Source organism: Mauremys reevesii, linkage group 12 (genome assembly GCF_016161935.1).
Source record: "Mauremys reevesii isolate NIE-2019 linkage group 12, ASM1616193v1, whole genome shotgun sequence".
Lineage (NCBI taxonomy): Eukaryota > Metazoa > Chordata > Testudines > Geoemydidae > Mauremys > Mauremys reevesii.
The window spans coordinates 37220486-37289491 of record NC_052634.1 but is presented as its reverse complement, the minus strand read 5'-3'; the positions used below and the strand labels follow the sequence as shown (position 1 = coordinate 37289491).

The following is a 69006-nucleotide window of genomic DNA, read 5'->3' as shown; positions in this document are numbered from 1 at the left end:
CCGTCAAACTCTCAACCTCCCATCCGTCCCCCATGTATGCCACACACCCCCCTTCACCCATCTGCCTCACACACTCATCTATTTCCTCATGCATCCTGCTGTCCCTCTGATTGGCCCTGCAGTGCCCAGCACAAGGAGGCATAAAGGACCCTGAGCGAGGCTTTTGGGTGATGCAGTAATGGAGCTAGCGGGTGATAAGGGGGGTTCTGGGCATCTCTAATCCTGTGCCCAAAGCCATGACTGCGAGCCCACTCCTCTCAGTCTCAGCCCCCACAACCCCAAAGACATGACTGGCCACTCACGCTGTGACCCAGTTACAGCAATGAGGTCTCCCTGAAGATAGGGGGTGGGAGGAGCAACCCCCTTATCCTGGCAGGCAGGACACATCCTTCCCAGTATGGCAAAGACCTTGCCCGTGGGCAGATAGACCCAGCTGAGCCCATAGGGGACTGGGGGAGGAGGAGCAGAGGAAGAGGATGAAGGCAACTGAACATGACAGGTGTCCATGAAAGGAGAGAGAGAGTTTGAGTGTAAGTTGGCCAACACAGAGAGAGAAACCTTGGAGAAAGAAAGAAACTCAGAACAGGGAGTCACCCTCATGGATCCAACTTTCTGCTAGGAGCACACACCACTCCTGGCCAGAGAGATGATCAGCCCCTACGAATGGCAACATCATCTCCCTTGAAGCCACAGCTAGTCCAGAAACCCACAGCTAGTCCAGAAACCCACACCCAGGTAAGGGGACGTCCCTGCCTGGAGCCAGGGGGGCTGTGACCAGAGCCCTCCCCAAACCAGATACTTCTCTCACCGATAGAGGAAGCTACTCTCATCCCAGCTGGGCAGGTCTTGCCTGGCATCAACAGGATTCACCCTGTCACTGCTCTCGCTCACTTTCCATCTCATCTCAGAGCTGGACTGAGACTTCTGAGACTGAGACATCCCCGCGACTTCTTTCCCCTTGGTATGAAACACAACACAAGAGGAAAAGAAAAAGCAATGGTGGCGAGACTCCTCTTCTCGCTACTCCCGCACCCCAGGGCTCCGGCTTCAACCCTCCTCCCATTCTGCCATCACAGCTACAATCAGAAATCTGAGCCCGGGGCTCACACCTGGTTGTCTCCCCAATCCTTGGCGCTGTCCAGCATGTCTCCCTCCACAGAAGTCACCTGGCCTCGTCTTAGACTCCATCTTCATATTGCTCTTCTCCTTCCCAGAGCTCCTGCTCTGCTCCTCAGACCTGTCTGTGCTCAGCGCTGCAGGCAGAGGGGAAGGGGCATGATGGGAACACCGACGCCCCATTCCAGACACCACGCAGCATCCACAGGGCTACCAAACCACGTCACCTTCGGCCAAAACCACCCCCCACCCCGAGGGAGCAAAAAGCCTTTGTGAGCTCAGCACACACAAGCCAGGAAAAGATTAACACCCACCCCCAGCCCAGCCAAAGTGGGAGCTTCCCCCACTTCCCGGCCACAGGCCCACGGGGCTCATGGATGGAGGAGTTTGGGGGGCTGTGGGGGCCCCTGAAGGACTAGCTCAGCATGTGAATGAGGGACTGGGATGTATGTGGGGGCCGGACTGTGGGTTGGGGTGCCCAGGGGGACCCAAGGGCAGGGACTAGGGGGATTAGGGATAGAGGAGGGTGGGGTTACCGAGGTGCATTGTGGGAATGTGGGATTTAGAGCCCAGAGTGGATGGGTGGGGGCGGGTTGGAGGGCCCCACAGTGGCTGAAAAGGGGAACCCGGCAGGTTGGGGGGCAGCAGAGATTGGAGATGAGGAACCTCACACCCTGGGGATGGACTGGGGGAGTGGGGGGGATGGGAAAGTGGGGCCCAGCAATGGAGAAATGGGTTGGAATCAATTAGGGGCAGGGCGCTGAGGACGGGAGGGGCAGGAGGAAGGGGATGGGGCACTGAGGACAGGGGAGGAGGAGGAGGAGGCAGCGGCGGCAAAGGGAAAGGCCAGGCAGATTGTACAGGATGGGGAGGGGATGCTGGGGCTGAGGATCCCCACAGATGGGGATGGGGCTGGCGAGAGGGTCACAACAGAAGGGGAGACACGGAGGGGCAGGTTGCGGGGCTTGAAGGGGCTATCGGGGCCCTACAGAGGGGGAGGAGGGTCGGAGTGCTGAGGATGGGGATGGGGAGGAGGAAGGGGGCGGGGTGCTGAGGATGGGGAGGCGGCGGGTGGGGTGCTGGAGGAGGGGAGGAGGGTGCTGAGGACAGGGATGGGGAGGAGGAGGAAGGGGTGGGGCGCTGAGGACAGGGAGGGGAGGAGGATGTTGGGGTGGGGCGGGAGGAGGAGGTCAGGGTGCTGGGGAAGGGGAAGGGGGCAGGGTGCTGAGGACAGGGATGGGGGAGGAGGAGGAAGGGGTGGGGTGCTGGGGGAGGAGGATGTCGGGGTGGGGCGGGAGGAGGAGGTCGGGGCCCTGGGGGAGGGAGAGGAGGTGCAGAGGACAGGGATGGGGAGGAGGCGGGGGCGGGGTGCTGAGGACGGGGAGGGGAGGAGGATGTCAGGGGTGGGGCGGGAGGAGGAGGTCGGGGTGCTGAGGGGAGGAGGCGGGGGCGGGCTGCTGAGGACAGGGATGGGGAGGAGGTGGGGGCGGGCGGGGCGCTGAGGACAGGGATGGGGAGGAGGAGGAAGGGGGTGGGGTGCTGAGGACGGGGAGGAGGATGTCGGGGTGGGGCGGGAGGAGGAGGTCGGGGCGCTGAGGGGAGGAGGCGGGGGCAGGGTGCTGAGGACAGGGATGTGGGGAGGAGGCGGGGGCGGGGTGCTGAGGACGGGGAGGGGAGGGGAGGAGGATGTCCGGGGTGGAGCGGGAGGAGGAGGTCGGGGCGCTGGGGGCAGGGTGCTGAGGACAGGGATGGGGGAGGAGGAGGAGGAAGGGGGTGGGGTGCTGGGGGAGGAGGAGGATGTCGGGGTGGGGCGGGAGGAGGAGGTCGGGCGCTGGGGGCAGGGAGCTGAGGACAGGGATGGGGAGGAGGAGGAAGGGGTGGGGTGCTGAGGACGGGGAGGGGAGGGGAGGAGGATGTCAGGGGTGGGGCGGGAGGAGGAGGTCAGGGCGCTGAGGGGTGGGGTGCTGAGGACAGGGATGGGGAGGAGGAGGAAGGGGTGGGGTGCTGAGGACGGAGGGGAGGAGGATGTCGGGGTGGGGCGGGAGGAGGAGGTCGGGGCTTTGGGGGGCGGGGTGCTGAGGACAGGGATGGGGAGGAGGAGGAAGGGGTGGGGTGCTGAGGACGGGAGGGGAGGAGGATGTCGGGGTGGGGCGGGAGGAGGAGGTCGGGCGCTGGGGGCAGGGAGCTGAGGACAGGGATGGGGAGGAGGAGGAAGGGGTGGGGTGCTGAGGACGGGGAGGGGGAGGGAGGAGGATGTCAGGGGTGGGGCGGGAGGAGGAGGTCAGGGCGCTGAGGGGGTGGGGTGCTGAGGACAGGGATGGGGAGGAGGAGGAAGGGGTGGGGTGCTGAGGACGGGGAGGGGAGGAGGATGTCGGGGTGGGGCGGGAGGAGGTCGGGGCTTTGGGGGCAGGGTGCTGAGGACAGGGATGGGGAGGAGGAGGAAGGGGTGGGGTGCTGAGGATGGGGAGGGGAGGAGGATGTCGGGGTGGGGCGGGGCGGGAGGAGGAGGTCGGGGCGCTGGGGGCAGGGCGCTGAGGACAGGGATGGGGAGGAGGAGGAAGGGGTGGGGTGCTGAGGACGGGAGGAGGATGTCAGAGGTGGGGCAGGAGGAGGAGGTCGGGCGCTGAGGGGAGGAGGCGGGGCAGGGTGCTGATGACAGGGATGTTGGGAGGAGGAGGAAGGGGTGGGGTGCTGAGGACGGGGAGGAGGATGTCAGGGGTGGGGCAGGAGGAGGAGGTCGGGGCTCTGGGGGAGGAGGCGGGGGCAGGCGCTGAGGACAGGGATGGGGAGGAGGAGGAAGGGGGTGGGGTGCTGAGGACGGGAGGAGGATGTCAGGGGTGGGGCGGGAGGAGGAGGTCGGGCGCTGAGGGGAGGAGGCGGGGCCAGGGTGCTGATGACAGGGATGTTGGGAGGAGGAGGAAGGGGGTGGGGTGCTGAGGACGGGAGGAGGATGTCAGGGGTGGGGCAGGAGGAGGAGGTCGTGGCGCTGAGGGGAGGAGGCGGGGGCAGGGTGCTGATGACAGGGATGGGGAGGAGGGAGATGAAGGGACAGGCCGGGCAGAGCGGACAGGGTGGGGAGGGGACGCCGGGGCGGGGCTGGCGGGAGGGTCACAGCGGGGGACACTGCGGGGGCAGGTTGGGGGGGCTGCGCTTGTGGGGCTGCTCCCAGGCAGCTCAGCCCCGCCCCCCCCGCTGCTGCCCCCCAGGCCCAGCGGGGGGGGGGGGGCGAAGCCCTTTCACTCCGCGCTGCCTCTGCCCGGGGCCCCCCCCCCCCGGATCCCACGCTCCTGGGAATGGGGGGAAGGTGGAGGGAAGGCGTGTGCTGAGCAGCACCGTGGGTGTCTCTCTGGGGCGAAGGAAGAGGATATTTTTTGTACCAGAAGGAAAGAGCAGGGGGCGGGGGCGTTTGTGGAGCCGGGGCGCACACCAGAGAGAGGAACTGAATGCAGCCCAGCGTGAGCCCAGTGCCTGTTGGAGCCGAGACGCTCGTACCTGTAGGACCATCTCCAGAACCTACCTTGATGGTGCCGCTCCCACACGGAGCTCCCCACCTAGACATCCCTGGACGAGGTGAGGTGGTGCATTGGCAAAGGGGGCTGTTTGAGAGAGGGAGAAAGAGAGAGAGTGTGAGTGTGAGTGTGTCTAATTTTGGAAAGTGAAGTCACAAACTGCTGGGGTTGGTTTCCTGTTGGTGTGAGCTTTTTTGGGTTTTTTTGGTCATCTTCTAGTTTTAGGGCTAGGGCTGGGTGGCTTTTTGCACTGCCATTGACGAGGGCAGCGGTACAAGGGGCTCAGGGTGGAGAATCGGGGTGGGGGAAGGGTGCATAGAAGGTCACAGGTATAAGAATCACATTTAGCCCTTGCACGGCAATGGTGGTGCACTCATGCACTGCCACACCTTCTAGTATCACGACTACTTATCTGTACAACAGCAGCACCTACAGAAATCAAGGCCCCTGTTGTGCCGGGGGCTGCACAGACACAGAGACAGTCCCTGCCCCAGCTGAGAACAGGCCCCGTTGGGCCAGGCGCTGCCCAGACACAGTGAGAGACAGGCCATTCCCCAGAGAGTTTACAGGCTCCATACCCAAAAACTGGGAGGAGAAACAGACCCAGTGTCACACAGCAGCACTGAGAATAAAACCCAGGAGTCCTGGCTCCTCCTGCTCTAACCACTAGACCCCACTCTGCTCCCAGAGTTGGGGACAGAACCCAGGAGTCCTGGCTCCCCAAAAGGGTAGGAGTGGGGTCTAGTGGTTAGAGGAAAGGAAGATGGGTGTCAGGACTCCTAGGTTCCAGTCCCAACACTGGGGTTAGAGTGGAGTCTCGTACCTTAGCACGGGGGGGGGCTGGGAGCCAGGACTCCTGGGTTCTTCCTATCCCCCCCGAACCACCTTGCACAGCAGGAGGGGGCTGGGCAGGAAGTGGTGATGGGGTGAAAACTACCAAGAAATGCAAATCCCGGAAGGAGCCTGTGCCAGGAACTGAGTGGTGCAGAAACCATGGCCCCCATCCCATCTCTACCCCTCCCCCTTGGCTGGCACTAGATCGTACACCCTATGCCCCCAATCTGCCCCCTGTGAGCCCTGGGGGGCAGGAAATAGCCATGGTGCTGGGGCCCCCATCCAACTGAAGTATTGGGGATGGTGTGTGTGTGTGTTGGGGGGTGGTGGATGGATGGATGGATTTCTGCATGTGTTTGTGTATGTGTGGTTTTCTGCAAGGGTTTTCTGGGAGGGATGTTATTACAGCTGTGGGGGTTGTGTTTGTGACTGTGCAAGTGTGTTGATGTTGGCTGGATTTGTGCAGGTGTTTGTGTGTATTAGCAATTGTGTGTGTGTGTGTGGCTGGATACATATATGTGTGTGTGTGTGAGTGTGTGTGTGCGAATGCTTTGCTGCCCTCTGCTGGTGCAACAACCGTTTCTCTGTATGTCACAGCCCCCATACCGTTGATCCCGGTGGTGATTTCCCCATCTTACAAGGGCTGGCTGGCCTGACCCTTCTCCCCTCTGTGGAGTGTGGCGGGGGCTGCAGCTCACCCCCTGTGGGGCAGGAGGGCCAAGGTGCAGGGCACTGGGCTCTGATGCACCTGGAGAGCAGCTCAGGTGAGGTGGGGCAGGGCATGTGGTGTCCGTTCTGCGTTGCCTGGTGCTGGGCCATTGCACAATCCCCAGCCACGCCGCACAGCGCACCCCGAGAGGGGACAGGGGGCCAAGCAGACGATCCAGCACGAGGGGGAGAGGATGTGTGGTTGGGGGGAGCAAAAGCCTTGGGCTGCACTGGGGGAGTGCAGAGCAGGGGTGACACCCCAGCAACCTGCAGCAAAGGGATGCACAGGTGGGGTGGGTGGACAGAAGAGGCAGCGAACCTAAAATCTAAAAGGGGAGTGTGGGGTCTAGTGGTCAGAGCGGGTGAGGGTTGGTGGTCAGAATTCCTGGGTTCTATCTCCAGCCCTGGGAGGGGAGTGGGGTCCAGTGGTTAGAGTGTGTGTCAGGGGGAGAGCCAGGACTCCTGGGTTCTCTCCCTGGCTCTGACTCTCTCTTGTGCAATCCCTCGGCAGTTACCCAACTCACCAGCGTGTGGGAGCGAGGGGCTGGGGCCGGGTTGTGACACAGCTCAGAGTCCCGTACTGCCCCTTTGTTACCCAACCGGGCCAGGGTGGGGGATGGCCTGGGAGACCCGCTAAGAAAGGCGTTTCTGGTGGGATTGTGTGTGGGTCACGCTGCCCCCTGCTGGATAGACCCCTCTAGGTCAGAACCAGTCTCAGCCCGGGTCAGACCCTGGGAGCCCAGCCCCCTCTGTCGCCATGGCCATGTCTATTGGTCTCCTGGAAAGGTCCGTTCTCATGGGTAGCTGTCCAGTGGCAGTGAGTTCCACAGGCCTCGGCACACGCTGTGTGGGGCAGGAGGTCCTTGTGTTGGGAGCAGTGGGAGTGAACTCTGAGCATGATTGCGAATATTCTGGTGTGTGTGTGTGATTGTGAGTGTGGCTGGGGGTGTGATTGTTTCTCTCTTTGGGGGTTGGGCTAGCATGCCCCTCTGGGTGTGTTGTGTGTGAGTGTTCTTGGGACTGAGAGTCCCTTTGTGCGTCAATGTGTGTGTGTGTGTCACTTGCTGCAGGATACAAAATCCTGCAAAGCCACCACACACACACACACACACACACACACACTCTCTCACACACAGGAGACAGGGTAGGAGGGGAGAAGGGGGGTTGGCAGAGACCCAGCCCAGGGTGCAGCGGAAATGGGCTGGTTTGGAGGGAGCTGGGGAGGAGAAGAGACACCGGGCAGGACACATGTTGGGACAGGGAAACTGACTCACTCCGAATACATGCGGAGCAGGGCAGGGCGGGGGCAGATCATGCTGGTCCCAGGGTAATTTTGGGGGGTTCTGATTCCCCACTCCGCCGGGGGGCTCCCCTCTGGGCTGAGGAGCCCTGGGGTGGGGCGGGTGCAGGGGCTGGGTGTGTGTGTCAGGCTGGGGGAGCTGCCTGGGCAGAGGGGCTGGAACCAGGGGCGGCTCCAGGCACCAGCACACCCAGCGCGTGGTTGGGGGGGGCAAGCTGCAGGGGGGGGGTCTCTGCTGGTCACCGCGAGGGCAGCAGGCACCCCAGCCCCTCCCTCACTCTACCCCCCCAGCCCCACTCCCCTCCCAGAGCTGGGGGGAACCCAGGAGTCCTGCCCCCCCCATTTCCATATGGCTCCCAGCCCTGCCTCCGAGTGGGGCGAGACGAGGCCAAGGTGGGGCGCGCTGGGGCGCTGCGGGGGAGGGGCGGGGCCGGGACACAGGAGTTCCCATCAGGAGCCGGAGGGGGCGGGCCAGGCTCTCTGGGGGCGGGGCGGGGATGAGGAGTTGCGTTGGGAGGTGTCAGGTTGACCCAGGGACCCGCCCTCACCTGGGCTGGAGAGGACGGAGGCGCCCCGGGGCAGGCTGGGAGTTGTAGTTCCTGGCTCGTCTCAGAGCGGAAGTGACGGTCGGTTGCTCAGACAACGCGCCCCCTCCCGGTGCACTCTGGGAAGCGTAGTTCTCTCTCTCTCTCTCTCTCTCACGCGGCCTCTATTGGAGGCGGGGCCGTAACACGTCACTGCCGCGCCCCTCCCGCTCCTGATTGGCGGAGAGCGCGGGACAGAGACTCGGCGCGTGGGGGGCGGCCCCGGTTCCCTCGCCCCGCGGCTTCGCTGCCCCCCCCCCCCCAGGCGCGCGCTGCGGCCGTTGGGATTCGAATCCCGCTGGGATCCGGGCGGGGGGGGGGAGGGGCACAGGGCAGAGGCAGCGTGGAGTGAAAGGGCTTCACCCCCACCCCAGCTGGGCCTGGGGGGCAGCGGGGGGGGGCTGAGCTGCCTGGGAGCAGCCCCACAAGCGGCAGCCTGGGGCGCGGGGCCCCTCAGCCCCCCAACCTGCCCCCGCAGTGTCCCCCCCCCGCTGTGACCCTCCCGCCAGCCCCGCCCCCGGCGTCCCCTCCCCCACCCTGTCCGCTCTGCCCGGCCTTTCCCTTCGCCCCACCGCCACCCCCGACATCCTCCCCCCCGTCCCTGTCCTCAGCACCCCCGTTCCTCCTCCCCCTCAGCGCCCCACCCCTAATTGATTCCAGCCCATTTCTCCATGGCTGGGCCCCACTTTCCCATCCCCCCACTGCCCCAGTCCATCCCCAGGGTGGGGGGTTCCTCATCTCCAATCTCTGCTGCCCCCCAACCTGCCGGGTTCCCCTTTTCAGCCACTGTGGGGCCCTCCAACCCGCCCCCACCCATCCACTCTGGGCTCTCTAAATCCCACATTCCCACAATGCACCTTGGTAACCCCACCCTCCTCTATCCCTAATCCCCCTAGTCCCTTCCCTGGGGTCCCCCTGGACACCCCAACCCACAGTCCAGCCCCCACATACACCCCAGTCACTCATTCACACGCTGAGCTAGTCCTTCAGGGGCCCCCACAGCCCCCCAAACTCCTCCATCCATGAGCCCCGTGGGCCTGTGGCCGGGAAGTGGGGGAAGCTCCCACTTTGATGCCCAGAACCCGCCTTATCACCCGCTAGCTCCTGGTATTCTGGCCGGTGTCCAACTTCCCGTTGGCTGTTGGTCTTCAAACCTCCTCCAAGCAACCCCCCCCCAGTCCCTTAAGCTGCCAAACCTCCCCTGGAGCCCAACCCTGGGGGGGGCACCCCACCTGAAAACCCTACGGCACCATGGGAGTGGTGGTGTCCACTGCCTCCATCTCCCACCAGCCAGGGCGGGCCCCCCTGCACCATGGGATTGGTAGTGTCAGGAGAAAGCAGGAGGAGCAGGTGGGGTCTGTGCTCCTGCGGGGAGGTGCTGCCCTTGCTGTGAAAAGGCCCCGCCATTAGGGGAGATGTCATCTCCCTGCCCTGCCACGCTCTGCACCAGCCCCTGCTTGTCACGGGAGCAGGGCTGGCTCCAGGCACCAGTGTAGCAGCAGGTGCTTGGAGCGGCCAGTTCAAAGGGGCGGCTCGTCCGGTATCGGGGCAGCACGTCTGGGTCTTTGGTGGAAATTCGGCGGCGGGTCCCTCATTCCCTGTCTTAGTCTTTGAGCTGCCGCCGAATTGCTGCCAAAGAGGAAGGGGGGAGGACTCGCCGCCGAACTGCCGCAGAAGCAGCAGTGTGGTTGAGCTGCCGCCGAAGAGCCACAGCTTGTCCTTTTCCCCCTCCTGCTTGGGGCGGCAGAAAAGCTGGAGCTGGCCCTGCACAGGAGGAGCAGGCTCCAGTCTGCGGAGCTGCAGCAGGGAACCCTGCAGCCCAACACCTGTCAGGCACCCCCGTTCTCCATGCCCCTAATCCCTGCTGCCCCCCCACCCATCAGTTAGAGAACAGGAGGCAACTTAACTTCTGCTCACTGTTCCCGGTGGGACTCTAACACAGCGCGAACCGGAGCCACTTAACTTCCATTCGCTGTTCCCTTCATAGACGCACAGTCAGAGCTCTCACAGGCTGGGCAGCAAGGAGCTGATGCAGTTTCTCTCACCGCAGTGGGTATTGCAGCCCTTAGTATAGAGGTTTGTTCTTTAAACATGGGGTAAATCTACTGTGGGGTTGGGCCACAGGAGAGCCCCGTGCCCCTTCCTGTGCTTCTAACCCTGCACTGTTCACCCTGCGTCCTCCCCCATGCCCCTAACCCTGTGCCCCCCTCTGGCACCCCGAACCTCTGCACCCCTAACCCTGTGCTCCCTCCAGTACCCCTAACCCCTACATCCCCAACCTCTGGCGCCCCTACCCCGGCACCCCGTCCACCACCCCTACGTCCCGCCCCCCGCACCCTGTGCTACCCCCGAACCCTACCCCTGTGAGCTCAGGCACCCCTGCATCCCCCTCCTGCACCCCTCCCCCTGCCCCCTAACCTCTGTGCCCCCTCCTGTCCCCCTAACCCCTGCACCTCCCCTCTGGCACCCAACCCCTGAACCCCCTCTGGTGCCCCCAAGCTCTGCACCCCAAGCTCTGCACCCCTAACCCTGTGCCCCCCTCTGGTTCCTCTAACCCCTGCACCTCTAACCTCTGCACCCCTAACCCCTGCCTCCTCCCGTACCCATAATCCCTGCACTGTGCCCCTTTCCCTAACCCCCTGCACTCCCTCCTGTGCCCACTTGGGGAAACTGACCTGGATGCACAGAGTAGCTGGCATTGCTGCTCCCCGCAACCCCTGAACACTGCTCCTCCGCACATCGCTAGGGGCTGTGAGGGGAGCAAGGAGCAACATCAGGGCTCCCTGCATTCAGGTCACCTTCCCCACCACTTGGGCTGCATAAGGAGAGGACAGCGAGCAGCAGCCCAGGTGGGGAAGGTGACCTGGATGCAGGGAGCCCTGATGTTGCTCCTTACTCCCCCCCTCACGGCCCCCTAGGGGGGCACAGAGGAACATTGGGGGGAGCAGTATCTGCTCATCACCGCTCTCTCCCCCTTCTCTTCCCCTCCCTCCCCCGATGTTCCTATGCCAGGAGGGAGCAGGGAGAAATCTGGGCACCACCCCAAGCAGCACTCCCCTGCCAGCCGGGAGCAGTTTCTGACTTTACACCGGCAGCACACACCTCTCTGCCACTGTACAGCACCGCTCTTGACCATGGTACCCCTGGGCAATTCCCTGGTGGCACCCACACCTATGGCTGGCCCTGGCTACGGGCTTCAGAGGGAGTGACCAGACCAGGCGGCCATGGAGAGATCCAGCCCCTGTTCTCCCCTCCCAGCTTCTAGCAATCAGATGCCAGGGACATGCTTCCATGCTGATGACAGGTACTGCTCAATAACGAGCCAAAGTACATTCATATTCCTCATCTGAATCAGATGCCACCCACTGAAGACTGATTTTCCTGTCTAGTGCTTCAGGTTCTGTAGTGTTTGCATCAGAGTGTTGCTCTTTGAGGACTTCTGACAACATGTTTCACACCTCGTCCCTCTTGGATTTTGGAAGGCTCTTCAGATTCTTAAACCTTGGGTTGAGCGCTGTAGCTATCTCTAGAAATCTCACATTATACCTTCTTTGCATTTTGTCAAATTTGCAGTGAAAGTGTTCTTAAAGTGAACAACATGTGCTGGGTCATCACCCAAGACTGCCATAAAACGAAATATACGGCAGAATGCGGATAAAACCATGGAGCAGGAGACATACAGTTCTTCATCAAGGTCTTCAGTCACAAATTAACACATTATTTTTTTAACGAGCGTTATCAGCATGGAAGCATGTCCTCTGGAATGGTGGTTGAAGTATGAAGGCATATGGATGTTAGCATATCTGGCACGTTAATACCTTGCAACGCTGGCTGCAAAAGTGCCATGAGAGAGCCTGTTCTCACTTTTAGGTGACGTATACAAGACACGGGCAGCATTATCTCCAGTAAATGTAAACAAACCTGTTTGTCTCAGCAATTGGCTGAACAAGAAGTAAGACGGACTGGACTCTAAAATTTTACATTGTTTTCTTTTTGAGTGCACTTCTGCAACAGCAAAAAAAATCTACATATACAAGTTGCACTTCAATAATAAAGAGATTGCACTACGGTGCTTTATATTTTACAGTGTAAATATTTGTAATAAAACTATATATAGTGAGCACTGTACACTTCGTATTCTGTGTTGTAATTGAAATCAATATATTTGAAAATGTAGAAAAAAAATTAGTATTCTATTGTTTAACGGTGTGATTAAAACAGATTAATCATGATTTTTTTAAAAGTTAATTGTGTAAGTTAACTGCGATTAATTGACAGCCCTAGATTTGAATGTTTCTGTCCCATGCAGGACAAGCTGGAATATCCGTGTGCAGGGAAAGAGCCTGGGGGGAATTGTGCTGTGAAATTATTTCCTGTTCTGACATGTCCCCAATTGCCCTTTTTGCCCTAACAGGCTGCAGAGCAACATCCATGTTTTGCTCCAGCTCATTCCGTCCTTCCAGGGGCCGGGGAAGGGAAATGGCTGCAGTGGAGTCAGTTGAGGGGGGGATTATCAAGGAGTTGCTGGGCGGGTTCCCAAAGGGCAGTAAATACATAGGGGGTGGGAACTTCCAGGAAGGTTGGTCTGGGTGGGAGAGGGCAGGAAATCCCCAGGGTGGGGGACAGGGAGTGACAAACCTGCTGGGATTTGTTTACTGTGAGGCTCCAGCATTTCTCAAATGTGGTCACCAGGGGCTTTTATTGTGGCCACTGCCTCCCGGGCTGTAACTGAGGGAGTGCGGTGGGGCTCAGGCTTCAGGCTTCTGCTCTGGGATGGTGGGCGACAGGGTCAGTCAAGATACATGGAACGTAGGCTGGGTGGGGAGAAGTCTGTGTAACTCATCCAGTTACTGATATACATGTGACCTCAAATATTACCAATCTGTGTTCTAACCTCACCCCCACCCATCTCCCAAACAGACCCTCAGTCCAAAAAGTATTCATCCCTCATATTGCTGAAAAGAGTCACAGCAAACAGAAGAATCCCAGCTTTTAAAACAATCCTCCAGCAAAACAAAAAAAACCTCACATGTGTAAACTCAGAAAACACCCGCAAAATTTTTTAACAATATGTTGTCATGAAAAAAACAAAGTGCTAAAAATACCTGATTTTTCAGTTACTTTCAAAAAAATCTTTTCAAGTCAGCATTTTTAGAGTGAAACTTTTTCTAACTTTTTAACCAAACATTTCTCCCAAGAAGGAGAAGCACTGGTCCTGGAGACACTACAATACCAGGTCAATGCATGGGGTGGACAGAGCAAGCTCCTATTCCATCTCCTTGTTTCAAAAATCAATTTAATATACAGTCCTCAAATAAAGGACCTATCAGATATTAAACTGATAAGAACAGATTTAAATTTTATTAGAGAATGTTTATAATAAACGATACAAAGTGTTTGATGCGTCAGTTATTGTGTCATTGGGGGTTACATACAGATTGTGGGGGGATGTTAACGTTTTGGTGTTAGGCAGCACATATATATACATAGTCTGTCATGTCCCCAATGCGGGGTATACGGTGGGTCAGTTCAAGGTACAGGTAAGTAAACGGTGAGGGTACATCACTCATACAAACAGGTTACAGATAGTCATGGGCATGAATAAGCAGGCTGAGTAATGGGGTTGGGACGACCCTCACATGGTGGAGTACAGTTTGGTGGGTTCGGGGCTTAGGGGATAGAGTCCGACGGGGGGGGGTCCACGGGTCTCGTCCCCCCATCGTGTGCACAGAGTCACGCCCGCTCAGTCCTGGTATTGGCGGTGGCCGGTGATGTGCTCTGTGTAAATGTCTCTGGACCAGCGAATAGTGTCCGAGACCATTAAGCGTCTCATGAGCTGCGCGTAGCGACGGCCCACCCCACAGGTCCGAAGCACACGTTCGTTGCAAGGGTCCCAGGCGCCCAGGGCCCCCACAATCAGGGCCTCGGTGCAGACCTCGTAGCCCTTTGACCGCAAGGTGTCCGCCAAGGGGGCGTATTTCTCAAGCTTGCGGGATCGGGCCTCGTGGAAGGCCGGGGTCCTGTTTTCGAACGGGATCGTCACGTCGACGAGGATGATCTTTTTCCGATCCTCGTCCGTGACGACGATGTCCGGGCGCAGCGTGCTGTCGGTGCCGGGAATGGCGCGGTTGACGGCGATCTTTCCCAGGTGCGGGGCGATGGCCTTCACCAGGCGGTCCTGGACGGCATTGTGGCGCAGCTGCCAGGCTCTGGCGTGGGGCTTGCAGCTGCATAGGACGTGTGGCAAGGTCTCCATGGCGTAGCCACACTTCCGGCAGCGTTTGTCCCGGTTCCCGTGGCGGACGGCTCCGTTGAGAGGGACGCAGTTCAGCCGGGCGCGGTGTATGAACCGCCAGTCGGCGAATCGGGTGAAGCTGCCTGCGGGGAGGAAGTGGTTGCTGGAGTCCCACTTGCTGGTCACCTCGAAGGCCTTGCCCTGGTCAGGTTTTTTCTTCAGGGTGTCCACGTAGAGCGCGTGGACGGCGGCCTTCAAGGTCTTCTCCAGCATGCCTCTGGCTCCAGGGCTGACGATGGTGTTGTCTTCCGTCCCGATCCGCGGTACCAGAACTCCTGGCTCTCGTCGATCTTCGCTCCATACCCAGCGGCAGCCCAGTCGCTTTCCCAGTCGGCGGGTGGCGTTGCGGGCGCGGGACCACAGCGAGGCGACGTCGCTCCTGAATCGGCCGAATTCTCCATCCAGGGAGCCGTTTAGGAAGGCGGCCACATCTTGGTCGGAGGGGGATCCGGCGATACGCGTCGCGGTGGCGGCGCGCAGGGCGGTCGTCGCGATGTTCTTAACCGTGGCGTCCGGGCACGTCAGGAGGCGGAAGGCGTGCGTGATGACAGCGATGTCGCAGAGGTCTCCCATGCGGGGGACGTTGGCGCCCCCGTGCCGGTGGGCGATGTAGACGAGCTCGTTGCTGGCTCTCTGGGGTAGGGACAGCCACTTCTTCACCAGCTGCCGGATGGTGTTGTCAGCTTTGGTGAGGGGCACCTTTGCCACGGCGGACCCTCTCAGGACAAAGGCGATGCGGGGGATCAGGAAGGTGTTGAGGGCGTTGATTTTCTGCCATGGCGCCAGCAGGGACGCGTCGATCTTGGCGGCGTCCTGCAGGATCTCCCGGATTGTGTCCTCGGGGGTCTGCTGGACGCGGAAGCCCGTCGGTGTGCCGAGGTGCCGGTAAGCCTGGCCCTCCGCCAGGGGGACGACGGGCTCACCCTGGACGAGAAACTCTGTCGTCAGCACCGAGTCCCTCTTGCTCCCGTCAATGTGGAGGGACGCGCACTTCTTGGCATTGAAACGGAGACCCGTCCAGTCCGCGGCTCTCCCGATGGTGTTGAGCATGCTCTGTAGCCTCTCGGGGTCGTCCGCGGTCAGGACCAGGTCGTCCGCGTAGGCCAAGATGCTCACCCTCTCTTCGTGGAGGTCGAAGCCGTCGGTGCCGTCGGAGATCGCCCGCAGGAGTGGCTCCATGGCGAGGTTGAAAATGATGGGGCTGAGGGGGCAGCCCTGCTTCACGCCGCTGTGGATAGGGATCTCGGCGGTCTCCCCTTCCACCGAGCGGATGGTGGTGCTGCAGCCCTCGTAGAGTTCTCGGATCAGGCGAAGGAAGGTCTCCGGCATCCCGAACTCCCGTAGCGTGCTGAAGATGTGGTGGTGGGGGATGGACCCGAAGGCGTTGGCCAGGTCGAGCCACGCTATCGCGCACTGTTTCCGCGCCCTTCTGGTCGTCTGGAGGACGGTCTGGAGCAGGAAGTTGTGCTCATAGCACCCCTCTGATGGCATGAAGCCCTTCTGGGCCGGGCTGATGGCACCCCCGGTCGTCGCCCACTCTGTGATTCTGGCTGCCAGGCAGCTGGCGTACAGCTTGTACATCGTAGAGCAGAGGGAGATGGGTCTCCAGTTGCTGGGGTCATCTCGATCGCCCTTCTTGTGTATAAGGACCGTCATGGCCTTCTTCCAGGAGGTGGGCGACCGGCCGAAGCGCCGACACAGGTTGAAGATGCCGGAGAGCACGAGGCAGCCGGGGTCTCGCTTCTTGAGGAGGCCGTAGGGGATGCCATCCTTTCCGGGCGCGGTGTTTTTGGTTCTGGAGAGCCGCGCTGACACCTCTTTGGGCGTGAAGTCGGCCTCTAGCCCGTCTGCGTTGGCGATGCGGGGCAGCGGACGGAGACACTTCGGGCGCTGCACGTCGTTCCTGGGCGTGTCGCCGAATACTCCGAGGAAGTAGCGGTAGAGGCGCTCAGGCGGGATCGTGCAGTATGCTGGGGGACCATCGAGGACCTCTCTTACGGCCTTGAGGCGGTTTGATCTGTACAGCTTCTGGATCCTTGAAGCTGCTGCCGGGTCGTAGCGGTGGCTGGCATTCCTGCTTCCGGCTCTTCTGGTGGAGGTGGCGCGATTCGGGGCGGGTCGTCTGAAAGCAGGCCGGGTGGTCTCTTGGTTAGGCGTCCTCCTGGGGGCGGTCTCTGCCGACAGCTCCTGGGTGAGCCTGTTAACGAGCAGATCGAATTCCTCGAAGGAGGCTGCTGCCCGGAGCTTCTCCATCCAGGTGGTCTGCCAGGGCGTGGCTTGCTTAGTCGCCGACCGCCGGTCCTCGTGCTCCTCGGCCTGTGTGGGTAGTGTGTCTGTAGTTTGGTTGATAGGCGACCTAGTTTGTGGTTCGGGGGACCTCTCGGTTGGCCCCTGAGGCGTAGACGCCGGTGGGGTTGTAGCATTGCTGGCTGATGGTGTGGCTTGGTTCGGATCAGTGGGTGTGCGGGCGGTGCCCGGGCTTCCGCGTGTGGCTGTCGTCCGACGGGTTGTTGTGGGGGCGTGCGGCCGTCTGGTGGTCGGGGTTGGCCTGGCGTTTCTTGGGGCCGTGCCGGTCTGTCTGGCGATGGGGGTCTGGTGCTGTGGTCTGGTCATAGCGGCGGGGCCTCTAGTGGTAGCAGTGTGTGGGGCGGTCTGAGGTGTGGTCCCCGCTCCTCCGGTGGGTGAGGTTCGCAGGGCAGGCTGGGGGGTTGTGTTGGTGACCCTCGTGGCTGGTGCTCGCAGGGTGCGTCGGGAGCCGGCATTGATGCCTCCAGCGGCAGGGTCTCGGGCGGCCATGCGTGGCGGAGCGCTGACCCATCTTGGGGCAGAGTCACCTTGGTTGGAAGGGGCACTGAGACGCCTTAGTTCAGAGAGCTTCCGGGCGACTTGGGTGGAAGTGAAGGGATTCCAGTTGGCCGGGGCTCGGTCAGTGTTTCTTGCTGTAGTAGGTGTCGTTTTGGCGGCAGTGCCCTGGACCACCAGTTCAGGGGCTGGAGTGGGTTTCCGGGCGGCGGTCGACCGGGTCCCTCTGGCTCTTTGCGGCCCGGGAGCAGTGGGCTGGGGCACAGGGTGGCGGGGGACCGAGGCCGGGGTTGCTGTTGTGCGGGCCTTCTTGCAGCTGCTCTGGTGTGCCTTGCACTTCTTTTGGGACTCGAAAGGCAGGCTGCAGAGGGCGCAGCTGAAGGCGGTGGACAGGCCGTGGCATCTCTTCAGGTGTCTGGTGAGCCCTCCGAGATCAGTAAAGCGTCGAGGCGGCATGCAGATGGGGCAGTTGAGCGCGTCTGTGGTGAGAGGGTATTGGAGGTAAACAGTGTGTAGGGTGGGGCGGCCATTTTGTGAAGCATTAGGGCCCTCTTGGTCGTCCTCCATCACACGGCTGGTGGTGGGGGGGGCATCCTCCATCAGTGGCTGTGTCCCGGGAGTGTTTGGGGTTTCCCCCAGTGTCTGGAGTTCCTGGGAGGTGTGGGTGTCATGCAGGGGGTTGCCCCTCAGTGGCAGGGGTTGCTGGGGTACAGGGGGCGTGTCCGGCCATCGCAGGAAAACAGGGGAGTCATCTCGCGGCGGCTGGGGCTCCTGGGGTGCAGGGGGTGTGTCCGGCCATCGCAGGAAAACAGGGGGGTCGTCTCGCGGCAGCTGGGGCTCCTGGGTTGCGGGGGGTGTGGTTGATGGGCGCAGGAAGGCAGAAGAGGCCTCTCGTGGCAGTTGCAGCGATCGGCGGTCGGCGGTCCGGTCTCGCGGGGTCTGGAGCGGCGCGTTCGTGGGGGGGCAGACTCCCAGTTGCTGTAAAATATCAAGGGGCTCCCCAGGCGCCGCGAGTGGCGGCGCCTGGGGCTCCCGACAGGAGTCTCCCGACGGGCCGGGCGGCAGTTGCCCAGGCACGTCGCGAGGCTCCCCGGGCCGCTCGGGAAGCGGCAGCCAAGGTAGGGGGCAGGGATCCCCCGGCCAGAGCAGCGGTGGCAGGAACGCGCGGCAGAGCCCCTCAGACAGCGGTAGCCGGGGCGTGGGGCAGGGATCCCCTGGCAGCTCCGGCCAGAGCACGTAGCGGGGCTCCCCAGACCGCACAGGCGGCTGGGGCGTGGGGCAGGGATCCCCCGGCAGCTCAGCCGTTAGCGGCTGGAGCACGTGGCCGGGCACCTCAGCCTGCCGGAGCGGGGCCGACAGCCGGGACGCGGGGCAGGAGTCCCCTAGAGCCCCGGGCAGCGGCAGCCGGGGCGTGGAGCTGGGATCCCCCAGCGGCTCGGGCAGCGGCTGCCGGGGCAGGGGACAGGAGTCTCCCGGCAGCCCAAGCGGTGGCGGAAGCCGGGGCGCGGGACTGGGATCCCCGGGCGGCTCATGCAGCGGCCGCCGGGGTATGGGGCTGGGATCCCTGGGCAGCGGCGGCGGAGGCACGCCAAGGGGCGCCCCGGGCCAATCAGGCGGCGACAGCCGGGGCGAGGGGCCGGGATCTCCCGGCAGCTCAGGCAGTGGCCTCCGGGCAGGGCACAGGAGTCCCGGGCAGCCCACGCAGCGGCGGCATGCGGACGTGGGGCTGGGAACCCCGGCGGCTCCGGCAGCGGCCGCCGGGCGTGGGGCCGGGATCCCGGGCGGCTCCGGCAGCGGCCGCCGGGCGTGGGGCCGAGATCTCGGGCGGCTCCGGCAGCGGCCGGCCGAGATCCACGGGCAGCCGCGGAGGAGGCACCCTGGGGGACCGCCCTGGGCGATCAGGCGGCGGCCGCCGGGGCGTGGGGATGGGATCCCCGGGCGGCTCCGGTATCGGCCGCCGGGGAGTGGGGCTGGGATCCCCGGGCAGCTCCGGCAGCAGCCGCCGGGGCGTGGGGCTGGGAACCCCGGGCGGATCGGCGGCGGCCGCCGGGCGTGGGGCTGGGATCCCGGGCGGAGCCGGCGGCGGCCGCCGGGGAGTGGGGCTGGGATCCCCGGGCGGATCCGGCCGCCGGGGCGTGGGGCTGGGATCCCCGGGCGGCTCCGGTAGCGGCCGCCGGGGCGTGGGGCCGGGATTCTCAGGCGGCTCCGGCAGCGGCCGGCGGAGATCCCCGGGCAGCCGCGGCGGAGGCACGCTGAGGCCGCCGGGGCGATCAGGAGGCGGCAGCCGGGGCTTGGGGCTGAGATCCCGGGGCAGCGGCAGCGGGGGCACGCCGAGGGGCTCCCCGGGCCGATCGGCCAGCCACCGGGGGGCCGGGCAGGAGTCCCCCAGGGGATCAGGAGCACCGATCTGGCCACGCGGCAGTCGGGGCGCGGGGCTGGGATCCCCGGGCAGCAGCAGCTGGGACACGTGGCGGGGCTTGCAGCAGGGACTCTTCCGCGTCTCCGGCAGTGGCCGGAGCACGCGGTGGGGCTCCTCAGGCAGCCCCTGCAGCAGCAGCGCAGTGCAGGCAGCTCCTGGGAGGGGGGCTGTGGGGGGGTCCCCCAGCAGGGGCGGGGGCTGGGGTGTAGTGGGGCACTTACCCATGAGGAGTAGCGGTTGGTCCGTGGGCGTCTCCTCCGGCAGTTGAGGCGGGTGGGAATGGGCTCCAGCTGGTGTTAAAGATGGTGAGGCCGTAGGTTCCTCCAGATGGCGCTTGGCAGTGGGGTGGGCTCCTTGCAGCTGCTGGTCGTCAGGGATGCTTCCTTTCAGCTGCTGGTCCTCAGGAACAGGCTTCTCAGGTTGTGGTTGCTGATGAGTAGGTGGGAGTTTGTCTGGCGGCAAGCAGATAGCGGTGCTGTCCACTGGCGGCTGGGGAGCATGGCGCCTGCTCCCCCGCGTGGCGGGGTCTCTCTCCATCGGTTTTGGGATGCGGGAGCTCCTTCTGACAGCACCTCGGTCCTCGGACTTCCTGGCTCGGCATGTTCCTGGAATCCTGGGGGTTATTATAGCTGGGAGCCTGTGCAGGGCAGCGGAGTGCTCCTGGACAGGGGTTGGTTCCCTGGGCTGTACTACAGAAGCCACAGGGTCTGTTCCTTGGGACATGGTCAGGTCCCCTCAGTATGAAATTTCATATTAAAAATAGATTAAACTGATAAGAACAGACACTACACTTGATCTTAGCTCCAAGGAGCAGAGAAGCGATGCTGAGTGTCTTGGATGCTAGGCAGCCGCTCTTCCCCCACTGCTTTCTACTTCAGCACGAGGAGCTCCCAGACACGCACCAAACACCATTCACGACACTTGATAACTAGGTAACTCGAAGTGATGATCACTTCCCCGAAATGACTCCACCGGAAGAATTCAAAGCAAGAGCCCTTAACACCCAATTCTGTTCAAAGATAGAGAAGTCTTTCAGCCTCCATCCTCTTGCTGGTTTCCCTGTACACGCCTAATTTGCATAAACCCACCCACTGACATGTGACTAACAATCTCTCACTGTTAACTCTTACAGCAAAACAGGCCACAGAAAGCCTATGCAAGCGCTATACCGCAGCCCCACTGCTCTTTCCTGCTCCTTCTCAAACGTACAGTCATCAGGCACACATAAGATAGTTTTGCTCCATACCAGTCCAGTTCCTTGTCCTACCACTGCACACACATGGTATAACCCTACCCTGAGCTGATTCCCGACTTTTGCTCTCAATACAGGAAAACGAGAATTGAGAGAGAAGCTGTGCAGGGAAGTCTTCCTCAACTTGCACTCCACTCCCCAAGGGCCTTTCGGGCTCTTCTGTGGACTTCAGGTTCCATTTGATTGCCAAGGTTTATGGTCTTATTAATTATCCATCTCCTAATGCAAGGATGCTACATGTCAGACTAAAGATCGATTTTGCAAAAGAGCTGAGAAACAGAACTAAAGCTGAGCACGAGGTGTTACATTTCCATGAGCATCCAGAATCTGACTGTGCCCTGGCAAGTTCAATGCTTCCGAAAGAAATCAGAAAATAAGGAGCCCGTCAGGGCCCCCTGCTAGCACCCAGATCTAGTCAATCTGCTGGGAAATAAGGAAAAAGCGATGAATAAAGAAGTCAGGAAATAACAAGCAAATGAAGAGGTTTCTGTCAAATTTACCATCTTCTCAGCTACCAATCAAAGTTAAAGACCTAAAGTCGACCTATCGGCATAAGTACAGGTGGTTGAATGGAAGTTAAAAGGAGCTGCTGTGGCAAGTGTTAGGAGCCTGTAAGCAACATGCAGATCGTTTAAAAATGCTGCAATTAGAGGCTGCGACAACGTTCCTCCTCTACCTTGGTGGGTCCTGCGCTTATTAGCAGATTTGCTCACCTCAGTGATCTTCCCCTCTGGTGGAACCCACAGTCTGGGTCAACTCCTCCTGTGTCTGATCAGGAGTTGGGAGGTTTGGGGGAACCCGGGCCTGCCCTCTACTCCGGGTTCCAGCCCAGGGCCCTGTGGATCGCAGCTGTCTATAGTGCCTCCTGTAACAGCTGCATGACAGCTACACCTCCCTGGGCTACTTCCCCATGGCCTCCTCCAAACACCTTCTTTATCCTCACCACAGGACCTTCCTCCTGGTGTCTGATAACGCTTGTACTCCTCAGTCCTCCAGCAGCACAGCACAGCACAGCACAGCACACCCTCTCCCTCTCCCTCTCCCTCTCAGCTCCTTGCACCTCTTGCTCCCAGCCCCTCACACGCACACCACAAACTGAAGTGACTCCTTTTTGAACCCAGGTGCCCTGAGTAGCTCTGCCTTGATTGGCTGCAGGTGTCTAATCAGCCTGTCAGGGGTGCAGAAAGCCCCAGGGCAGGTGCAAGGAAGTTTTGGGTCCTAGGTGAAACTTCCACCTTGCACCCTCCCACCCAGCTAACCGCGTCTGTCCGTTCCCCCACCCCCCGCAGCTACCTCAGCCCCCCACCCGGGGAGCCCCCCTGCAGCAACTACTCCTCCCATCTCCCCGTGGCAGCTACCCCTGCCTGGGGAGACTTCCTCCCCACCCCACCCCCTGCCACGGCAGCTTACCCAGCCTGGGGAGACCTCCTGCGGACATGGGTGGCAAGTTTGTAGACATTTTGGTGGTGCCCAGAACCCGCCCCCAACTCTGCCCTCCAACTCTGTTCCCACCTGCCTAATGCTCTGGGAGGGGCTCGGGAGGAGGTCTGGGGTGCAGATCCTGGGCTGGGGATTAGGGTGCAGGAGGGGTGCAGGCTTTGGGATGGAGTTTGGGTGCTGGGAGCAGGCTCTGGGCTGGGGCAGGGGGTGGGGGTGCAGGCGGGGGTGAAGGGTGCAGGCGTTGGGACGGAGTTTGGGGTTGGGAAGGGGTATGTGGGAAGGGGGAGGGGTGCACCGTGTGGGGAGGGAGTTTGGGGATAGGAGGGAATACCGGGGTGCGGGCGGTGGGGCTGAGGAGGAGGGATTCATGATGCAGGACGGGACTCAGGGCTGGGGCAGAGGATTAGGGTGCGGGGAGATGAGGGCTCTGGCTGGGGATGAGGGGTTCATCCTGAGGGGGGAGGCTCAGGGCTGGGGCTGAGGATTAGGGTGCAGGGGTGAGGGCTCTGGCTGGGTCTGAGGATTAGGGTGCGGGGATGAGGGGTTCATGCTGCGGGGGGGCTCAGGGCTGGGGCAGAGGATTAGGGTGCAGGGGAGGAGGGCTCTGGCTGGGGCTGAGGATTTGGGGGCGGGGATGAGGGGTTCATGCTGCAGGGGCTCAGGGCTGGGGCTGAGGATTAGGGTGCAGGGGTGTGGGCTCTGGGTGGGACTGAGGATCAGGGTGCAGGGGATGAGGGGTTCATGCTGCGGGGGGGGCTCAGGGCTGGGGCTGAGGATTAGGGTGCAGGGGGATGAGGGGTTCATGCTGCAGGGGGGCTCAGGGCTGGGGCTGAGGATTAGGGTGCAGGGAGATGAGGGCTCTGGCTGGGGATGAGGATTAGGGTGCAGGGGGATGAGGGCTCTGGCTGGGGATGAGGATTAGGGTGCAGGGGGATGAGGGGTTCATGCTGCGCGGGGGGGCTCAGGGCTGGGGCGGAGGATTAGGGTGCAGGGGGATGAGGGGTTCATGCTGCAGGGGGGCTCAGGGCTGGGGCAGAGGATTAGGGTGCAGGGGGATGAGGGCTCTGGCTGGGGATGAGGGTTTGGGGCATTGGGGAGGCTCAGGGCCGGGGGAGAGACCCAGCTCCAAATATTGCTGGAGCAGGGCCCCCAGCCCTGAATATTCCTGGAGCCCGGGCACCGCACACAGATATAACCTGCCGCCCCTGCCTGTGGAAGCTAAGCCTGCCTGGGGAGCCCGTCCCAGCTCACCTCGGCTCCACCCCCTCCACTGAGCACCCCGGCATCGCTCTAATTCTCCTCCCCGCCCAGGCTTGCGGCACCGATTGGAGGAGACTTTGAGCTGGGCTGTGTGCTCGGCGGAGGAGGCAGAGCGGAGGTGAGCTGGGGAGCAGTTCCCCTGTGCGCCCCCAATCCCCCGTTACTGGGGACAGCCCTCCCCGCGTGCCCCCCAGCTCATCTCTGCTCCACGTCCTGGCCTGAGGGGGCTATTAGGCGCCACCAACCACTAGGCGGCCGCCTAGTTTGCCCAAATGGTTGCACGGGCCCTGGTGTTCACAAGCATTGTGAAAACGTGCAATTCGCGCTCACACTGCACAGGGGCAGCACAGCTCCGGGGTTCTCTGGAATCGCACAATAATGCTGGCTTTGTTCCCACAGCACCCGGAGCGTATCACAGTGAGTCATGGGGGTGCTGCAGCCCCCGCCGCAGCCCTCAGTCCCGCACCTCTGCTTCTCTGCAGGGAACTTGTTATGCCATGAGGGGGTGCAGGGAGACTGTGCAGGAGACCCAGGCCCACGCGCTGAGCACTGCAGCTCCAGTGCTGTGTTCGGGATTCATTTCTGCTCTCTGATAAAACTGCCCCAGGCTCCTCTGTCCAACTAATATTCGTCCAGGCTCCCCGGCGCTGTTAGTATCTGTCCAGAGCTCTCGCCAGCCCTGCCCCAGGAGAGCTGGGCGCTCGCCCTGCTCTAGGAGAGCCAGGCAGGCCCTGAGCACTAGACGGTGACCCTAGGCCAGTGGTGCCAGAACAATCTGTATAGTGGGGGGGGGGGGTGCTGAGCCACCGAACCAACTGTAACCCCTGGGTGTGATGGAAACCACGTCAAGCCAGGGGCTGCTGCAGCCCCCCCAGTTCCAGCCCCTCTGCCCAGGCAGCTCCCCCAGCCTGACACACACACACACAGCCCCTGCACCCAGCCCACCCCAGGGCTCCTCAGCCCAGAGGGGAGCCCCCCGGCTGAGTGGGGAATCAGAACCCCCCGAAATTACCCTGGAACCAGCATGATCTGCCTCCGCCCTGCCCTGCTCCGCATGTATTCGGAGTGAGTCAGTTTCCCTGTCCCAAGGTGTGTCCTGTCCTGTGTCTCTTCTCCTCCCCAGTTCCTTCCAAACCAGCCCATTTCCCTGCACCCCGGGCTGGGTCTCTGCCAAGCCCCCTTCTCCCCTCCTGCCCCCAATATCTCCCTGCCCCTACAGGTCTATAGGTCTGGATCCCTCCCTCCCCCTGTCTCCCCTCATTTCCTGCCTCTGGGGGGTCTATGGAGATGGGTGTCTCCTCTGCCATCCCCTCTCCTACCCCCCCATATCCCGCTGCCTCTAGGGGTCTATGGGGCTGGGTCTCTCCTCCCTCCATCCCCTCCCCTGCCCCCAATATCCCTCTGGGGCTCTGTGGGGCTGGGGCTCTCTCCCTGCCCCTGTGCTCCCCCCTGCACACGATGTCCTGGGAGTGACTCAGTTTCCGTGGACCAATATTTCACACACCCCACCCCCACCCCAAATGTCTCCCTCCACCCCACCCCAGTTCTCCTGCACCGCAGGCTGGGTCTCTGCCAACCCCCCTTCTCCCCTCCTGACCCCAAGATCCCCTGCCCCTGCAGGTCTATGGGGGTGGGTCTCTCTCTCCCCCCATCCCCTCATCCCTTCCCCCAATAGCTCCCTGCCCCAGTCTGTCTATGGGGCTGGGTCTCTCCCTGAAGCCCCGCCCCCAGCGCGGGGCTCACAGACAATCCCCGCCCGGCGGCTGTGACGTGCAGTGACGTGAACACTCCCCCGCAGGCGACTCATTCATTGAGACCAAAACGACAGAAGGTGTCACGTGTCCATGGGCGGGGCTATGCAGATGAGCAGTGTCTGGCCGCAGGACGGAGAGCAGCGAGAGGAACCGAAGGAGCCCGGCGGAGAGAATTCTCTGCGTGTGGACAGAATCCGGTGTGGGGAGTTCGTGCTGTGGGTGCCTGCGCCGGAGTCACTTCGGGGCAGTGATTGCTACTGAGCTACATAGTGACCAAAGGCGTGTGAATGGGGTGTGGTGCCTGGCGGGGAGCAGCTCCTGGTGATAAGGTGTCCATCACTCCCGACCCGCAGCCCCTGCTATCCCAGTCCTGACCTGCAGACCCACAGCTCTGCCGGTGCCCCTCACTCCCGACCCACAGCCCCTGCTATCCAGTCCTGACCTGCAGACTCACAGCTCTGCCGGTGCCCCTCACTCCCGACCCGCAGCCCCTGCTATCCAGTCCTGACCTGCAGACTTACAGCCCTGCCGGTGCCCCTCACTCCCGACCCGCAGCCCCTGCTATCCCAGTCCTGACCTCCAGACCCACAGCTCTGCTGGTGCCCCTCACTCCCGACCCGCAGCCCCTACTATACCAGTCCACACTTGCAGACCCACAGCTCTGCCGGTGCCCCTAACTCCCGACCCGCAGCCCCTGCTATCCCAGTCCTGACCTCCAGACCCTCACCTCTGCCGGTGCCCCTCACTCCCGACCCGCAGCCCCTGTTATCCCAGTCCTGACCTGCAGACTCACAGCTCTGCCGGTGCCCCTCACTCCCAACACGCAGCCCCTGCTATCCCAGTCCTGACCTCCAGACCCACAGCTCTGCTGGTGCCCCTCACTCCCGACCTGCAGCCCCTACTATACCAGTCCACACTTGCAGACCCACAGCTCTTCTGGTGCCCCTAACTCCCGACCCACAGCCCCTGCTATCCCAGTCCTGACCTGCAGACTCCAGCTCTGCCGGTGCCCATCACTCCTGACCCGCAGCCCCTGCTATCCCAGTCCTGACCTCCAGACCCTCACCTCTGCCGGTGCCCCTCACTCCCGACCCGCAGCCCCTGTTATCCCAGTCCTGACCTGCAGACTCACAGCTCTGCCGGTGCCCCTCACTCCCGACACGCAGCCCCTGCTATCCCAGTCCTGACCTCCAGACCCACAGCTCTGCCGGTGCCCATCACTCCCGACCCGCAGCCCCTGCCATCCCAGTCCTGACCTGCAGATTCACAGCTCTTCTGGTGCACCTCAGTCCCGACCCGCAGCCCCCTGGTTTCCCTCCAGCTCTACCATTGCTCCTCACTCCCGACCCGCAGCCCCTGCTATCCCAGTCCTGACCTGCAGACCCACAGCTCTGCCGGTGCACCTCAGTCCCGACCCGCAGCCCCCGCTATCCCAGTCCTGACCTGCAGATTCACAGCTCTTCTGGTGCACCTCACTCCCGACCCGCAGCCGCCTGGTTTCCCTCCAGCTCTACCATTGCTCCTCACTCCCGACCCGCAGCCCCTGCTATCCCAGTCCTGACCTGCAGACTCACAGCTCTGCCGGTGCCCCTCACTCCCAACCCGCAGCCCCTGCTATCCAGTCCTGACCTCCAGACTCACAGCTCTCCTGGTGCCCCTCACTCCCGACCGGCAGGCCCTGCTATCCAGTCCTGACCTCCACACCCACAGCTCTGCGGGTGCCCCTCACTCCCGACCCGCAGCCCCTGCTATCCCAGTCCTGACCTCCAGACCCACAGCTCTGCGGGTGCCCCTCACACCCGACCCGCAGCCCCTGCTATCCCAGTCCTGACCTCCAGACCCACAGCTCTGCTGGTGCCCCTCACTCCTGACCCGCAGCCCCCTGGGCTCCCTCCAGCTCTGCCGGTGCCCCTCACTCCCGACCCGCAGCCCCTGCTATCCCAGTCCTGACCTCCAGACCCACAGCTCTGCTGGTGCCCCTCACTCCTGACCCGCAGCCCCCTGGGCTCCCTCCAGCTCTGCCGGTGCCCCTCACTCCCGACCCGCAGCCCCTGCTATCCCAATTCTGACCTCCAGACCCTCACCTCTGCCGGTGCCCCTCACTCCCGACCCGCAGCCCCTGCTATCCCAGTCCTGACCTGCAGACTCACAGCTCTGCCGGTGCCCCTCACTCCCGACCCGCAGCCCCTGCTATCCCAGTCCTGACCTTCAGACCCACAGCTCTGCCGGTGCCCATCACTCCCGACCCGCAGCCCCTGCCATCCCAGTCCTGACCTGCAGATTCACAGCTCTTCTGGTGCACCTCAGTCCCGACCCCCAGCCCCCTGGTTTCCCTCCAGCTCTACCATTGCTCCTCACTCCTGACCCGCAGCCCCTGCTATCCCAGTCCTGACCTGCAGACCCACAGCTCTGCTGGTGCCCCTCACTCCCGACCCGCAGCCCCTACTATCCCAGACCTGACCTCCAGACCCACAGCTCTGCCGGTGCCCCTCACTCCTGACCCGCAGCCCCTGCTATCCCAGTCCTGACCTGCAGACTCAGAGCTCTACCAGTGCCCCTCACTCCCGACCCGCAGCCCCCGCTATCCCAGTCCTGACCTGCAGATTCACAGCTCTGCTGGTGCCCCTCACTCCCGACCCACAGCCCCTACTATACCAGTCCAGACCTGCAGACTCACAGCTCTGCCGGTGCCCCTCACTCCCGACCCGCAGCCCCCTGGTTTCCCTCCAGCTCTACCATTGCTCCTCACTCCCGACCCGCAGCCCCTGCTATCCCAGTCCTGACCTGCAGACTCACAGCTCTGCCGGTGCCCCTCACTCCCGACCCGCAGCCCCTGCTATCCCAGTCCTGACCTCCAGACCCACAGCTGTGCCGGTGCCCCTCACTCCCGACCCGCAGCCCCTGCTATCCAGTCCTGACCTCCACACCCACAGCTCTGCGGGTGCCCCTCACTCCCGACCCGCAGCCCCTGCTATCCCAGTCCTGACCTCCAGACCCACAGCTCTGCGGGTGCCCCTCACTCCCGACCCGCAGCCCCTGCTATCCAGTCCTGACCTGCAGACTCACAGCTCTGCCGGTGCCCCTCACTCCTGACCCGCAGCCCCTGCTATCCCAGTCCTGACCTCCAGACCCACAGCTCTGCTGGTGCCCCTCACTCCTGACCCGCAGCCCCCTGGGCTCCCTCCAGCTCTGCCGGTGCCCCTCACTCCCGACCCGCAGCCCCTGCTATCCCAGTCCTGACCTGCAGACTCAGAGCTCTACCGGTGCCCCTCACTCCCGACCCGCAGCCCCCGCTATCCCAGTCCTGACCTCCAGACCCACAGCTCTGCTGGTGCCCCTCACTCCCGACCCGCAGCCTCTGATATCCCAGTCCTGACCTGCAGAATCACAGCCCTGCTGGTGCCCATCAATACTCCCGACCAGCAGCCCCTGTTATCCCAGTCCTGACCTCAAGACTCTGCTAATGCCCCTCACTCCCGACCCGCAGCCCCTGCTATCCCAGTCCTGACCTGCTGTGATGGAGTAGGGTCTGTCTGTGTGGGGGTTGGGAGAGCCAGGGAGGATTTTAGGTGAGGGACAGGTATTCAGCCTGTACCATGAGCTAGGCGGGGGGAGGGGAGGTCAACACCTTTGCCCGGGGAGCTAGACAAAGCCAGGGAGCCGGCTGGAGGGGGTTGGGTCAGTTTCGGTTTGGGGCTTGGGGGGAGAGTTCAGGGAATCCTATGCTGGGATCCCTGCACCCTGAACCCCAGAAGGACTCGATTGAGGGGTCCTGGTTGTGCTGTAGCCTGTGTTCCTGTTGTCCAATAAACCTTCTGTTTTACTGGCTGGCTGAGAGTCACTGTGAGTCCCAGGAAGAGGGGTGCAGGGCCGGACTCCCCCACATTCCGTGACAACTGGTGGCAGCGGCGGGACCTACTGCGCCCCGTGGATGGCACTTCCTGCAGTAAGTGACTGGGGAGCAGCAAAATGAAGGGGGAACTGATGGGGACCAGGTGGGCTGAAGAGACAGAGAGAGACGGTTTCAGGAGGCGATTAACCCCTGGGAGTGTGTGACCAGAGAGAAGGACTTTGCAGTAACAGGGTCTCCCGGGGGAGTGCAGGAGCAGTCCCAGGGGCGGAGGAGTCTGCAGCTCGATCCTGGCAGAGAGGGGGTGACCTGAAGAAGGGCTGGTGCACGAGGGGTCTCCCTGGAACCGGTGGGAAGCTGAGAGCACAGGCCGGCGAGGGGCCAGCAGGAAGATGTATGCTAAGCATCTTAAGAGCGACCTGGTGGAGCTGTGCAGGCAGAGGGGGCTGCGCATTGGGAGGTCCACCAAAGACCAGCTAATTGCCCAGCTGGAGGAGACGGATCGCTTGGGTGAACCGAGCCCTGTCCCAGAGGGAAGCCACCCAGCAGACACAGTGTGGGCCCTGGGGCCTGACATGGCTGGGAGGGGCCAGACTGCTGCCGAGGACACCCCGAGACCCTGCCCACCTATACCTAGGGGAGGGGTTGGGGGAAGCCCAGCGAATACCGAGGGCACCTGGACCCTGGCGGCCAGCAGGGGATCGTCCCGGCGGAGCTCCCCGTCCCTGGAACAGATGCGGCTGGAATATGACAGGGAGGCGCTCGAGTTAAGGAGGCAAGAACTGAAGGAGCGGGAGAACCAGTGTAAACACAAGGAGAACCAGCGCCAGCGTGAGCTGGCACTGGCCCAGCTGAGAAGCAGCGGGGCCCCGGCTGTGGTGAGTGAGGGGGGACCCAAGCCTACAAAGAGCTTTGATAAGAGCTTCCTGGCCCGGCGTAAGGAGGGGGAGGAGATAGATACCTTCCTGACGGCCTTTGAGAATGCCTGCGAGCTGCACCGGGTTGACCCTGCAGACAGGATCCCGTTTCTCACCCCCTTACTGGACTCCACCGCCGTGGAGGTGTACAGCCGAATGAAAGGGGCGGAGGCAGGGGACTACAAACTGTTCAAACAGGCCCTGCTCCGTGAGTTTGGGCTGACCCCGGAGATGTACCGGAAGAGGTTCCGGAGTCAACATAAAACCCGTGAGGTCACATACCTCCAACTGGTCAACCGGGCGCAGGGGTATGCCCACAAGTGGACAGCCGGGGCCCAAACTAAAGAGGACCTGCTTGACCTATTCATACTGGAGCACCTGTATGAGCAGTGCCTGTCTGACCTGAGGCTGTGGTTGATGGACCAGAAGCCGGAGAACCCGCAGCACGCAGGCCAGCTGGCCGACCAATTTGTGGACAGTCGGGCAGGGGATAACAGGGAGGAGTCTCGAAGGAGCAGGCCTGCCTCAACGCAGAGAGAAAGTCACCATGGGACCTCCCAGCGGGGGCCTATGGAGAACCCCCACCAAAGGGGAACATCCAGCGTCAGGTCCATCCGACCCACTCGAGGGGACCCACGAGACATGGGCTGCTATCACTGTGGCCAATGAGGCCACATACGGGCCCAATGCCCCAAGCTCAGGGACAGACCGAGCAGACCCAACCCGCAGAGGGTTGACTGGGTAAAGACCCAATCAGATGAGGGGCAACATTCCCAGGAAAGGGGGGCTGGCCGCGTACCACCTGCGAAGGAGGGAGGAGGGCCCCAGGTCTGCTCCTCTGGGGGGCTGGATGCTCCAGACTCCGGGTTTTTGGTTTACAGGGTGGGCATGGGGCTGCCCCTCCGGAAAGAGTGCCTTGTTCCCCTGGAGGTGGATGGGAGGATGGGTACTGGGACACGGGCGCAGAGGTGACGCTGGCCCGGCCCGAGGTGGTGGCCCCAGATCGGATGGTGCCCGACACCTACCTGACCGTGAGGGGTGTGAGCGGGACCCCATTCAAGGTGCCCATGGTGAGGGTGCACCTGAAGTGGGGGGCCAAGGAGGGCCCCAAGGACGTGGGGGTGCACCCACATTTCCCCATGGAGGTGTTAATGGGGGGGACCTCGAGGACTGGCCAAGCAACGCCTGGGGTGCCCTGGTTGTGACCCGTAGTCAGAGTCGGCGCAGGGCACTGTGCCCTGACAATGGGGAAGGTACTCTGCCCGAGGTGCCGGACCCTAACCTGGTGGGGAGGGAACGCCCAGGGACACGACCCAGAGAGGCTGCTACCTCAGTCCCAGCTGGTGAGAGAGAGCAGGTCCCCATCCCTGTCCCAGCTGCTGAGTTCCAGGCCGAGTTGCAGAAAGACCCCTCCTTGCGGAAGCTCAGGGACCGGGCTAACCTCAGTGCGGTACAGACCATGAGGAGAGGTTGCAAGGAGAGGTTCCTGTGGGAGAAGGGGTTCCTGTACTGAGAATGGGCTCCCCCCGGGGAAGTGGAGTCATGGGGATCAGGAGGCAGCTGGTGGTTCCCCAGAAGTTTCGCCACAAGTTCCTGTACCTGGCCTCGCAGGGCACCAGGGAATCCGGCGCACCAGGCAGAGGCTGCTACAGAACTTTTACTGGCCTGGGGTCTTTACCCATGTTCGACAGTACTGCCAGTCCTGTGACCCCTGCCAGAGGGTGGGGAATGCCCAGGACAAGGGGAAAGCAACTTTGAGGCCTTTGCCCATCATAGAAGAACCTTTCCAGAAGGTGGCCATGGACATAGTGGGACCTCTCAGCAAGGCGACCCGGTCAGGGAAGAAATACATCCTGGTGGTGGTAGATTTCGCCACTCGCTACCCTGAGGCAGTGGCCTTGTCCTCTATCGAAGCAGACACCGTGTCAGATGCGCTGCTGACCATTTTCAGCCGGGTGGGGTTCCCCAAGGAAGTCTTAACGGACCAGGGGTCCAACTTCATGTCGAGCCTGCTCCAGTCCCTGTGGGAGAAATGTGGGGTCCGGCACAACTGGGCCTAGGCGTATCACCCCCAGACCAACGGGCTGGAGGAGAGGTTAAACGGGACGCTAAAGATGATGCTAAAAACATTTAGGAACCAGCACCCACAGGACTGGGACAAGTACTTATCTCACCTGCTGTTCGCGTACAGGGAGGTACCCCTGGAATCTACCGGGTTCTCGCCTTTTGAACTGTTATATGGGAGGCGGGTAAGGGGGCCCCTGGACCTGATGAGAGACAAATGGGAGGGGAAGGCTGCCCGATGGTGAGTCAGTGGTGGAGTATGTCCTGATCTTCCGGGAAAGACTTGCCGAGCTCATGGGTCTGGCCAGGGAGAATCTGGCCCGAGCCCAGAGGAAGCAGAAGGTCTGGTACGACCGCATGGCGCAGGCCCGCGCTTTTGCCACCGGGGGTCAAGTGATGGTTCTCATCCCCGTGAGGAAAAACAAACCCCAGGCTGCCTGGGAAGGGCCCTTCAAAGCAACTAAATGAGGTAAACTATGTGGTGGAGCTGTCTAACCGGGCTCATCACCGCCGGGTGTACCATGTGAATATGATGAAGCCATACTATGACAGGGGGAATGTGGTGTTGGCCGTGTGTGGACATTGGGAGGAGCCGGGAGATGACCCTTTAGTGGATCTATTCCCGGGGACAAAGGCTGGTTCCCCCCTGGAGGCGATTCCCCTCTCTGATCAGCTGACCCTGGCCCAGCAGGCTGAGATCAGAGGGGTGCTGCATCTGTACCGACAGCTGTTTTCCAACCAGCCCGGGTGCACTAATTTGACTGTCCACCAGGTGGAGACCGGGTCACCCCCCCCCTTCCATACGATGCTCCCCTTTTCGGGTCACAGGAAAAACTGCCCAGGACCTAGAAAGAGAGGTCAGGGACATGCTGGCTTTGGGGGTGATCCAGCCATCTTCCAGCCCTTGGGCCTCGCCGCTGGTCCTGGTCCCAAAAAGGGATAGGTAGATCCGGTTCTGTGTGGACTATCGAAAGCTCAATGCCATCACTGTATCTGATGCCAACCCCATGCCCAGGCCTGACGAGCTCCTAGACAAGCTGGGAGGCGCTCGGTACCTCACCACCATGGATCTTACAAAGGGCTACTGGCAAGTGCCGCTGGACGCAGATGCCAGGCTGAAATTGGACTTTATCACCTCTCTGGGGCTCTACGAGTTTCTGACCCTGCCCTTCGGCCTCAAGGGAGCGCCGGCCACCTTCCAGCGTCTGGTGGATCAGCTACTGAGGGGGATGGAGAGTTTTGCTGTGGCGTATATTGACGACATCTGCGTCTTCAGCCAGACCTGGGAGGACCACGTGTCCCAGGTTAAACAAGTGCTGGACCAACTCCGAGAGCCTGGGCTAACCGCAAAGGCTGAGAAGTGCAAGGTGGGGATGGCTGAAGTACCTTACCTGGGCCATCGGGTGGGGAGCGGCTGCCTAAAGCCGGAACCAGCCAAGGTGGAGGTGATCAGAGACTGGCCCGCTCCCCAGACCAAGAAGCAGGTCCAGGCCTTTATTGGGATGGCGGGGTACTATCGAAGTTTTGTGCCCCACTTTAGCGCCATAGCCGCCCCCATCACTGAGCTGTGCAAGAAGGGGAAGCCAGACAAGGTGGTCTGGACCGAGCAGTGCCAGCAGGCTCTCCAGGCGCTGAAGGAGGCTCTGCTCAGTGGCCCAGTTCTGACAAATTCAGACTTTGACAAGCCCTTTATGGTGTTCACTGACGCCTCAGACACGGGGCTGGGGGTGGTGTTGATGTAGGAGGATGAAAAGGGGGAGAGACACCCCATCGTGTACCTGAGCAAGAAGTTGCTACCCCGGGAGCAGAACTATGCGGCCATGGAGAAGGAATGCCTGGCCATGGTGTGGGGCCCTTAAGAAACTGGAGCCATATCTCTTTGGGCACCACTTCACTGTGTACACCGACCACTCTCCCCTGACCTGGATGCACCAGCTGAAAGGAGCCAACGCCAAGCTCCTGAGGTGGAGCTTGATCCTGCAGGACTATGACATGGACGTGGTCCACGTGAAGGGAAGTGCCAACCTGATAGCAGATGCGCTGTCCCGGAGAGGGGGCCCTGAACTTCCCCGGGTAACTGGGCAGAGTGACCCTGCTCAGTTCAGTCTCGAAAGGGGGAGAGATGTGATGGAGTAGGGGCTGTCTGTGTGGGGGTTGGGGGAGACGGGGAGGACATTAGGTGAGGGACAGGTATTCAGCCTGTAACATGAGCTAGGCAGGGGGGAGGGGAGGTCAACATCTCTGCCAGGGGAGCTAGACAAAGGAGAGAGCCGACTGGAGAGGGAGAGTCAGTTTCGATTTGGGGCTGGGGGAGGGGAGTTCAGAGAATCCTAGGCTGGGATCCAAGCACCCTGAACCCCCCAGAAAGGCCAGATTGAGAGGTCCTGGCTCTGCCCACAAGCTCTGCTGTAGCCTGTGTTCCTGTGTCCAATAAACCTTCTGTTTTACTGGCTGGCTAAAAATCACTGTGAGTCCCAGGAAGAGGGGTGCAGAGTTGGACTCCCCCGCACTCCAAGAGGCAGCGGGTATCAATGCCCGCGTCCTCCAGCGGCAAGGCAGCCCCGGGACCTTCTCTTGCCCTTCTTTTAGAAGCCATGGACAGTCAGCCGGCTCAGCTCCTCCAGTGGCCTCCATCCCTCTCCCCGCTGGGCCTCCCAAAAGGCCAGCCCTTGCGGAGCACAAAGCTCTTCCACCCCGGCCCTTCTCCCCCTTGCGCTGACTGGGAGGCTGGCGACAGCTGGGGGAAGTTAGCTCAAATGGAAGAGCATGGGAGAAGTAGTCAGACCCATACACACATTCTCCAGCCTGCTCTGCTCTGCTTTGCTCTGCTGTGCTGGGCTCTAGTGGGGGACCTGCCCCTTTCTTTCTGAGCTCTCACTGGAGCACAATCCCTTTCCTCCTCCCTCCCTGCTAGTCTACGCCAAGCTCATTGGCCGGGAGGGAGAGCCACTCAAATACAGAATTACTCACATCCCAGGGGTCCATGAAGAGAATGAGGAGATGGGCGGGGTGGCATGCGATACCAGCTCAGCTGAGACCGTGAGAACTCGCAGCCTCCTGATCTCAGGCAGCATGGCAGCCGTGGAGCAGAGCAGAGCACGCAGACAGCTTGGAGACAGCCAAAGCGGGAAGGGCTGCGTTGGTCTGGAAGAGAGTCGGTGGCTGTCTATCCTGGCGGAGGCAGGGTCGTTTTGCTGTATGCTGGGCCAGAGGCCAGGGAGTCTGCTAGAGTTGCTGAGCTGGGCCTGCTTCTGGCTTTGCTTGGGTTAGAGGAAAGTGGTGAAGATAAGAACGGCCCTCCTGGGTGAGACCGATGGTCCATCTAGGCCACTATCACGTCTTCTGACAGTAACCGATGCCAGGCGCTTCAGAGTCAATGGCCAGAGCAGGCAATCGTCAAGTGATCTATCCCTGTGTTGTCTTCTGAAGCTTGGTGCTTGTTTCAGGGGCTAACTCTCAGCCCAGACACACTCCAGGGAGGGAGCGTTGGTGTTTGTGCCGAGGAGCGTGGCTGGGACTCGGACCCCCGTCCCCAGCTCTGGGTAGCAAGCCCCCCTCCCCCCCATTTCAGGCTGTGTCCAGCTTAAGGCCACAGAGCCCTTGCCTTTTTTTGCCCGGTGCCTGAGAGTCAGGCCAGCTGCGGGGAATTAGCTCAAGCGGCAGAGCGCTCGCTTTGCATGCGAGAGGTAGTGGGGGGCGATGCCCGCATTCTCCGAGCCTGTCGACTAAGGGCTCCTGATGAGCGTGGTGGACGGGAGAGCCGGCCATCTGACTTTTGGCCTGGCTGCCCGTAGTGGTCAGGCCGAAAAATCAAAAGCCATCCTCCCCAGGCCCACAGCCACCCAGGGGCTCCTCTGCACCATCTTGCCTCCACGAGTGCCACACTCTGACCAGCTGAACCAGGCAAGCCACGGGAAGCTTTTCAAGGTCTTTCCCTGGTGTGGGCTTGGATGCGAAAAGCACCTGGCCGTTCATCAGCTGTTGCAAGAAGTGTGCAGAGTAGGAGTAGCGATGGGGCTGTAGCTTTCCACAGCATCTCAATTTGGGCAGCTTTCCATTCCCCTTTTCTGTGTAATGTCCCTCCCACGGCTTTCACTTGTGGAGCTGTACGACTCTGGCAGGGTGGCCATTTAGAAATCTTTCCTTGCTTTTCTTTTTCACCTGGCCCCAGCCTAAGGACTGTTTGGGTGTTTCAGTGTGTGTGTTTTCCCATTTGGAGGCATTTGGAAGTTTGGAAGGGGAGCCTAAAGAGGCGTCTTTTTCACAAGCAAGTTGGCTTTCTGCACAGGTAGGGCCCTTGGCCGTAAAGCTTAGCTCCGTCAGTGCATCTGCATGGGGTTCCTCCAGTGCCTCAAGAGCCCGTGCTAAACTCTCGGTGTGGGCGTTTGGCTTGCGCCAGTCAGAGTGCCGTGCCTGCGTCTTCCCAGGGCCGGCTCCCGTGAGGCGCGCATAACTTGGGCGGAAAGGGGTAGAAGAGGAAGCAAGTGAAGCTGACTTTGAGGGGTGGTGTCCCTGGGCGGAGTGGTCCTCCTGCTCCTTCCTGTCGGAGGTGTGGGCTCGAGTGTGGGCTTGGGGGGTCTGGCTGTGGGCGGTGGGAGGATGGTGTCCAGGAAGTCCCAAAGGTCACCCTGCGCCGGCGGAGTGTGAAGCCTCTCCCCTAGGTTGGGGTGCCGAGGATTAAGCCTTCCTCTGTGGCTTGGGCTGGGGAGCATGATCCGGCGTCGGGTCCATTTGGGTGGAGCTGGCAGCCGGCAAGAATTCGGGCCATCAGGTCAACCCTGTGTGGAAATGGGGGTGAGCCGGCAGGCCTGCGATTTTGGCCCGCGGGCCGGGCAGCTCAAGCCTGGCCTCCTATGAGCCTGGAAGGCAGCCGGCCGGGCTCACCAGTCTCCTCCCCGGGCCCAAGTTCCTTTCAGTCAGCAGGTGGAGCAAGGAGCCCAGGGAGGAGAGCCCAAGGAGGTGTCCGGGCCTCCTCCTGCCCAGCGCCGCGCCCGCGCCAGCAGGGCTCTTGCCTGCTCCCGGCCCACCTGGTTTTGGCCTCTGCCACCCCTAGCAGTCAGCCAAAAGACCAGAAGCCACCCTCTCCCTCCTGCACCCCGAGTGGCCAGCATGGGGCTTGAACCCCTGACCTTGGCGTTATTAGCACCACACTCTAACCAGCTGAGCTAGCCGGCCTACGGGGTGCCCTCTCTTGCCTGACCCTTTTGGAAGGAGTCACCGGCTGGCGCGGGGAATGATGTGGCCTCCGTTATCGAATGGATGGATCGAGACGCCACCTGCCAAGTTAGGGGAATTAGCTCAAGTGGTAGAGCGCTCGCTTCGCATGCGAGAGGCAGCGGGATCAATGCCCGCCTTCTCCAGCGGCAAGACAGCCCCGGGACCTTCTCTTGCCCTTCTTTTAGAAGCCATGGACAGTCAGCCGGCTCAGCTCCTCCAGTGGCCTCCATCCCTCTCCCCGCTTGGCCTCCCAAAAGGCCAGCCCTTGCGGAGCACAAAGCTCTTCCACCCCGGCCCTTCTCCCCCTTGCGCTGACTGGGAGGCTGGCGACAGCTGGGGGAAGTTAGCTCAAATGGAAGAGCATGGGAGAAGTAGTCAGACCCATACACACATTCTCCAGCCTGCTCTGCTCTGCTTTGCTCTGCTGTGCTGGGCTCTAGTGGGGGACCTGCACCTTTCTTTCTGAGCTCTCACTGGAGCACAATCCCTTTCCTCCTCCCTCCCTGCTAGTCTACGCCAAGCTCATTGGCCGGGAGGGAGAGCCACTCAAATACAGAATTACTCACATCCCAGGGGTCCATGAAGAGAAGGAGGAGATGGGCGGGGTGGCATGCGATACCAGCTCAGCTGAGACCGTGAGACCTCGCAGCCTCCTGATCTCAGGCTGCATGGCAGCCGTGGAGCAGAGCAGAGCACGCAGACAGCTTGGAGACAGCCAAAGCGGGGAAGGGCTGCGTTGGTCTGGAAGAGGGAGTCGGTGGCTGTCTATCCTGGCGGAGGCAGGGTCGTTTTGCTGTATGCTGGGCCAGAGGCCAGGGAGTCTGCTAGAGTTGCTGAGCTGGGCCTGCTTCTGGCTTTGCTTGGGTTAGAGGAAAGTGGTGAAGATAAGAACGGCCCTCCTGGGTGAGACCGATGGTCCATCTAGGCCACTATCACGTCTTCTGACAGTAACCAATGCCAGGCGCTTCAGAGTCAATGGCCAGAGCAGGCAATCGTCAAGTGATCTATCCCTGTGTTGTCTTCTGAAGCTTGGTGCTTGTTTCAGGGCTAACTCTCAGCCCAGACACACTCCAGGGAGGGAGCGTTGGTGTTTGTGCCGAGGAGCGTGGCTGGGACTCGGACCCCCTTCCCCAGCTCTGGGTAGCAAGCCCCCCTCCCCCCCATTTCAGGCTGTGTCCAGCTTAAGGCCACAGAGCCCTTGCCTTTTTTTGCCCGGTGCCTGAGAGTCAGGCCAGCTGCGGGGAATTAGCTCAAGCGGCAGAGCGCTCGCTTTGCATGCGAGAGGTAGTGGGGGGCGATGCCCGCATTCTCCGAGCCTGTCGACTAAGGGCTCCTGATGAGCGTGGTGGACGGGAGAGCCGGCCATCTGACTTTTGGCCTGGCTGCCCGTAGCGGTCAGGCCGAAAAATCAAAAGCCATCCTCCCCAGGCCCACAGCCACCCAGGGGCTCCTCTGCACCATCTTGCCTCCACGAGTGCCACACTCTGACCAGCTGAACCAGGCAAGCCACGGGAAGCTTCTCAAGGTCTTTCCCTGGTGTGGGCTTGGATGCGAAAAGCACCTGGCCGTTCATCAGCTGTTGCAAGAAGTGTGCAGAGTAGGAGTAGCGATGGGGCTGTAGCTTTCCACAGCATCTCAATTTGGGCAGCTTTCCATTCCCCTTTTCTGTGTAATGTCCCTCCCACGGGTTTCACTTGCGGAGCTGTACGACTCTGGCAGGGTGGCCATTTAGAAATCTTTCCTGGCTTTTCTTTTTCACCTGGCCCCAGCCTTAGGACTGTTTGGGTGTTTCAGTGTGTGTGTTTTCCCATTTGGAGGCATTTGGAAGTTTGGAAGGGGAGCCTAAAGAGGCGTCTTTTTCACAAGCAAGTTGGCTTTCTGCACAGGTAGGGCCCTTGGCCGTAAAGCTTAGCTCCGTCAGTGCGTCTGCATGGGGTTCCTCCAGTGCCTCAAGAGCCCGTGCTAAACTCTCGGTGTGGGCGTTTGGCTTGCGCCAGTCAGAGTGCCGTGCCTGCGTCTTCCCAGGGCCGGCTCCCGTGAGGCGCGCATAACTTGGGAGGAAAGGGGTAGAAGAGGAAGCAAGTGAAGCTGACTTTGAGTGGTGGTGTCCCTGGGCGGAGTGGTCCTCCTGCTCCTTCCTGTCGGAGGTGTGGGCTCGAGTGTGGGCTTGGGGGGTCTGGCTGTGGGCGGTGGGAGGATGGTGTCCAGGGAAGTCCCAAAGGTCACCCTGCGCCGGCGGAGTGTGAAGCCTCTCCCCTAGGTTGGGGTGCCGAGGATTAAGCCTTCCTCTGTGGCTTGGGCTGGGGAGCATGATCCGGCGTCGGGTCCATTTGGGTGGAGCTGGCAGCCGGCAAGAATTCGGGCCATCAGGTCAACCCTGTGTGGAAATGGGGGTGAGCCGGCAGGCCTGCGATTTTGGCTTCGCGGGCCGGGCAGCTCAAGCCTGGCCTCCTATGAGCCTGGAAGGCAGTCGGCCGGGCTCACCCGTCTCCTCCCCGGGCCCAAGTTCCTTTCAGGCAGCAGGTGGAGCAAGGAGCCCAGGGAGGAGAGCCCAAGGAGGTGTCCGGAGCCTCCTCCTGCCCAGCGCCTGCGCCCGCGCCCAGCAGGGCTCTTGTCTGCTCCCGGTCCACCTGGTTTTGGCCTCTGCCACCCCTAGCAGTCAGCCAAAAGACCAGAAGCCACCCTCTCCCTCCCGAGTGACCAGCATGGGGCTTGAACCCATGACCTTGGCGTTATTAGCACCACGCTCTAACCAGCTGAGCTAGCCAGCCTATGGGGTGCCCTCTCTTGCCTGACCCTTTTGGAAGGAGTCACCGGCTGGCGCGGGGAATGATGTGGCCTCCGTTATCGAATGGATGGATCGAGACGCTACCTGCCAAGGTAGGGGAATTAGCTCAAGTGGTAGAGCGCTCGCTTCGCATGCGAGAGGCAGCGGGATCAATGCCCGCATTCTCCAGCAGCAAGGCAGCCCCGGGACCTTCTCTTCCCCTTCTTTTAGAAGCCATGGACAGTCAGCCGGCTCAGCTCCTCCAGTGGCCTCCATCCCTCTCCCCGCTTGGCCTCCCAAAAGGCCAGCCCTTGCGGAGCACAAAGCTCTTCCACCCCGGCCCTTCTCCCCCTTGCACTGACTGGGAGGCTGGCGACAGCTGGGGGAAGTTAGCTCAAATGGAAGAGCAGGGGAGAAGTAGTCAGACCCAGACACACATTCTCCAGCCTGCTGTGCTCTGCTGAGCTCTGCTGGGCTGGGCTCTAGTGGGGGACCTGCACCTTTCTTTCTGAGCTCTCACTGGAGCACAATCCCTTTCCTCCTCCCTCCCTGCTAGTCTACGCCAAGCTCATTGGCCGGGAGGGAGAGCCACTCAAATACAGAATTACTCACATCCCAGGGGTCCATGAAGGGAATGAGGAGATGGGCGGGGTGGCATGCGATACCAGCTCAGCTGAGACCGTGAGACCTCGCAGCCTCCTGATCTCAGGCAGCATGGCAGCCGTGGAGCAGAGCAGAGCACGCAGACAGCTTGGAGACAGCCAAAGCGGGGAAGGGCTGCGTTGGTCTGGAAGAGGGAGTCGGTGGCTGTCTATCCTGGCGGAGGCAGGGTCGTTTTGCTGTATGCTGGGCCAGAGGCCAGGGAGTCTGCTAGAGTTGCTGAGCTGGGCCTGCTTCTGGCTTTGCTTGGGTTAGAGGAAAGTGGTGAAGATAAGAACGGCCCTCCTGGGTGAGACCGATGGTCCATCTAGGCCACTATCACGTCTTCTGACAGTAACCGATGCCAGGCACTTCAGAGTCAATGGCCAGAGCAGGCAATCGTCAAGTGATCTATCCCTGTGTTGTCTTCTGAAGCTTGGTGCTTGTTTCAGGGGCTAACTCTCAGCCCAGACACACTCCAGGGAGGGAGCGTTGGTGTTTGTGCCGAGGAGCGTGGCTGGGACTCGGACCCCCTTCCCCAGCTCTGGGTAGCAAGCCCCCCTCCCCCCCATTTCAGGCTGTGTCCAGCTTAAGGCCACAGAGCCCTTGCCTTTTTTTGCCCGGTGCCTGAGAGTCAGGCCAGCTGCGGGGAATTAGCTCAAGCGGCAGAGCGCTCGCTTTGCATGCGAGAGGTAGTGGGGGACGCCGCCCGCATTCTCCGAGCCTGTCGACTAAGGGCTCCTGATGAGCTTGGTGGACGGGAGAGCCGGCCATCTGACTTTTGGCCTGGCTGCCCGTAGCGGTCAGGCCGAAAAATCAAAAGCCATCCTCCCCAGGCCCACAGCCACCCAGGGGCTCCTCTGCACCATCTTGCCTCCACGAGTGCCACACTCTGACCAGCTGAACCAGGCAAGCCACGGGAAGCTTCTCAAGGTCTTTCCCTGGTGTGGGCTTGGATGCGAATAGCACCTGGCCGTTCATCAGCTGTTGCAAGAAGTGTGCAGAGTAGGAGTAGTGATGGGGCTGTAGCTTTCCACAGCATCTCAATTTGGGCAGCTTTCCATTCCCCTTTTCTGTGTAATGTCCCTCCCACGGGTTTCACTTGCGGAGCTGTACGACTCTGGCAGGGTGGCCATTTAGAAATCTTTTCCTTGCTTTTCTTTTTCACCTGGCCCCAGCGTTAGGACCGTTTGGGTGTTTCAGTGTGTGTGTTTTCCCATTTGGAGGCATTTGGAAGTTTGGAAGGGGAGCCGAAAGTGGCGTCTTTTTCACAAGCAAGTTGGCTTTCTGCACAGGTAGGGCCCTTGGCCGTAAAGCTTAGCTCCATCAGTGCGTCTGCATGGGGTTCCTCCAGTGCCTCAAGAGCCCGTGCTAAACTCTCGGTGTGGGGCGTTTGGCTTGCGCCAGTCAGAGTGCCGTGCCTGCGTCTTCCCAGGGCCGGCTCCCGTGAGGCGCGCATAACTTGGGAGGAAAGGGGTAGAAGAGGAAGCAAGTGAAGCTGACTTTGAGTGGTGGTGCCCCTGGGCGGAGTGGTCCTCCTGCTCCTTCCTGTCGGAGGTGCGGGCTCGAGTGTGGGCTTGGGGTGTCTGGCTGTGGGCGGTGAGAGGATGGTGTCCAGGGAAGTCCCAAAGGTCACCCTGCGCCGGCGGAGTGTGAAGCCTCTCCCCTAGGTTGGGGTGCCGAGGATTAAGCCTTCCTCTGTGGCTTGGGCTGGGGAGCATGATCCGGCGTCGGGTCCATTTGGGTGGCCGGGAGAGCCGGCCATCTGACTTTTGGCCTGGCTGCCCGTAGCGGTCAGGCCGAAAAATCAAAAGCCATCCTCCCCAGGCCCACAGCCACCCAGGGGCGCCTCTGCACCATCTTGCCTGAGCCGGTGGAAGTGGAGCCTTGAACTTACCTTTTGCGCTGAGGGTTATTTGCACTGCACACTTCACACAGAGGTAAAAACACGGGGCACAGATCTTTGAGCACAACCCTTGTCCTGAGGAATGGGTGAGTGGGGGGGCGGGGCTACATAAATAGAGACCGGGTCTCCCTGGCGGGGCTGCAGTGGCTCTTCACAGGGGCAGTCCCACTGTCTATTGGTACCATAGTTTTGCCGGCCTCCTTTCGTGGGCTGACCTGGCTCCTCTCTCTTTAGGGAGACTGGTGACCCCAAACTTCCGAGGAACCATCATAGTGAGGCCAACCTGAGCACAGACACCTGCTCAGCACCCCGGGGTGCAGCCCTGAACTCGAGCAATCAGCTACACTCAGCTGCCCACCCAACAAGCGTTACAAGCAGGAGCCTTCATGCCCCGCGTGTTCAGGTCCCTCCCAGCGCCAGCTTTAAACTCCGCTGCTCAGTTCTAATCTTTGGCTACACGGGGGCAGCATGGAGCTCAGCCAACGCCTCCCGTTGATGGTAGCGTTTCCCACTCCTCGTGGCAGGTTCACACCCCGCAGGCAGATCTCTGAATCGGAGCCGAACCGTTCCCCAAATCCAGCGCTTTAGCAGCATTTTTGCTAGGAAAGCGCTGACGTCCCCAAGTAACGTAAGAGCCAGAGCGCTGTGTGCGGGATCTTCTATCGGTCCCCTCACCGTGGTGTCTGTCAGGCACAAAGGGAAACCAGGGAAATGTTTTCAGGGCGTTTAAGGGCAGAAGGGGCCATTAGCTCAGCTAGTCTGACCCCTGAATAACACAGAATTACACCATGACACGTATTGATCCCTCAGATCTTATATAGATCAAAGCCTTTCAGCCCTCAGGAAGGAGGCTAAACTGGGTGCCAGAGGCAGCGAACAAGGGGCCCCCAAGGCAATGGCAGGGAGCTGACGAGGTGAAATATGCCCAGATGATCCCAGCAGGCGACCCACCCCCATGCTGCAGAGGTGAGAGTCCCTGTTCCTCCTGCCCTTAAGAATCTCTGGTGGTAAGTGGGTCCCCCCAGTTCCCCAGATAAGAATCCTCCATGTGGTTTCCCTGGCTTCACCTCGAAATAAGAACATTGTGTGGAGGGGGTGGGAGGAAGGTTGTCTGGCAGATATGTAAAGGGGGACTGTGTCTCCCTGTCTGGCCCGGCTCCTGGGAGGAAGTGATCTCAGTGTGTCTGGCTGTCTCCATTCCTCCCACCCATAAGAATCCCTGGTGTGTGGGTGCACCCTAGACCATTACGGGTCTCTCTCCCGCTAGTCAGGATCTCTGGGACGTGCCTGTATAAAAGGAGACTTTGACTCACCCAGGCTGGGCTGCCATCATGGAACAGACCAGGTCCTTCTGTGGAGGGTTTGTGTTCCTCCAAGGACGTGATCTCAGTGTGTGTGGGTGTCCCTGTCCCTTCAACCCTTAACAATCCCCGGTGTGTGGGTGCGCTGGGCCCCATTATAATACCCTCTGTCTTACCCCCCATGAGGGATCCATTTGATGTGGGTGTTCTCCACACTACCGGGGGTGTCTGGTGCCCCTGTCCCTCCTGGTTAATAGTGGAGTGTGTGGGTGTCTCCCCAGCTCGTTAAGGATCCGTGTTGTGCGGATGCCCCCGTTCTTCTCATTAAGAATGGTGCAATGGAGCATATGGGTGTGTCCCCCACCCCATGAACTAGCTCCCGTGTGTGGTTCCCCTGCCCCCATCCAGCCTCTGTGGTGTGTGGGTGTCGCTGTTCCTCTTTTCAAGATCCGTGTGCAGGGGGGGTCCCTCCCCCCAAGTCAGAACCCCCCCCCAAGTCAGAATCCCCAGCGTGTGGGTGCTCCCATCCCCCCCCTCCAGGCTCTGCGGGGGGGGTCTTAAAAGAGACCGCGTCTCACTGTCTTGCCCAGGCTACGCTGCAGGGGCTACTCACAGGCACAACCCCACTACTGATCGGCACAGGAGTTTTGACCTGCTCTGTTTCCGACCTGGGCCGGTTCACCCCTCCTTAGGCAACCTGGAGACCCTGAGCTTCCCAGGGATCACCATATTGATGCCGAGCTTAGTGCGGACACTCAATCGGCACAACCCCCTGCAGCCCAGAACTCCTGAGCTCAAGTGATCCGCCGGCCTCAGCCTCCCCAGGAGCTGGGATCACAGGCACCAGCCAGGGAGCCCTGCTTGTTTTGCTGCCTGGCAGCTGGAGCTTTAAACTCTGCTTGTGAGCTCTGTGCCTTGGCCAGACGGGGACAGCCTGGAACTGGGAAATGCTCCTGCTCCCCCCGCCCCCGTCTCATCTCGAGCTGCAGGCGCCGCTGTCGTCCCAGGAAAGATCCCGGATGTTTCGGTGCCCCCATCCCCCGCCCAGGTGTCTGGGTACCTCTGCCCCCCATACAGAATCCTGGGTGTGTGGGTGTCCGTCCCTCTGCACAGGATACCGGAGTGTGGATGCCCTTGTCCCCCCCTACAAGATCCTGGGTGTGTGGGTGCCACTCTCCCCCCCAGCAGATCTCTGGTGGGTGGGTCCCCAGGGTGTGAGTGCTCCCATCCCCCGATACAGGCTGGAGGAGGGGGGGGTATAACTGGCTCTCCCTGTCCTGCCCAGCCGGTGCTACAGCCATAGGCAGCAGGTTTGTATAATTTTTGGTGGGGCCCAAAATGGTGGTGCCCCCCCACTCCTCCCGCCCTGTAAGCCGATATAAAATGAAGCTACAAAGCATCAGTGCCACAAGATTACAAAGGTCAATTAAAAGTGGAAAGTCAGAAGCAGCACTTGCCTACTTCAATATACAGTATTATATTTTGTTACACCTGTTGTGATGAAGTGGAAATGTCCTTAATATTTTCTCTGAATACTGTATGGGTGCCTCAGTTTCCCCTGCAAGATGCCAACTGAAGGTGTTGGGGACAAAGAGATCAGGTGGCCTCCTTGTCCGGAAGAGACACAGAGGCCAGAGGAGGGAGTGTCAGTTTGGAGCTGGCTGGGGAAATGGGGAGAGACCCAGAACTTGGTTCTGGGCACCCCACCCCCCCAAGATGGACCTGACAGAGGGGTTCTGTTTTCTGTACCTACAAGCTCTGTTTAAACTGTGTTCCCGTCATCTAATAAACCTTCTGTTTTACTGTCTGGCTGAGAGTCACATCTGACTGCGGAGTTGGGGTGCAGGGACCTCTGGTTGCCCCAGGACTAGCCTGGGCAGACTTGCTGTGGAAAGTGCATGACGTGGAAGGGCATGCTGAATGCTCCGAGGTCAGACCCAGGAAGGTGTAAGCTTCTTGCCCTGGAGACAGTCTGCTCAGAGAGGAGGCTCCCCCAGAGTCCTGACTGGCTTTGTATGGAGTTGTTCCAAAGCATCACAGCATCCCCTTCCACACCGTGCACTTCCCAGAAGTCCGCACAGGCTCTGACACTCCCTCCTCCGGCCTTTGTCTCTTTTCCAGGCATTAGGAAGCCACCCGATCTCTCTGTTCTCCAACACCTTCGGTTGGCACCTTGCAGGGGAAACTGATTTGGGAGAAATGAAGTAAAAGCTGCCCAAACCGAGCTTGAGCACACCTGAATTTTGAGGTGTTCAAATCTGGAAGGCAGGTGCTGGGGGTGGGAGAGGGCTGTGGGCTCCATGGGGGAGCATGGCAGCAACTGTCTGGAGCTGCATGGAGCCAGATACGCTGGTCTGAGTGGCACAGTAAGCGGTTTGGGGTTGGAGAAGGGGTAGGGAGTTCCGGGGGGCAGTCAAGGGACAAGGAGCAGGGGGGGTTGGCTGGGGCAGAGGTTCGGAGGGGCAGTCAGGGGACAGGCAGCAATTGGATAGGCATGGGAGTCTAAGAGGTTTATCAGGGGACAGGTAGAGGGGTTCTGGGGGGAAGTTGGGTGGGGTCTCAGGAGGGGGCAGTTGGGGACAAGGAGAAGGGAGGCTTAGATAGGGGCTGGAGTCCCAAGGGGCAGTTAGGGGCAGGGGTCACGGGAGGGTAATCGGGGACAAGGACCAGTGGTGCTTAGATGGGGGTAGGGGTCCTGGGGGCAGTTGGGGCAAGGGTCTGGGGAGGGGCAATCAGCGGCCAGGGTTGGGATTCAAAGGGCTCTGGGCTGCTGGCAGCTGCGGGAGCCCTGAGCCCTTTAAATCCCAGCCGCCTCCTGGCTGGGATTCAAAGGGCTCTGGGCTCCTGCCCCTGGGGCAGTGCCGAGCCCTCGGACGCCCGGCCGCGGCTGAGACTTAACGGGCGCGGGGCGCCCCGCGCTTGCAGGCAGCCCAGAGCCCTCTGAGTCCCGGCTGCGGCTGGGATTTAAAGGGCTCTGGGCTCCCCGCGCTTGCAGGCAGCCCAGAGCCCTCTGACTCCCGGCCCCGGCTGGGATTTAATGGGCTCTGGGCTCCCCGCGCGTGCAGGCAGCCCAGAGCCCTCTGATTCCCGGCCGCGGCTGGGATTTAAATGGCTCTGGGCTCCCCGCGGTTGCAGGCAGCCCAGAGCCTCTGACTCCTGGCCGTGGCTGGGATTTAAAAGGCTCTGGGCTCCCCGCGCTTGCAGGCAGCCCAGAGCCACGGTCACCCGGCCGTGGCTGGGATTTAAAAGGCTCTGGGCTCCCCGCGCTTGCAGGCAGCCCAGAGCCTCTGACTCCTGGCCGCGGCTGGGATTTAAAAGGCTCTGGGCTCCCCGCGCTTGCAGGCAGCCCAGAGCCTCTGACTCCCGGCTGTGGCTGGGATTTAAAAGGCTCTGGGCTCCCCGCGCTTGCAGGCAGCCCAGAGCCCTCTGACTCCCGGCCACGGCTGGGATTTAAAAGGGGCGAAACCTAGCTCCACCTATTGGTGGAGCAGAGCCCCTGACTGTAAATATTCCTGGGGCTAAAGCCCCAGGAGCCCATATAAGTCGGCGCCCATGACTACAGCAGCTGTTCACAGGGGCAGCAACCCCACTGTCACCCTGCAGCTTTACCCTGCTCCAGGGGTGACCTGCTTCACCCTCCTGTGGGAGCCTGGGGACCCCGAACTTCCCAGAATCACCTGATTGATGCCGAGCTTAGCACAGACACCGGCTCAGCCTGGCAGGGAGCTGCCCTGAGCCCTGACAACCAGCTTCCCTCCGCCTCCTGCTGCACAGCGAGGATCCCACGTGAGAGCCTTTGTGCCCCACGTGTCCAGCCAGGTCCGTTCCAGCTCCAGCTTTCAACTCTGCTTGTGAGCTCCCATCTCCGGCCACACGGGGGCAGCACTAACGGCCTCATCTAAATTTGACCCTTCAGACCGCAGATTATAACCGAGCGGGCAGATTATAGCCCAGGAAGCCAAATCCTTCCCCAAACTGACAGCTGAAGCAGAAGATCCCCTTGGAAAGATCAGGAATTTTGCCTTTAAAAACAAGGAAAATGTGCATTGGTCTCTTCTGTCTACAGCGAGAGAGTGAAGAAACTCAATTGATTTCATTGACTGGAGGTTAAGAGGGCATTTAGTCACTGATTTTAAATACACAGTTTTAAAAATTCCCAGAGGGGGGAATATCTGATTTGAAAGGGTTCTTTAATTCACCAGACAAAGGTTGAACATGACCCCCTTGGTTTGCAGTCAATGTCACAAAACGCCAACTGGAAATTACCATTTTTTAACCGTGAGGCTAATTATCTAGTGGAACAAGTTCTGCGCAGGAATTGGTTAAATCCCCATCACTGCCCTGTGTAAATGAAGACGGCAGCTCTTGCTGCAAGACACCTGGTGTGTGAGTGTCCCTGTTCCCCCTTCAGAATCTCTGGTACATGGTGCTTCCCTCCTCCCAGTTCAAGATCCCCATCATGTGGGTGCTCCCATCCAGGATCTCCGGTGGGTGTCTCTGTCTCCCACCCCATGAACTAGCTCCAGTGTGTGGTTTCCCCTGCCTGCCCCCATCCAGGATCTGTGGGTGTCTCTGTTCCCCTTTTCAAGATCCGTGTTGCTTGGGTGCGTCCCTCACCCCAAGTCAGAATCCCCAGCGTGTGGGTGCTCCCATCCCCCCCTCCAGGCTCTGCGGGGGTGTCTGTATAAAAAGAGACCATGTCTCGCCCAGGCTACGCTGCAGGGACTATTCACAGGTGTGATCCCACTACTGATCAGCAGGGGAGTTTTGACCTGCGCCCTTTCTGACCTGGGCCGGTTCACCCCTCCTTAGGCAACCTGGGGACCCCAAGCTTCCCCAGGGATCACCATATTGATGCTGAACTTAGTGCGGACACCCAATCGGCACAGCCCCCTGCAGCCCATAACTCCTGAGCTCAAGTGATCCGCCGGCCTCAGCCTCCCCAGGCGCTAGGATCACAGGAACCAGCCACAGAGCCTGGCTTGTTTCACAGCCTGGCAGCTGGAGCTTTAAACTCTGCTTGTGAGCTCTGTGCCTTGGCCAGACGGGGACAGCCTGGAACTGGGAAATGCTCCTGCTTCCCCTGCCCCCATCTCATGTCGAGCTGCAGGCGCCGCTGTCCTCCCAGGTAAGATCCCGGATGTTTCGGTGCCCCCCATCCCCTGTCCAGGAGCCCAGGTGTCGGGGTACCTCTGCCCCCCATACAGAATCCCGGGTGTGTGGGTGTCCGTCCCTCTGCAGAGGATCCCGCAATGTGGATGCCCTTGTCCCCCCCTACAAGATCCTGAGTGTGTGGGTGCCACTCTCCCCCCCAGAAGATCTCGGGTGCGTGGGTGGGTGCCCCTGTTCGCCCTTACAGCATCCCTGGTGCACGGGGGCCTCCCTCCGTCCCAACTCAGGGGCCCCAGGGTGTGAGCGCTCCCATCCCCGATACAGGCTGGGGCGGGGAGGGTATAACTGGGTCTCCTGTCCTGCCCAGGCGGTGCTACAGCAGCTGTTCACAGGGGCAGCAACCCCACTGTCAACCTGCAGCTTTAACCTGCTCCAGGGGTGACCCATGCGGGTCGGGAGTGAGGGGCACCAGCAGAGCTGAGAGTCTGGAGGTCAGGACTGGGATAGCAGGGGCTGCGGGTCGGGAGTGAGGGGCACCGTCAGAGCTGGTTGACGCCTAAGGGGCTGCGGGTCGGGAGTGAGGGGCACCAGCAGCGCAGTAACTGGGGAGCTCAGCGAGGATTCGAGGGGGCTGCGGGTCGGGAGTGAGGGGCACCAGCAGAGCTGTGAGGCTGGAGGTCAGGACTGGGATAGTAGGGGCTGCGGGTCGGGAGTGAGGGGCACTGGCAGAGCTCTTGGTGTGGAGATCAGGATTGGGATAGGAGGGGCTGCGGGTCGGGAGTGAGGGGCAGCAGCAGAACTGTGAGTCTGGAGGTCAGGACTGGGATAGCAGGGGCTGCGGGTCAGGAGTGAGGGGCACCACTAGAGCTGGGGGGAACCCAGGGGGCTGCGGGTCAGGAGTGAGGGGCACCGGTACAGCTGAAGGAAGCCCAGTCGCTGCAAGTCAGGAGTGAGGGGCACCAGCAGAGCTGTGGATCTGGAGATCAGGATTGGGATAGGAGGGGCTGCGGGTTGGGAGTGAGGGGCAGCAGCAGAGCAGGAGGGAGACCAGGGGGCTGCGGGTCGGGAGTGAGGGGCACCGTCAGAGCTGGTGGACGCCTAAGGGGCTCCGGGTCGGGAGTAGGGGGCAGCAGCAGAACTGTGAGTCTGGAGTCAGGACTGGGATAGCAGGGGCTGCGGGTCGGGAATGAGGGGCACCGGCAGAGCTGGAGGGAGACAAGTGGGCTGAGGGTCGGGAGTGAGGGGCACAAGCAGAGCAGGGACACAGGAATACAGGACTGGGATAGTAGGGGCAGCGGGTCGGGAGTGAGGGGCACTGGCAGCGCAGTAACTGGGTAGCTCAGCGGGGAATCCAGGAGCATGCGGGTCGGGAGGGAGGGGCACCAGCAGAGCTGTGGGTGTAGAGATCAGGATTGGGATAGGCGGGGCTGCGGGTCGGGAGTGAGGGGCACCAGCAGAGCTGTGAGTCTGGAGGTCAGGTCTGGGATAGTAGGGGCTGCGGGTCGGGAGTGAGGGGCACCGGCAGCGCAGTAACTGGGGAGCTCAGCGAGGAATCCAGGGGGCTGCGGGTCGGGAGTGAGGGGCACCAGCAGAGCTGTGGGTGTGGAGATCAGGATTGGGATAGGAGGGGCTGCGGGTCGGGAGTGAGGGGCACCGGCAGCACAGTGACTGGGGAGCTCCACGGGAAGCCCAGTCGCTGCAGGTCGGGAGTGAGGGGCATCAGCAGAACTGTGAGTCTGGAGGTCAGGACTGGGAAAGCAGGGGCTGCATGTCGGGAGTGAGGGGCACCGTCAGAACTGGTGGACGCCTAAGGGCCTGCGGGTCGGGAGTGAGGGGCACCAGCAGAGCTGTGGGTGTGGAGATCAGGATTGGGATAGGAGGGGCTGCGGGTCGGGAGTGAGGGGCACCAGTAGCACAGTGACTGGGGAGCTCCGCGGGAAGCCCAGTCGCTGCAGGTCGGGAGTGAGGGGCACCAGCAGAACTGTGGGTCTGGAGATCAGGACTGGGATAGCAGGGGCTGCGGGTCGGGAGTGAGGGGCACCGGCAGAGCTGTGGGTCTGGAGATCAGGATTGGGATAGCAGGGGCTGCGGGTCGGGAGTGAGGGGCACCGGCAGAGCTGTGGGTCTGGAGGTCAGGACTAGGATAGCAGGGGCTGCGGGTCGGGAGTGAGGGGCACCGTCAGTGCTGGGGGAAACCAAGGGGCTGCGGGTCGGGAGTGAGGGGCACCAGCAGAGCTGTGGGGCTGGAGGTCAGCACTGGGATACCATCCAGCCTGATGGTAAGCGATGCCCAGCTGAGCCCATGGCCAGTACGTCCTGCTCCACCCACGACCGGGCTGGGAGCCAGGACTCCTGGTTCTTCTCCCCAGCTGTGGCAGGGCAGTGCAGGCTAGTGGTTAGAGTGGGGGTTGGGAGCCAGGGTATCCGGGTCCCACCGCTGGCTCTGGGAAGGGAGTGGGGGCCAGTCTTGTGCACCCCCTGGCTTGAAGTGGTTTCCATCCTGTGCAGGGTTTACAGGTTTGTTCACTGGCTCTCAGCACCTCCCACTATACAAATTGTCCCAGTGCCGCGGGGTCTAGTGGTTAGAGCCGGGGAGGCCGGGAGCCAGGGAGGGGCGGTGGGTATAAGGGGCCCGGGGAGGCACCTGGCCCGTGCTCCACCCAGAGGCCCTGCTCCCACTCGTCCTCTCCCCCGCAAGGCCCCATCCTCACTCCGCCCTTTCCCAAGCTCCATCCGGCCACATGGGGCCGTGGGGGGAGAGGCCGGGGGTGCAAACGGCAGAGAGGCTGGGGGGGGGGGCCTTGGGGTGGGGGCGAAGAGGCACAAGTGGCAGGGCCTCGGGGGAAGAGACGTGAGAGGTGGGCGGGGGGGGGTCAGGGGAGTGGAACAAAGGGGTCCTGAGGGGGGCGTGTGGGCGGGGCTGAAGGGGTGTGTGGGCGGGGCTGAAGGGGGAGTGTGGGCGGGGTGGAGGGGGCGTGTGGGCGGGGCTTTGGCAGGAGGAGGCTGAGTGGCAGCAGGCCTTGGGGCAGGGCCACAGTCCGGGCCCGCGCAGCCTCCCTAAGTGGAGGAGTCCCAAGCTGCCCATGGAGCCAGGACTCCTGGGTTCTATTCCTGGCTCTCCCGCAGACTCCCAATCTGAGCTGGTGCAGCCCATCTCGCCCTCCCTGGTGCCTCAGTTTCCCCCGTGTGAGACGGGTCCCAGTGTGAACGGCTGCAGCGCCGTGGAGAATCTCGTCCCTTCTCCTGGCGGCTCCTTGGGAGCCCTGGGGAAGCAGCCAACTGCTGCAGCCCCTGGCTCCCGTCTGGGCAGCCCGGGGTGGGGGTGAGATCTGGGCAATGGGAAGAAAGAATCCCCCCTTCCCCCACCCCACCCCGGGGACATGGGGGGAGGCTGGTGCTGCGGGGGCAGGGAGTCCTGCAGCCCTCGCAGGGGAGAAGGGGCAGGTTCCCGGCTTGGCTGCTGATGGGGGCGGGCTGGGGGGCACTGCTGGACTGGGGGCTCCCCCCTGCGGGGTGGAGATGGAGCACGGCCTGCTGGGAGCGGACGTCTCCTCTGGATGGGGAGGTGACACTGGCCAAATTGTGGAGCCCCTGTCCCCAGACAAGGGAGGGCCTCTCAGCCTTGCCGGCTCGTCTCTCTTTCACCAGGATCGGCCCAGCCCCTGGCCTGGCCCAGACCCCCCTTCCTCAGCGCCCGCCGCTGCCCATTGGGGGGTGTGGCGCGGCCGGGGGGGGGGGGCCTCTCACGCCCCCCCCGGGGAGCAGGGCCGGGGGCCGGGGGGGCGGGGGCTGGGCGGGGGGGCGGGGGGGTTGGCGCGAGGCCAGGGGGTGAAGCTGGGCCCCAGGGGGGGAATGGGGCAGGCTGCTGGGAGGAAGTGTGGGGGCCACCGGAGGAGCTGGGGGCTAGGAAGCTGCGGGGGACACAGCCGGGGGTAGTGGTGACACCGCAGGGGGCTGCTCAAGAGGCAGTGGGCTGGGGGCAGGGCGGGAGCTCGGACAGGGGTGGGGATCAGGCTGCGGGTCTCCTGTGAATGGCACCAGACTGCAGGAACCCCCGGCCGGCAGCCCCTGCTGGGTCTGGTCAGTGCAGCCCCGATGCACCCTGCTGGGGTCTGGTCAGTGCAGCCCCCGATGCACCCTGCTGGGGTCTGGTCAGTGCAGCCCCATGCACCCTGCTGGGGGCTCTGGTCACTGCAGACCCCCGCTGCACCCTGCTGGGGCTCTGGTCACTGCAGCCCCCATGCACCCTGCTGGGGCTCTGGTTACTGCAGCCCCCGATGCACCCTGCTGGGGCTCTGGTCACTGCAGCCCCCGATGTACCCTGCTGGGGCTCTGGTCACTGCAGCCCCCGATGCACCCTGCTGGGGCTCTGGTCACTGCAGCCCCAACCTCACACTGGAACTGGGCGGGGGAAGGTTTCTTCTCGCGCTCCCATTGGTCAGGGCTCTGCCTCCTCTTCCTATTGGCTGTCTCGGGAGGCGGGTTTCCGAGAGGGCGTCACGTGGCCTTGAAGCGTTCGCGAGGCGGCTCCTGAGCAGCCCAACCCCAGAGCTCCCCCTCCCCACTGCCGCCCCTCCCCTCCTGCCCCGCCCCCAACACCCCTGAGCTCCCCTCCCCACTGCCGCCCATCCCCTCTCTGCCCCGCCCCAACCCCCTGAGCTCCCCTCCCCACTGCCGCCCATCCCCTCTCTGCCCCGCCCCAACCCCCAGGCTCCCCTCCCCACTGCCGCCCATCCCCTCCTACCCCGCCCCAACCCCTGAGCTCCTCCCCACTGCCGCCCCTCCTCTCTGCCCCGCCCCAACCCCCAGGCTCCCCTCCCCACTGCCGCCCATCCCCTCTCTGCCCCTGCCCCAACCCCTGAGCTCCCCTCCCCAGTGCCGCCCATCCCCTCTCTGCCCCGCCCCCAACCCCTGAGCTCCTCCCCACTGCCGCCCCTCCTCTCTGCCCCGCCCCCAACCCCCGAGCTCCCCTCCCCACTGCCGCCCATCCCCTCCCTGCCCCCAACCCCTGAGCTCCCCTCCCCACTGCCGCCCATCCCCTCTCTGCCCCGCCCCCAACCCCTGAGCTCCCTCCCCACTGCCGCCCATCCCACTCTCTGCCCCGCCCCCAACCCCTGAGCTCCCCTCCCCACTGCCGCCCATCCCCTCTCTGCCCCGCCCCAAACACCCCGGCTCCCCTCCCCACTGCCGCCCATCCCCATCCCTGCCCCGCCCCCAACCCCTGAGCTCCTCCCCACTGCCGCCCATCCCCTCTCTGCCCCGCCCCAACCCCCAAGCTCCCCTCCCCACTGCCGCCCATCCCCTCTCTGCCCCGCCCCAACCCCCAGGCTCCCCTCCCCCAGTGCCGCCCATCCCCTACCTGCCCCGCCCCAACCCCTGAGCTCCTCCCCACTGCCGCCCATCCCCTCTCTGCCCCGCCCCAACCCCAGGCTCCCCACTGCCGCCCATCCCCTCTCTGACCCCGCCCCACCCCCAGGCTCCCCTCCCCACTGCCGCCCATCCCCTCTCTGCCCCGCCCCAACACACCCTGAGCTCCCCACCCCCAATGCCGCCCATCCCCTCTCTGCCCCCTGAGCTCCCCTCCCCGGTGCCGCCCCTCCCCTCTTCTGCCCCGCCCCAACATCCCCGAGCTCCCCTCCCCAGTGCCGCCCATCCCCTCTCTTCCCTGCCCCCAACCCCCTGAGCTCCCCTCCCCGGTGCCGCCCATCCCCTCTCTGCCCCGCCCCAACCCCACCCCGAGCTCCCCCTCCCCGGTGCCGCCCCTCCCCTCTTCTGCCCCGCCCCAACACCCCCGAGCTCCCCTCCCCACTGCCGCCCATCCCCTCTCTGCCCTTCCCCAACCCCAGAGCTCCCCTCCCCGGTGCTGCCCAATGCCCGCCCCAACCCCTGAGCTCCTCCCCACTGCCGCCCATCCCCTCTCTGCCCCCGCCCCCAACCCCCAGCTGCCCCTCCCCACTGCCGCCCATCCCCTCTCTGACCCCGCCCCACCCCTGGCTCCCCTCCCCAGTGCCGCCCATCCCCTCTCTGCCCTCCCCAACCCCTGAGCTCCCCTCCCGGTGCTGCCCAATGCCCGCCCCAACCCCCTCGAGCTCTCCTCCCCACTACCGCCCATCCCCCTCTCTGCCCCGCCCCCAACCCCCCCGAGCTCCCCTCCCCCAGTGCCGCCCATCCCCCTCTCTGCCCTGCCCCAACCCCTGAGCTCCCCTCCCGGTGCTGCCCAATGCCCGCCCCAACCCCTGAGCTCCTCCCCACTGCCGCCCATCCCCTCTCTGCCCCGCCCCAACCCCTGAGCTCCCCTCCCCACTGCCGCCCATCCCCTCTCTGACCCCGCCCCACCCCGAGGCTCCCCTCCCCCAGTGCCGCCCATCCCCTCTCTGCCCCGCCCCAACCCCTGAGCTCCCCCTCCCCACTGCCGCCCATCCCCTCTCTGCCCCGCCCCAACACACCCAGGCTCCCCACCCCAATGCCGCCCATCCCCTCTCTGCCCCCACCCTGAGCTCCTCCCCGGTGCCGCCCCTCCCCTCTTCTGCCCCGCCCCCAACATCCCCGAGCTCCCCCTCCCCAGTGCCGCCCATCCCCTCTCTTCCCTGCCCCAACCCCAGGCTCCCCTCCCCGGTGCCGCCCATCCCCTCTCTGCCCCCGCCCCAACCCCACCCGAGCTCCCCCTCCCCGGTGCCACCCCTCCCCTCTTCTGCCCCTGCCCCAACACCCCTGAGCTCCCCCTCCCCAGTGCCGCCCATCCCCTCTCTGCCCTTCCCCAACCCCTGAGCTCCCCTCCCGGTGCCGCCCCTCCCCTCTTCTGCCCCCGCCCCCAACATCCCCGAGCTCCCCTCCCCAGTGCCGCCCATCCCCTCTCTTCCCTGCCCCCAACCCCGAGCTCCCGCTCCCCAGTGCCGCCCATCCCCTCTCTGCCCCCGCCCCAACCCCACCCTGAGCTCCCACTCCCCCGGTGCCGCCTCCCCTCTTCTGCCCCGCCCCAACACCCCAGAGCTCCCCTCCCCAGTGCCGCCCATCCCCTCTCTGCCCCTGCCCCAAACACCCCTGAGCTCCCCTCCCCAGTGCCGCCCCTCCCCTCTGACCCCGCCCCAAACACCCCCGAGCTACCCCTCTCCAAGTGCCGCCCCTCCTCTTCTGCCCCGCCCCAACACCCCCGAGCTCCCCCTCCCCAGTGCCGCCCATCCCCTCTCGCCCCGCCCCTAACACCCCCAGCTCCCCCTCCCCTAGTGCCGCCCATCCCCTCTTCTGCCCCCTCCAAACCCCAGGCTCCCCTCCTCCAGTGCCGCTCATCTCCTCTCTGCCCCGCCCCAACCCCCCGAGCTCCCCACTCCCGGTGCTGCCCATCCCCTCTCTGCCCCCGCCCCAACCACCCCCAGAGCTCCCCTCCCCAGTGCCGCCCATCCCCTCTCTGACCTGCCCAAACCCCCAGCTCCCCACCGCCGGTGCCGCCCATCCCCTCTCTGCCCCGCCCCAACCCCCCAGGCTCCCCCTCCCCAATGCTGCCCATCCCCTCTCTGCCCCGCCCCAACCCCCGAACTCCCCTCCCCACTGCCGCCCATCCCCTCTCTGCCCCTGACCTCCAACACCCCCGAGCTCCCCGTCCCCAGTGCCACCCATCCCCTCTTCTGCCCCTGCCCCAACACCCCTGAGCTCCCCGTCCCCCAGTGCCGCCCATCCCCTCTCTGCCCGTGCCCCAACACCCCAGAGCTCCCCTCCCCAGTGCCGCCCATCCCCTCTCTTCCCCGCCCCAAACTCCCAGAGCTCCCCTCCCCACTGCCGCCCATCCCCTCTCTGCCCCCGCCCCAAACTCCCCAGGCTCCCCTCCCCACTGCCGCCCATCCCCTCTCTGCCCCTGCCCCCAACACCCCCGAGCTCCCGTCCCCAGTGCCGCCCATCCCCTCTCTGCCCCGCCCCAACACCCCCAGCTCCCCTCCCCAGTGTCGCCCATCCCCTCTCTGCCCCGCCCCCAACCCCAGGCTCCCCCTCCCCAGTGCCGCCCATCCCCTCTCTCTGCCCCCGCCCCAAACACACCCCGACACTGCTCCTGGTTTTGGGAGGGGAACAGGAGAAAGGACAAAAGAAGCAAGAGATGAAGAGAAAGGAGTGGGGAGGGATGGAGGAAAAGGTGAAACCAAAAGAACAAACCCTAATGTCCCCAGTGATTTTAAGGGACAAAATCCCAGGTACGGAATAAAATTCTGCCTCCTTAAGCTCGTGTTTTCCATGCCTAGAATTCAACTGTCACCAGATGGATCAGACTGAACAGGTTTCAAACCTCGAGGAGGCTCTTACCTTCTAAACAGGGTCGGCTGTTTTCAAGTAAAATCACTAAAAGGGAAGGAGAAAACTCGAAAGAGGTTCCTCCTGGCGCTCACGTCCATGAACCCGAATACTCTCTCAGTCCTCAAAGAGAGACCTGGAGAAGGAGACTTGCTGAAGCAAAGCCACAGGGTCTCTGAGGTTTCCCTGGCCCCTCGCCCCTGTCCTGCCTGGCTGATGTCAGCATCTCTCTGTGAGGTCACCACCTCCCCACCACCTTTGACCAATAGTCTGAGGTCCTGCAAAAGCCTTTGTGATGTCACTGCCACACCCCTCCCTTGCTGTGCTAATGTCCTGCCCCTGGCCAGGCACTTTGGAGGTTTGAGCTACTCCCTGTGGATCACCCCACTCAAGGACATGGGCGCCAACTTATATGGGCTCTTGGAGCTAAAGCCCCAGGAATATTCATAATCAGGGGCTCTGCTCCACCAATATTTGGAAATATTAGATTTTTCCCCCTCCCCAGAGTTTTCCTGCCTGAATGTAAAGACACAGCAGGTCTCTCTCACTCTCCTTTGCTGCTGCTGCCGGTAGCCTAAGGGCTGCAGCATTAGCATAAGAGCAATGTGTTAACGACCGATCAAAAGGGAGTCGGGTTCAGATCCCCGAATCCGGAGTGGTGGAGACGGGCGTAAGAGGAATGTGCTAACGACTGCTGAAGCACTCAGGAGGGGGAGGGGAGTGGAGGGGGCCTCCCCTCCTCTCCCCTCCCCTTACCTGGAGGAGACACAAACGGGCCAGGAGACAGACATCATTCACCTTAGCAGAAGTTGCGGCTTCCGTGAGTGTTTGACCCTATGATTTTTTATTATGTTTGAGTGTTTGACCCTATGATTCCGCCCCAGTCCCAGCCTCAGTCCCAGCCCCTACTCCTACCCCCAGTGAGGCGCAGCAGGCTGCACAGGGGAGGCAGGAAGCCACATGGGAAGGCAATGCCCCCTCCCCCAGCACCCACCAACCCACCCGCCACAGGAGGGATGGGAGAGGGAGGCTTCCTAGACCTGAGCAGCTGGGGCTTGGATGAATTTTATGACACCCTGCTCCCCCACCCCATAGCCAGCCACCACCCTGCCTACCCCACTTCTGCCCCATGCTGGGCAAGGGGCAGCCCCATCCCCCCTCTACAGTGAAGTTATGGTGAGGGGCAGCAACATGGAAGGCCACCTGTGCCCCCCCCAGTACCCAGCATAGGGGAGGGGAGTGAGCTTTCTGGACCTGAGAGGGGCTCTGGAGCATGTGCAGAGTGTGTGTGCCGTGGGGGCAGGAGGGTCCCTCCCCTGGAGCTTGCTGCTGCCAGTGGTGGTGGTGGGGAGTCCTCTCTGGCCCTAGCCCTGGGGCAGCCTGTCTGCACCCCAAGTTCCTCATCCTCAGCCCTGCCTCACTCCAAAGCCTGCACCCCCAGCACCGAGCACGCTCCTGCACTGTGAACCCCTCATCCCCAGCCCCACCCCAGAACCCTCACCTGAGGGGAAAAACATGCAACTTAAATTTGGTGGTCAGTTTGGAGTATCATTGTATTTAGCACAATATTTGATTATTTTACACCCTTCAAAGTATGTAACTGGTCGTATACAGGTGTTTTCTATGAATACTGTCTGTGTGCCTCAGTTTCCCCAATGCATTTCTTAAGGCTCTAGATGGTGGGATAAGGGGGTGTGATTGTTGTAGAGCCCTAGAGGGCCAGTGTGATGCTGTCTGCACAGAGAATGGCTGACACCCTGTCTCCAGGCAACTGATGGCCTGGGCCACTTTCCTGCAAGGTGCCAACTGAAGGTGTTTGGAGTATCATTGTATTTAGCACAATATTTGATTACTTTACACCCTTCAAAGTATGTAACTGGTCATATACAGGTGTTTTCTCTGAATACTGTCTGTGTGCCTCAGTTTCCCCAATGCATTTCTTAAGGCTCTAGATGGTGGGATAAGGGGGTGTGATTGTTGGAAAGCCCTAGAGGGCCAGTGTGATGCTGTCTGCACAGAGAATGGCCGAAACCCTGTCTCCAGGCAACTGATGGCCTGGGCCGCTCTCCTGCAAGGTGCCAACTGAAGGTGTTGGAGAACAAAGAGATCAGGTGGCCTCCTAATGCTTGGAAAAGAGACAAAGGCCAGAGGAGGGAGTGTCAGTGCCTGTGCAGACTTCCGGGAAGTGCACGGTGTGGAAGGGGATGCTGGGATGCTTTGGAACAACTCCATACAAAGCCAGTCAGGACTCTGGGGGAGCCTCCTCTCTCGGAGCAGACTGTCTCCAGTGCAGGAAGCTTACACCTTCCTGGGTCTGACCTCGGAGCATTCAGCCCTTCCACACTGTGCGCCTTACGCAGCCAGTCTGCCCAGGCAGGTCCTGGGGCAACCAGAGGTCCCTGCACCCCAACTCCGCAGTCAGATGTGACTCTCAGCCAGACAGTAAAACAGAAGGTTTATTAGATGACGGGAACACAGTTTAAACAGAGCTTGTTGGTACAGAAAACAGGACCCCTCACTCAGGCCCATCTTGTGGGGTGGGGAGCCCAGAACCAAGTTCTGGGTCTCTCTCCATTTCCCCAGCCAGCTCCAAACTGACACTCCCTCCTCTGGCCTCTGTGTCTCTTCCGGACAGGGAGGCCACCTGAGCTCTTTGTCCCCAACACCTTCAGTTGGCATCTTGCAGGGGAAACTGAGGCACCCACACAGTATTCAGAGAAAATATTAAGAACATTCCCACTTTGTCACAACAGGTGCAACAAAATATAATACTGTATATTGAAGTAGGCAAGTGCTGCTTCTGACTTTCCACTTTTAATTGACCCTTGTAATCTTGTGGCACTGACGCGTTGTAGCTTCATTTTATATCGGCTTACAGGGCAGGAGCGGGGGGGCACCACCATTTTGGGCCCCACCAAAAATTATACAAACCTGTCGCCTATGGGCAATGCTCAATAAACCCTCCTGTTTTACGCTGGCTGAGAGTCACTCCGGTCTAGAGAGCAGGGGGCATCAACCCCTTCGCAGGTGAGGAGGCCCAGGGGGTCCAGAGCGCATGGACTCCCTGAGGGGGCCCATGGCGAGAGACAGACGTGCTAAGGCTCAGAGAGGTGCGGCTCCAGGAGGTGGAGGGGCCTGACCCCGAGAGAGAGTGGACCCCCGTGAAGGGCTGTCGCACTGAAAGGGGCACCCCCCATGGACCGCACAGGGCCAAGAGTGGGCACGATCTGTGAGTCCGTGACAGGCAGTGACATCACAAAGGCCTTTTGCAGGACCTCAGACTATTGGTCAAAGGTGGTGGGGAGGTGGTGACCTCACAGAGAGATGCTGACATCAGCCAGGCAGGACAGGGGCGAGGGGCCAGGGAAACCTCAGAGACCCCTGTGGCTTTGCTTCAGCCAGTCTCCTTCTCCAGGTCTCTCTTTGAGGACTGAGAGAGTATTCGGGTTCACGGATGTGAGCGCCAGGAGGAACCTCTTTTGAGTTTTCTCCTTCCCTTTTAGTGATTTTACTAGAAAACATCCGTCCCTGTTTAGAAGGTAAGAGCCTCCTCTAGGGAAGGGGTGTCCTGGGGGGTGTCACAGTTCGGATGCCGGTGCCCCCCCATGTAAGGAAGTTCCCACCACCCTGCTCTGTGTTCGCAGGGCGGGAGAGAGCAGCATCCACGGCAGTGATTTGCTCCTGGCTGCTGGAGCAGAGCAGCAGGCTCAGCTGTGAGAACTTCCCAGAGCTATGAAAGGGGAGGGGCCCATGGCTCTGTAGCAGGAATGCAGGTCAGGCAAGTTCACAGAGGGCATTGTGGGATACTGGAAGAGGCCAGTTATGGTGATATAATGAACAGCAGCATCTACACTGACACTCTCACTTTAAGTTTGCTGCAAAAAGCTCTAGACCGCTCATCGAAGTGGTTTTATTTTGTCAGCAAAACAGGGCAGTTTTGTCGCCAGATGTGGCATTGCAGTGTGTGCACCAGCCACAAGCTGCCGACCGAGGGAGCGTTGTGTGTTTTTCACACACCTGAGCAATATAATTCTGCTGAAATAACTTTGTAGTGCAGACCTGGCCAAAGATTCTCACACACACACAGCTTGCAAGGAAAATGTCACCTGCTCCTCTGCTTTGTAGAATCCAAACACAAGCAAAGCTTGTCAGGCTCAGGTGGGGATGCAGAGAGGCAGGTGTGAGCAGACACTGTATCTTAGTCACAGGCAGGCACCATGGTTTAGATGGTTAAAGTACCCATTTTGTAAACAGGAGATCCTGGGTTCAACTCCCAGTGGTGCCTTGTTGAGATCCTTTTAGAGCACCTGGTATTGGCTACTGTCAGAAGACAAGATTCAGAGCTAGATGGACCTTTGGTCCAGCCCAGTGTGGTTTTTCTTATGATTTAAGTTACACTCACTGGCACTGATAATAGAGTTACTGATTGTTTGGGAGTTAAGAGCTGATAGGTCAGTGGTCCAAGCCCCTTGCAGGTGGTCCCTTTCCTGTGGGACAGGGTAGGTCTGGGCTCTCGCACCAAATGCTCATTGTGGCTGCCAGAATCTGTGGGCAGCTCATTTAGTTTGCACCCAGGGTTGAGTCCTTGATTCACACATCAAGGATAACAACCCTTTGTTTCTCCTGCCCCAATAACAAGGAGACTGGGAATCCAACACCAGCCAAAGGTGATCATTTCGTCAAGCAACCCAACATATTTCCAAAATACCGTAAAATCCACACGCAGACTCATACACAAAACCTTGCAAGAAAATCTTCCTGAGGGGGTCTGAAGCACCTGCTGCTGGAGGGAAGGTGGGAGCTGTGGGTTGGGATTGAGGGGCAGCATGAGGAGAAGGGGCCTGTGGGTTGGGATTGAGGGGCACTGGGAATAGGAGGGGGCTGTGGGTTGGGACAGAGGAGAAGGGTGAAGAGGACCAGGCTCTGATTGGGAGTGAGGAGCAGTGAGCATAGGAGGGACTGAGGGTTGGGTCTGAGGGGCACTGGGAAAAGAGGGGACATGGGTTTAGGCTGAAGAGCATCTTCATTTGAGGATCCAGCAGGACAGGGGAAGGCAGCAGGTGATTCTAATTCCTTAGGGATATTCTGTGTGTTTGTCTGTGCAGGGAAGGAACATGCTCTATGCCCAGAGGCCTTTATTCCTCCAGCCTGTGAGGACAGAGGGGATGTCAAGAAGTTGCCCCTTCAATCCCCCCCACACAAAGACCCTTCTTAAGAAAGGCAAAATCCTGAAGAGAAAGAGTAACACCAAAGAAGACTCCCGGAAGTCAGATTTTTACAATTATAGTAAGAAGTTTATCACCTGACCAGGGACTTGAACCCTGGACCCTCAGATTAAAAGTCTGATGCTCTGCCAACTGAGCTAGCCAGGCTCACCCCGGAAAAGTGCAAGTTGATGCAGAGGTGAAGCTAGTCAAGAAAAAGCGAGACGGACACAATAGGGAAACCTGCTGCTCTCTCTCTCTCTGCCCAGCCCTAGCCTGGCCGGGTATTAGTGCTGGTGAAAAAGAGGGGAAAATATCGGCATCTACCAGCCATTCATAGCTGTACAAGACTCAGGCACAATACAGAGGTGCCCATCTGCAAGTGCCAAATGGTTGGATTGGCTAATGCAGCCTGTAGACGTCCAGGGCTCACTGGGATATAGAGCCAAGTGTCCATCACCATCATCATTTCACAGGGATAATGATAATGATGGGAAGGTTCACAACTGACTCAGTAGTTGCATACAAAGGTGCACGTTTTGCAGATACATTGGGAAATTCTGGCTCCTTCTCAGGCTCAGGTTGGCCACCCTGGTCTAGATGTAGAAGTTACAACATTTAAACTTGAAAGAGGGGCCAATTTCCCCATCATTTCCCACCTTTACATCCAAACACGATGACTTTCTGAATGAACCCTCCTCGTTCAGCCAGAAGATCTTGGGGTGGTTGTAGAGTCACTGGATAAAATTCTCTGGACGCTGTTCTGAATCAGGTCAGAGCAGAGGTACCTAGTGATCTAGTCTGGCTGTAAAATCTATACATCAACACCAAATATGGTGTGAAATTAATCCTCAGAAATGGCTGTTCCCCACCCAGAACCCAGCAAAGGGCTCCCCAGGGAAGGGGGCTGTTGAGGAAGGAAAGATGAAAGATGTCCTCTCCCTGGAGGAACTGGGCTCTGCGCTTTGGACAGAAAGGAGGGGAAGGAAATGGCCAAACGATGGGAGCAGAACCTGAGAAATGAAACAAACAGGCTTCTGAGCACGTTGCTTCTGAACAGTGAACGAACCTGACTCCTGTATCATGAAAAGCCAAAAAGCCGTTTCTTTCTATGCCCGGGAGAAAAGAGTTACAATCATTCCTGCCCGTTTACTTTTGAATTATTTTACATTATAAAGAAAATTGTAACAAAATTAGTCTGAACTGGAGCTGCCTGTTATTAAAAGCTGGTTCCCCAATTCAGTTCCAACTGCCCTGCTAGAAACACCCCCAGGTCCCTGCTCACCCCAGGAAGAGGAAAAAGAGAAACCCCCAGTGGGCACTGCCCTTGGCTCCAGGCTGCTGTCCCGGGGTGCGGGTGGGGACTGATTGTTTGCTGCTGAGGACGGAGCCAGTAGAGGCCTCTGGTGCTCTGCTCCTAGCATCTGCCCGGCCCAGGCTGTCCTGTGCCTCAGCTGCTGCTCCCGGCCTGCTCTAGAGTCAAACACGCAGGGCCACCAGGGGAACAGAGGCTGGGACAGGGCAGCAGCCTGGGCTGGGCTGGGAAGATGCTGGGAGTTCTCGTTCCCTGAGAACTGGCCTGGCTCCCTTCTCAACAGCAAACAAATCAATTCCACGTCCCCTCCCGAGAAAAACCAGCTTGGAGCCAAGGGCAGCAGGGGACGATTCCCTGCAGTTCCCACCGAGGCAGGAGAGAATCCAGGGTGTTTCTAGCAGAGCTTATGGAACTGACGTGGGGAAACCAGCCTTTAATAACAGGCAGTTCCAGTTTAAACTCAGTGTTTTTAACAATTTTTACAACATTAAATAACTCTTCAATCGTAGTGTCACCATCCATAAAATTGCTTCAGCCTTACAGGTTCCCAAGTGCAAAACTAAACATCTCTTCAAATCCAAGGGAGTGGAGATCAGTCAGTGTTGAGAGTCATCCCACATAAAAGAACCATGTTGTGGTACATACTGGCCCCATCATGTGGCCATCGCCTTTCCCTCCTCTCTGTTAAAACTTTTAGTATTTTGCACAGAAACCTTCTTCCCTCAGGAGAGACTTGGGAACCAGGGCTGCTAGCCAGACAAAAACTTTTAAGAGGAGGCGTAACCTGTCAAAAAATGATCTCCCCTCTTCAGTTCAGTGACAGCCTGAAATGTTACTTGTCCCAGCAGAGCTGGAGGATTGAAAGCAGATACATCAAAGCCCTGTGTAGCTAGCAGGAATGAACATAAACACTCCCTGGTATCTGAAGAGATATTTAGTTTTACCCTTGGTAAACTACAAGACTAAAGGGAAAGCCAGTGGTGCCAAATATATAGAGTGAAACACAGAACAATCGTCATAGTTATGCCCATAGTGACTGCAAAATCTTTCTATATACTTATTATTATTTTCTCTGGTGTCTAGAGATTGACCAAGAAATTTGGCTCTTGATAAAATAATCAACTACCCCAGGTTAATGCAATGGACTAGAAATTGACTGGGGTCTCTCCACGCAGGTTCAAATCCTGCCAGCTACAGATGTATTAGTATATTGTAATTACTGTTGTCTTAGTGCCTGAGCATCCACAGAGCCAAATCTGGTTTTGCTCTGAGGCTGTCTACACTTAAAATGCTGCTATAGCACTGTGGAGAAGACAGTTGCTACAGTGAGGGGAGGGGTTTTCCATTCCTGTAATAGCTACATTGACAGAACAATCTTTCCTTTCATTTAGCACTATCTAACCATGGCTTAGGTCAGCTTAATTATACTGGTTCTGGGGTTTTTCACACCCTGAAAGACGTACTTGTTAGAGGGTTTATCCCATCACCCTCCCATTTCCTGGTCCTTCTCGCGTGACCAGAGAGCAGCAATGCACGAAGCTCAAAGGTGCAAACAATTCAGTGTTTATTGGGGTAAACTTCCAGCAAGCAATGATTCCAATTTCCTTCCTCAGTGTCCCCCTTCCAAGCTCTGACACCACAGAGCCTTGCCTGTGTCCCTGTTCCCCTTCGCTGTTCCTATCCCCCCCCTTAGCAAAACATAATTCTAATTCCTTTACCCCCATTCCCCCCCTTACTTCCTGATTGACTGCAGACTATATAGTAAAACTGGAGTTCTGCTTAGCTATGCCTTAACCAATCATTTTACTGAAATGTAACTTACCAATCCTAACATATTATAAAATGATTATCTAACCAATTATACCCTACCACCTTAATTGGTTTACACTCAACAAATTAATTATACAACAGACAGAAAGAATCACAGCACCAGACAGAGATTATACAGACAAGCAATAGGAAAGTGGGGACTACAGTGATAGAACAACAAAGAAATGAGGATTTCACACCCCAGCTGTTGGTAAGTGAGTTGTTCCCAGACAGGATGCTATCATGGTAGAGGTTGTGGGTGCTGGTTGCTCAACTGTCTGGCCCACAGGGCAGGATTTTGAGGTTCACCATTAGTTTCTCAGAATGCCAGCACCCATCTTTTGTTCACTTAAAATGCGAGCAGGGAGATTCCAATACCACAGAACTCGGAGCTCCAGGAAACGTGTAACTTTAGGTCCGGGTGAGTGTGTCTAATAATCAGCTGTGCTGTAGAAGGTCTCTAGGAGTTGAAAGAGAGGTGCCATCTCAACCTCCCTAAAGAGTTCATCAATTATTAATGAAAACTAGGGTTGATAAGTCATGTTTTTTGTAGCAGGAGGATGGTGGACTGGTCTAAAGTGCCAGTTTTAAGACTCTTTTTTTTCCCTATCTCTTGGGTGTTCTGGTCTCTGCATAGAGACGTAGTTTCAAATCCCACTCCTGACATGACCATCTGGAAAAAATAACCTCACTTCAATCTCCTGTGCAACAATAGAACCCCATTTGCTTAGCTTTTCTATTCCAGTAGTTGTGAGAGAAGCTCCAAACCAGGGGGAAACAGGGCCTGTTCTCTCGACCGATCAAGTTTTGTCTTCCTTCATTCCAAGCCCTTTCCTCAGATACATCCGTATTTCCCACACTATTTTGTTTAATGTTCTTTGCTTTTATGAAACTTTAGGGTCATCATTTAATTGCCACACAACTGTACTTATGAAGTGAAGTGAAACACAATATTTTTTTGATATTCTTGCAGAAGAGTTTTGCTTTCTGACCTGGAATTGAACAGGGGCTGCCCGAGGGGAACAATGCTGCTCCTTTTTCTTGGCTCATCCAAAAAACATAAGTTCTTGGTGCCCTTTGTTTCCCTGTTCTTCAAACACCTGTCGGGGTGGCCTAGGGATACTTGGCCCTGACTCTCGGCTACCCAGCTACAAAAGCAATTTCTCCTCCCTTGATGCTCACACCTCAACTGCTAGAAGAGGGCCTCATGGTCCCTGATTGAACTAACCTCGTTATCTCTAGACTGATTCTTGCCTGCATATTTATACCTGCCCCTGCAAATTTCTGCCACATGTGTCTGATGAAGTGGGTATTCACCCATGAAAGCTCATGCTCCAATATGTCTGTTACTCTGTAAGATGCCACAGGACTCTCTGTCTTTTTGAGGCAAGTGCAGCTGGCTTCGGATGGTGCTGATGATGGCTAGAAAAAAGGCTGGAGTCAATGACTGATGAGACCACAGAAGGGGAAGGGGAATGGCAGCCCCACAGAAGGTCCTGGGTGCTCCGATGCCCCAGTTATTGCACCCTGGCCTGTCGTAGAGAGAGAAAAGACACAGAGGGACCCAGCCCCCCTACAGTGATCCCATGGACAAGAACCTGGCTGGGAGTGGGGTGAAGGTTCCCTGTGGGCAAAGGGGAGCTGAAATCCCTCAGTGTCCTGGAATTTAAGCAATGGAAGCTTCAAACCCTGCACGGGAGTGGGCTGGGGTGCATCAGCAGAAGGTTGGACTGGACACGGGAGGCAGGTTTGTATAATTTTTGGTGATTCTCAGAATGGGACCAAGTCCTGCCCCACACCCCACACACACTTGCCTAAGGCTCTGGGAGGGAGTTTGGGTGTGGGAAGGAGAGGGGCTGGGCTCTGGGAGAGAGTTTGGGTGCAGGGTCTGGGCTCAGTCAGGGGGTTGGGGTGCAGGAGGGTGTGTGGGGAGCAGGGTCTTGGAAGGAGTTTTGGTGTGGGGTCTGGGTTGGGGCAGGGGGTTGGGGATGCAGGAGATGGTGAGGGGTGCAGCATTTACCTCGGGCATCTCCCAAAAGCAACCCACACCCCACCCCACCACGGCAGCAGCCCGTAAGCGGGAGGGCCGGGGGTATCTCTGCGCACCGCTGCCCGCAGACTCCACCCCCGCAGCTCCCATTGCCACAGTTGGCACTCGAGGAGGGAGTAGCGCGTAGAGACCCCTCCCACCCCAGGGCCGCAGGGACGTGCCAGCCGTCTCTGGGAGTGGCGTGCCACACAGAGCGAGGGCGGGCAGGAAAGTGCCTTAGTCCCCTTGTGCTGCTGGTGGTGGTGGCGGGGGTCCCCAGGCCCTTTTAAATTGCCCATGGTCAGCAGGCAGGACCAGGGAGGGGGACACTCCCAAGGGCGTAACATTGCTTTGCACAAGGATAAATCTTGGAACAGGACAAAAATGAAATGGTGGCAGAACCTAAGGAATTAAAAGCCTCCGGATTCTTGTGTGTGCACTGACTCCAAACGGAAACTGTAATTTGTGTCTGCAGCTGGTAAAATATCAAGGCAAAGCCATTCCAGTGATTGTGACCCTGGGTTTGAGGCTTTGGTCTTATTAAAATGTAACTAGCATGTTACACTTGTGTTTTTAAAGGTGGCTTCCCCATGCAATCCCGAGTTGTTCTTCCCACAGCTGGCTGATGGGGGACAGCAGGGGATCTCCCCAATCTGGGGGAATCTCTCTGGGCCCCACTGTTAGTTCTCCAGCCTTTCTCCCCCTAATCACAGACACCCCTCCCCTCCCCATTATCAGTGTTTTGGAGTGACCCCTCTCTCCCTTTATGGGATACAGACTCTCTGTGACAGAGACTGACTGGGGCTCCTCTCTGCACAGCCCCAATGGGGAAGGAAAGAGACTGGGGGACGAGGGGAGAAGACGGGCAGGAGTCAAATGGGGCTAAACCAGAAAGGAGGAGATTTTCTTCCTGTTAAAATGTCCTGGAGTCTCATGGCTGAAAAGCTGCATCTTGAGTTAGGTTTGATGCATCAGCCTTTCAATTACCAGGCAAAGGTGTGAACCACAGAGACTGGGAACTACCTGCTTCCCGAATGCATCTAAAAAGCATTTGCAGTGGTGCAACTGGTTAGTACAGCAGGGCAAGGTGTTGGGATTATAAATTGAAGCCTTATGTGGAGCACTGGATTCTGCTCCCCATGTACCTTTTCCAACTTGTTTCTCTTACCTGTGTAGTTTGCTTTGCCTAATTTCCATGGAAAGTGCCATGCTAGAAAAAAGAGAGTAAGTTCTAAAATGAAGAGGTAGGTGCACAGCTTGGAAACATCCCCCCTGTGCTGCCAGTAGTTCCAGTAGATTGTTCACTGGCAGCGTGAATTGATTTCT

At 60.4% G+C, this 69006-nt stretch overlaps 5 non-coding genes and 1 pseudogene across 5 annotated transcripts; 1 reads left to right on the top strand and 5 right to left on the bottom strand.

Annotated features, from left to right (window-relative positions):
* Window positions 1-13250: 13250 nt before the first annotated feature.
* Window positions 13251-13439, bottom strand: LOC120376431. Its single transcript, XR_005587310.1, has one exon. It is a non-coding gene; the product is annotated as a U2 spliceosomal RNA (small nuclear RNA).
* Window positions 13440-20267: 6828 nt separating this feature from the next.
* On the bottom strand, window positions 20268-20390 carry LOC120376528 (annotated as a pseudogene).
* A 16815-nt stretch (window positions 20391-37205) lies between these two features.
* TRNAI-AAU lies at window positions 37206-37279 on the bottom strand. The gene has a single exon. It is a non-coding gene; the product is annotated as a tRNA-Ile (tRNA).
* A 2739-nt stretch (window positions 37280-40018) lies between these two features.
* Window positions 40019-40092, bottom strand: TRNAI-AAU. Its single transcript has one exon. It is a non-coding gene; the product is annotated as a tRNA-Ile (tRNA).
* A 112-nt stretch (window positions 40093-40204) lies between these two features.
* On the top strand, window positions 40205-40277 carry TRNAA-CGC. The gene has a single exon. It is a non-coding gene; the product is annotated as a tRNA-Ala (tRNA).
* Window positions 40278-62622: 22345 nt separating this feature from the next.
* On the bottom strand, window positions 62623-62695 carry TRNAK-UUU. Its single transcript has one exon. It is a non-coding gene; the product is annotated as a tRNA-Lys (tRNA).
* Window positions 62696-69006: the final 6311 nt, after the last annotated feature.